Consider the following 72,089-nt stretch of genomic DNA (forward strand, 5'->3'; position numbering starts at 1 on the left):
TTTTCTTTTAGAACAGTTGGCTGTTTTGACCTCTTTAGATATTTACCATGTGTGATGGGTTTTCATCAGGATACTAGGTTAAGTGATACCGATAGTTGTGGACTGTGGCCGAGACTAGACGTGAGGAGGCGCGACCCTATGCCAGTGTTACTCTGAGAGCCTTTCGTGCTTCAGAGGTTATCTGGAAGCCTTCGTGCTTCAGGAGCGACTGTAAAGGGTAGGCTACTCAGTCTAGGGATTTGAGAATAGTCGCAGCAGGGTATGACCATAGATAGATACCTGGTATGGTATTGAGAGTTAGGTATCGTCGGATTTACTTGAAGATACGATTGGGTTCCTTGAGACAGGATGATCTAGGTTATCGAATTGTAAACTGTTTTGGTCTTAGCTAGTCTTGGTGTTCATTTCAGATGAACAAGACAATTAGCAGTATGTCCAGACTGGTGCGAGTTTGTGCTAGTAGATTACTCTTAGCTATTGTTTGACTCTGTCAGAGATAGGTGTGTTGAATCCGGTGCGATTCTTAAGATTCCAAGTGTTTGGGATTAGGAGACTTATGGTAACGAGATCAAAGTTGTGGATCAAGCCATGTAAGTTGTCCGTGTTCAAGAATTGGCGAGCGATTGCCTAAATTTGGTTTATACTGTTAGGCTAAGCACGAGATGCAGTGGATCGACGTGATTGATAAGTTTATTTCAGTCAGTGTTGACTTGGGATGTAGTGAATTGAGAGGTACTTGGGACAGTACTATGAGTCGATGTGCTTAGGAGTTTGGTCCTTGGTAATGCCTCAAAGCGGTAAATGATTCAGGTACATCCAGGAATCCTTTAGTAATTTAGAGATCTCTAGGAATGCAGGAGATGGAACTTTGGGTTTCTGCTGATCATGGGGGATGGTTGCAGTTTGACTCATGTGGTCATGGTTGGTCTGGAAGCTTGGTATTAGCAATGGATGATTCAGTTTTTGGAGATGGGATTAAGTGATTACCCCAGGTTGTTGGTGAACGACAGTTTTCGAGGACTATTAGTCAAATACTTTGCTTAGGTTTCCAGCGATCGTTTTAGAATATGTCGTTGGTTTGAGATCCGACGAATGTTGTGGATTTCGATGAGTATTAGCAGACTAACATCAGTTGTTTGTTTGTAAGATGAGACAACAATGCGACCTGGTTTTCGGGGTCTGGAGGGATTGTTGTCACTGACCTCCTAGTGTAATTCTGATGTGCTGTGCCATTGAGATGTTAGAATCGATCGGGGTCGGTCTAGAAGTTAGTTGGATTGTCGAAAGCAATGAGGATTTTGTGTGGAATCGAGGTGAACCCATCATTTTGTTCATCCCATTAGTGAGTCAAGTTGACAATAGTTGTTCTTATCCATGGTTGGATAACTGGTGTTGTGAGTTTAAATGCAATCTCGAAGGACAAGACAGATGCAATCTCGGTTTGGTAGCTAGGACTTCTTCCTCAGCAAGGTATATTGGCTTAGATGTGTACTCTGGGAGCGTATCTCTAGTAATTGACATTAAGATTAGAATTTTGAGACGATTGGTTAACATTTGTGAGATCTCGGTTCTAAACATCTAATTTTGGATTAAATAATAATTAAACATATAAGATCCAAGAATAAAAGCAATAAAAGAATTTTTTTTAAAAGAACATGCCCGGACCCCGTGCACGGGTCCGTGCATTTAACTGAAGCGCACACGGACCCCGCACCACCTTCGTGTCCGGGTCCGTGCTTAAACATTGCACTAAAAACCTGAGTTTCTGTCTGACCACACGGACCCTCACCCGGAGGTGGCACGGGGTCTGTGCACTCAAAAATAAGCACACTATAAAGCTTGCGAAGGGACACGGACCCTTGCACGGGCGTGGCACGGGGTCCGTGCTGTCACGCCCCAAAAACGGGCCTAGTTGACATCGGCGTTGTTAACAATTTAACATTGAAACAACAAGCTTCATAGTACAAATCTTCCCAAAACCAGTCTATTTCATAAAACAGAATTGTCTTTACAATACGAAACATGAGTGCGGAAGCGATAATATAAAGGAAACAAGCTTAAAGACAATTCTAGAGGTCATTTTTTCTTTAAACTTCATCACCAGCCCCAAAACATGTCTTGTTCAGCCTCATCTAGTTGATCTTCATTCTTATCTGGGGAGAAAAGTAAGGGGTGAGCGTTTTGGGAAACACTCAGCAAGTGGGGGATGTTCATAAACGAGAATATCGAAACATTGATATAACATGAGTTCAAAAGTGACATGTTGCAAAATATGTCACAACAGGAATTGAAACATTAGATCAACAGAATTCGAAACAGTTCGAGGAATCATATCAAGAAAATCATAAGGTCAACATATGGAAAGCACTGAAACTTTATTTCATTATTCATGGTTTGCTTTTCTGTCCCCTATATGTTACTCCTCTAAGGGGCGAGGCCATTGTTTCGGTTTTATACCCACAGAAGGGGGCCATATAACGGTTTTATACCCACCGTGTAGGGGCCATATAACGGTTTTATACCCACCGTGTAAGGGCCTTATAACATATCATATTTTCTTTTCACTTCAAAATCAAATCATAACAGTGCCGTTTCAAAAACCTCAAAGTATAACGAATCATTCAAAAGAAACATATATAGTTCAAAGGACACGGAACAAATGGAATACGATCAAATGAAACGAAACTCTTAAAACATGAATCTGATACTTATCAAAGACACGAAATAATTGGTGTACGATCGGATTTTCAGAAACAAGATCATCATCATTTGAAAAGCATAAATAGAAGCCCACTTATGAATAATTATAAGTGTACAAACATTATATCAAGAAATATACATACAAAGGTATACTTTCAAAAAATACGAGATAAAAGAAAAGGATAACAAATGAAGCATAAGACGAAAAATTGCTTCAGAAACATAAGCCCACTTACCTGAATCCTATGAGAATGTGAGTGAATGCTATGGAGAGAATTTCTACTTCAAGCTTGGTAGTGCTTCCGTGAAACTTTGGCTCTATTAGGAAAATACTTCAGACAACACTCTTTGTTCGACTACTTGCACAAAATAACTCTACTAAACAGCTACAAAATGTACGAGAATCGCAACTCTTTCTCTTGCTCGAATCTTGAAGGTGTGGAGTGTTTTGGTGTGTCATTTTCCCTCAAGGTTGAGGTGCTTATATAGTGGTCTTTGGGAATTTGAAGGGACACACATTTATAGCCAATTAAGTGGTCATAAACGTCCTTAATCATGGTTATAATGACTCTTTATGATGGGGGTTACATGGCTGAATAATTGGTGTCATTAACCTTGGCTTTATGGTCCATTAATAGCCTCATAATGACTAATCATAATAATGAATGTGGGGGTTACGAATGGTCTTTATTCCTATAAGCCTTCAAAGTCGAATTGATTTGGCTTTAGTAGTGCAATTATTTAGATTAAGTGGTCATGCATGCATGTGGAATTTCTAGGACTTCACATCCACCCCACCTTATTGAAAGTTTCGTCCTCGAAACTTGATTTGTCCTTAACAGTCCATTTTCTTGAACTATTGCTCCAATAATTTGTAGGGTCACCAGTTAGCAACCAAGAGTTGTAACAGCTGAAATAATGAGGAATCATGGCAGTTAATGAGCATTATTGGCCATGAATGAGGAGACCCTTCACCTATTTACTTTCTCCTATAAATAGTGGCAGAAACCTCAAGGAAATCACACAAAATTCGAGCACCACCACTTCACATTTCGGGCTCCAGCTCTGCCATTTTTAAGCAGCAGAATTCTGTCCGAGTATTGAGCAGAATTTCTGTCAAAGTTGGAGCATACTTCCTGTCCCAGTTTCGAGCAATCAACTACAGCAAGTAAGCCAAGAAGCTGTCCAAAGTCGATCCAAGAAGCAGTGCCGAATTCGATCAAGGAACTGCATTTTCTGCCCAAAACCGAGCAGTTTAAGATCAAGCAAATTCTGTCTTGAACTTGGTTCGAGATTTGCTCTAGTTTGAAGGCCTCCCGCAACTCATACTTCTGCACGATTTGTTTATAAATCGAATACTGTAAGAGGGCTTATATTTATATATGTTTTTAAAAAACGTTCATGATCTTGTTTGTGAAAATTCAATCATACATCGCCTGGTTCATATTTCTTTGAAATTCGTTCATGTTTATTCCATGAAACTCCTTGTTATGCACTGTTAGAATTCGACTTAAGAAGTGGATAAGGAATTCCGAAAACATGATAAGATATGATATGACCCTGATGCGGTGGGTTATAATAACCGTTTAAGGCCTCGTCCCCTTAGAGGAGTAACAATTAGGGACTGATCAGTAGCCATGATTAACGAGATGAATAACAGTGCTAAGTTTATGTTTCAGTCATGATATGTGTTGATGCTCAGTTTCAAGTTTTGCCTTGTCTTGTTTTATGTTGCGACACGTGTTGGAACATGCTCCCTTTGAACTCCTATATATTTATATTCGACATTTGCATGTACGATTGGCCCCCTCTTGCTGAGTGTTTCCCAAAACACTCATCCCCCTTACTTCCCTTCCCAGATACCGAAGAGCAGTTGGATGACGATGAGCAACACGCATTCTAGGGTTGGTGATCAAGTCTAAAATTATGGAAATTCTAGCAGTCTTATTGGTTTTATTATCTTTTATGTTTCATCAGTTTTTTTTTTAGTAACATTACGAGGAGTTGAAAGGCCAACATCAATGTAGAAATTGAAGAGTCATGATCAAGGTTTGTAACAGCCCAATTCATGGCTGATAATGACATTAAAATGGGATGTAATGGCCTTAAACCAGACCATTTATCTGATCTAAGTTGCCTATAAATACTCCCAAAGGTTGAGTGAAAAATCACAACCAAGAAGCATTTCAAAGTCCATTGTACTGATTTTTTTCATCACCCCATATGACTTCTAAATCCAATCTCCACCGTTCACAATATACCTTTTTATGTTATACATATTCTGTCCAAGTTTCAACTCAATCCAACGGTTAGATTTACCAAAAAGGCCTTAGCAATAATACGTGACAGATTCTAGCGAGAAGGGAGCGACTCAAGTTCGTCGACCAGAAACGGTATCAAATGACCTTTAAAGATGATCTTCACCGTTCATAGTATTTTTCACATCCTTATGAACGTGCTGACCATATTTGAGGTCGATCCGATGGTTCAATATTCCAAAATACTTCTGCAAGTTGACTGAATTTTGTTGCATACAAATCCGAAAATAAGGTAAGTGGGTTTTTGTTTCTTTATTTCTAAGGCCTTTTTGGTAAATCTAATCGTTGGATTGAGTTGAAACTTGGACATAATATGTATAACATAAAAAGGTATATTGTGAATGGTGAAGATTGGATTTAGAAGTCATATGGGGTGACGAAAAAAATCAGTACAATGGACTTTGAAATGCTTCTTGGTTGTGATTTTTCACTCAACCTTTGGGAGTATTTATAGGCAATTTAGATCAGCTGAATGGTCATGGTTTAAGGCCATTACATCCCATTTTAATGTCATTATCAGCCATGAATTGGGTTGTTACAAACCTTGATCATGACTCTTCAATTTCTACATTGATGTTGGCCTTTCAACTCATAACCGAATCATAACTTATACATGGCACTGTTATTCATATCGTTAATCATAGCTACTGATCAGTCCCTAATTGTTACTCCTCTAAGGGGACGAGACCTTAAATGGTTATTATAACTCACCGCATCAGGGCCTTATCATATCATGTTTTCGGAATTTCCTTACAATTTCTTAATTTGAATCCTAACAGTGCATTTCAAGATCTCATTGCATAACAGAGGAATCGTGCAAAACGAAACATGAAACGAAATCAAAGGACATGAAACGAGGAATGTACGACCGAGTTTTCAAAACAGGAACATCATTATTTTAAAAATATATTTATTCATATCTTATCATAATGATCATGGGCTTTTACTGGTTTTGGGCTCCCTCTGGGGCCTTTTCCTATAAACGGTCTCTCTCTGGGGCCTTTTCCCACGCATGGGCTCCCTCTGGGGCATTTTCCCGTAGACAGAATCCCTCTGGGGCCTTTTTCCTCACAGGATTTTTCCAATCCGCCATTATTCAAATCAGAATCATCACAAACGAACATATCACATGGGTATCAATTGGAACAAAAAGAACATAATGAATCTGAACAAAGGTTTAGCAAAGAAATGTATAACGAATCATAAGGTACTTCAAAATGAAGCATAACAAAGGATTCTGGAACGAAAAATATACAGAATCAAAGGACATAAAACAAAAAGTGTACGATCAAAACTTTAAACGGATACTTGGTGATTTCAAACAAGAATAAGCCCAAACAAAGATTTCGATGGTTTCTAAGAATAATGCTTAGAGAATTAAAATGAACAAAAAGAGTCCAATAGAAACAAGACTCAATGATTTCCATCGAATTGAAACAAATATGGCTTAAAGAAACAAAAACCCACTTACATTATTTTTGGATTTGTATGCAACAAAATTTAGTCAACTTGCAGAAGTATTTTCGGAATATTGAACCGTCGGATCAACCACAAATTTTGTCAGCACGTTCATAAGGATGTGAAAACGATTATGAACGGTGAAGATCGGCTTTGAAGATCATTTGATACAATTTCTGGTCAACGAAATGGAGTCGCTCCCTTCTCGCCTAGAATCTGCCACTTACTATTGCAAAGGCCTTTTACGTAAATCTAACCATTGGATTGAGTTGAAACTTGGACAGAATATGTATAACATAAAAAAAAATATTGTGAACGGTGGAGATTGGATTTCGAATTCATATGGGGTGACGAAAAAAATCAGTACAGTGGACTTTGAAATGCTTCTTGGTTGTGATTTTTCACTCAACCTTTGGGAGTATTTATAGGCAACTTAGATCAGCTGAATGGTCATGGTTTAAGGCCATTAAATCCCATTTTAATGCCATTATTAGCTGCACCAAAAAAGGAAAAGCATGACAGAACAAAAACCATGCTAACACAAACCAATTCTTTCATTCCACAATGCTACAAAATCAATACAACATGCATAAAGAGTACAAGGTAGATCTAGAGTTTTACATTATTCAAACCAGTAGAACATGCTTCGGTTATAGATTACAATTCGAATACAAAAAAAGTTTGAATTAAAATTCGACTTCTAAAAACACCGAGTCATCACTTCTACTCAACTCGACCCCTAGCATGCTGCCTCTGACTTTATCCTGCCCCACCTGTCGCCAAGTACACATACAAAACAAATCAAAAGCCGGATAACTCCGGTAATAATGATATTCCCAGTAAAAGTAACATAACAAGCAATACAAGTATTATATCAACAACATGCTTTCAAGACAACATAATCAAGTTAAGATGAATGAAATGCATGTCTTTAAAATCGAGATATCAACTATGATAAACAAGGGATTGCTGCTATGATTTTGGGATCCCGAGGATAAGATCACGTAACGACTCACCGACTCTCCCAATCGAGGTGGTGTCACGTATCCCAATCCCCTAGACCTTTGTGCGACTATAAGGAGTTTGCTGACACTAGGTGAACTTCTACACCCAGTCCACTCGATTATATCCCCCAAAACGTCTATCAAAAAGGGCGTACAGCCGCAGAAAATCAAAAATTTAGACTCGAGATGAATGCATAAGAAAACATAAAGCATTAAGTCATATAACAAAAGCTCAAACAAAAAAATACAAGTCCCACATTCTAGAACAAGTATTGATGCAACTATGTGATTTAAGAAAAACTCAAGAACCAACTGTCTCGAGTGTGCTATCCCGCTAACACGATGATTGCTTGTACCTTTTGATGTAATTAGCTTCAACTCTGGATACGCTACAAAAGAGGTTATATCAAAATCTATACAACCTAGACAACAACAACACTCAAGGTAAACTCTTTACCGCTATTCGTCTGACTCTTTGACGATCGACTTCTGCTAACTCTGGGCTCGACAAACTTCCAACGAATATGTGTCAGAGGCAAAATATGATCAGCAAAGACGAACAAACCCAACTGCCAAAGTTTTAGAATTCAAACGGTTCAAAATTCCAAAACTCAAACCGGCGGCATAACGACTATAAATTGATCAAACCAAAAATGCAAACAGCAGTACAACATTGAAAACAACTCAAATCAATGCTAAAACAACAATAACAATCCGAAACCAACAAATCACAAAACCCCCATTTACAAAAATTGCAAAATAGACCCTGATCAAAATCAAACCGGCTCTTGAACTCTGTAATCTCCGATTATCTCAAATAAACTCAATTAAGATAAATTCGGGGTGTTACAATATTTGTGGTAACATCGTGGATACGATGTTAGTGCTAGACTAGTTGGGATACAAAGTGGTTGTATCTTGTCTTCTCGAATGTTGGCGGAAGAGATGGTGAACATCTAAAGACAGTAGATGACTAGTTACGGTCTTAGCAGAAGTATCGTCGCTAAGATCTGCAGTTAGCATTTTTAATTCAGTTAGAGTTGGTATTCGGTAAGTAGTCAGGAGACTACAGTAATCTTGTGATATTCGGGTTAGATGTCAAAGTGAAAGCGTTAATAGCCAGTTAGTAGCTATTACGACTAATAAGGCGATTGAGATCGCATAAGTTGATCGAACAGTGAGTTCGGGATAGAATCTTGTGTGTAAAGTTAAGAGTTCTGATGATCATGCAGAGTCAGTAGGAAGACTCAGGATTTCGGATTTGTGCGCAGCCAGCGACGTTATTAAATCGTGGATTACATGGTATCAAGGTTCAATATCAGTCTTGAGGCGTGTTGGTTCGTGTTAGAGTAAGACTAATTCTGCAGTTAGAATGAGATTTTTCTATCCGCTTGTCGTGCATGGAATTTTTGAAGAATTTATTCGTCGATGGTATTGTACCAGTTGTAATGGACAATAACTTTCTGATGGTAATCGGTGGCGTTTCAAAGTTCCAGTAGGATTGCGAGCGATAAGTCATTTTGTCTGAAGGTAGAATCCAGAGTGAGCTTGGATTATTGACAATGTGTGTGAGGTTAGAACCGGGAAGGAGTTCTAAGCCAACTCTAGGAGTCATGATATGATTCAGTAAGAATTAGGCCATGCAAGTTTTAGCAAGTTCTGAATCGTCGAGAGTTATTCGATCAGATGTTTCGAATCAGATCTACCAGTGTAAATGAGGAAATGGATTTATGTTACGTTCTCGGATTACCCTAGATTTTGGGACGAAATCTTTTTAAGAGTGAGGGGAAGAATGTAGTAGCCCATATCCAAAATTAATAATTAAGTGATAATTAATCATGTGATCATGTTTATATTAAGTAAAACATGGTTAAGGTATTTCCAAATGGGTCTAAGGAGTTGAAAAATGGATCCAAAACACTTGAAAATGGCCGTGATAGTCCAAGTTCTCGGAAAGATCGGAAGGTCCGAACTATGGGATCGGACCATCCAAAAACGTAGAGTTCGGACGCCCTGATCCAGTTCGAAAGGGCAGGGTTCGGACAATCCGATCTCCATCGGATAAGATAAGATAGAAATGAAATCTAATTGGCTAGCTGGAGGAGTTCGGACGCTCGTGTCCGAGAGAATGACGTCACGAATGACGTAATATTGAGATCGAACGATCCAAAGTACAGTTCGGATGCTCCGAAGTGCTGTCAGGGACACGTTGAGGACATGCAGAGTTTGGACGCTACGAAAGGGGAGTTCGGACCATCCGAACTCTGGTATAGGGTCCGAGAGTCTCATTTGTGCACCTCTTCCAACTTATTTCCCTCTCCTTTAGTAGTATATTTTATGTGTTCTAGTCACCTAGGGTGGTCCGGTAGTTGGCGGGTCAGTCTACAAGGTGTGGCGAAGTTGTGCCCAAATTGTGGGGCAGTCGCCATCAGCGGGCTGACGACGAATGTAGGTATGGTCCGAGTTCCCTAAAAATATTATGGAGTATCTATTAGCTTAGTTAAGGCTTTTAGAGCATGTTTAGTGATGCATAGTTATTTTTCATTGTAGACTTATAGAGTTGGAAGGTAGACTTGGAACCTAGATGGATGCTTCTAGGACTGCCTTAGTAAGGTACGTAAAGTACTGACTGATATTGCCAGCGGGTATGCATGCTTATATGTTGCATTTATGTGTCATGATTGCATGTTTCTGTTATGCTGCACGAGCATACATCTTGATTTAGCCGGTATTGTTGACTTACCCAGTATAGGGGATTTACTCAGTCCCATTGCATGTGTGGATGAGAACCATAGTTTTGGGACCCGAATATTTCCACAATTTATGGTATGAGAGCCACCTCCTGATGCGATGGCCCAGCGTGCTACATAACTTGGCTCCTAGATTGAGCAGGATATGATTCTCAATATGATACCCTAACTTTCATTTGCATGCATCATGTTTGTATGTTTACCCGTACTAGCGTATTGAGCTTTAGCGCTCACTTCCAATATTTTTTTATTGTCCGAACACCCCATTCGACGGAGCAGATGCAGGTATAGGTAGTACACCCAGAGACTCGGTGAAGTCAGTAAACAAGGAAAAGACATCAGGGTTACCTGTTAGGCTTATCTTTGTTTATTCAATTGGGTTGTATTATGAAATTGTTTAGTAGGTTGTATTCTACCGGCCCGCATTTATTCAAGTTTTCGCAGTTAATTTTGATTTACTGTTATTGCATGTTTTATTAAGCTTTAATCTCTAATTAGTAGTGGATCCGAGTTGGGTGACTACACGATTCCTCTATACCAACACATACACATTTTTTTAGAGGACGTGTAATATTAATACGTACCTTGATACGCGCACTACATCCCAGGAAATTTCTGCTTTACCCCTCATCAATTTCCTCTACTATTCCGATTTGATATCCAATTTTTCCGAGGATGTTGTTGTTAAGGAGTTCTATGGGTACGTTATGGCTTTATACCCACATCGAGATCTCCGAAAATTTCATAGCATGTGATTCCTCTAGCCCTTGTGGTTCTTTGATAACTATCATATCATGGAAGAAGTTCCATGGCCCCTCACTCAACACCCTCTTTCTATCACTTAGCGACGTAAAATCGATGATAAAAGTAGCTCTATATTGACCTTCTTTTTCAATTGCATGATGCGTGGGATTTGCGTCCGAAAAACGTCACGATTTACTGCCTTCTGTAATATGACTCGTGCCATACAATTGGACACTCGTTCTTCCCCTTATTTGATCTCATCCACTTTTAGGTTTAATTTTGGGTCTTCACTATGTGATAACCTTATGTCCTTCACAAGTCTCGCGATCTCATCAGGGTCCAAGGTGGGATTTAGAAATCCCGATGCCTAGAACAACCGGAAAGATTGATCAGGCGAAGTACCTACAGTAGTAGAGTAAGATTTCTCGTCATACAAGAGATTCATAAGAAACCCTAGGAGAGAATTTTTCTCCCTATCTAGCACCAAGGATTTTAATATTCTTTCTTGGAATCTCATTTTCTCAAACACTAAAATGGTATTTTTAATTCTAAATCCTATCAAATCCTGTCTAATTCCACTAATCCAAACATAGTAAGTATATCTGGATTTGAAGAATTCATATGGATATTGATTTTTATATGGGTTACTTACGTTTACTCTTTTTTATATTTTCTATTATTACAAAAAATATCCAATTAGTTTAAGAAATTAGGGTTACCTCCTTCGAACTTTACTGTGGTGTATAAATAAAACAAAAATGAGAAATATTTGTTATATCTTAAAAAAATTGATAATGAATATGAAAAATATGATTAGCCTATTATTTGATTTTTTTATATGTAATAAAAAATTGAAAATAATCAAAAGTACAAGGGTGTATTTGATTTTCTATATGTAATATTTTTATTTTAATCAATTTTGATATATAAAATTGCAATTTTTTTTATTATTTTAATTTATTTATATATAATTTAATAAAAATTATTATCAAACTTATAACATTAATTAAATTGCATTAAAAAAATGATAGTAATTTTAAATTAAATTTATTAAATATTAAAATTATATATTTAATCTAAATAATAATTAAAGCTTCTAGATAGAGTTATGATTTATGAAAATACTAAGAGCACCTCCAACCCAACACTATTTTGGCGTATTACGCCAAAATAGTGTTGGGTTTCTTCTCCAACCTAGCGTTATTTCTAGCGCTAGGTTGGCGTATTGCAACATTGTTGCACCAAATTTGATTTGTTATTTCTAGCGCTAGGTTGGCGTTATTTCTAGCGCTAGGTTATTTTTAGCGTAGGCCTTTTCTTTCTTTTCTTTTTTTTTAAAAAATAATCTGATTTGTTTTTATTTTATTTTATATCTTTTTTTATTTCTATGTTTTTACCATTACAATTTATTTGTTTTAATTATTAATTATAAGATATTTTGATTTAAAATTTGAATAATCTTATCATATTTTTAATAAATGTATAATTAATTTTTTAAATAAAATGTTAATAGATAACCACCTTACTTAATTATTCTTTTTATAATAAAATATTAATTAATAAATATATAAATTATTGTATTTATAAATATTTTATGAAATAAATTAGATAAAAAAATTTATTTGGTAATAAATAAGTAAATTTAAGTCGTGAATTATATTATTAGTTGAATAAAATAATAAAAGTTTAATTTCATAATTACGAATGTTATATGTAATTGTTTTTAATATTATTTTTTATGTGTAATGAATTTTAATAATAATTTTAATTCTCTAAATTTGTAACTTTAATTTAATTAATTAACATCGAATATAAAAATACAATTTTGAGAAAAAAAATAAGATTACAAACACTAAATTTATTGAAAATCAAAGATAATGATACAAAATGAAATAAACAAACATAACAAAACATTAAATTTTCGAAAATCACAATACAATACAACATAAAATAAAATAAACTAACCAACACTTAAAATCAAAGATAACGATACAACATAAACTTAAACAAGATAATAAACAACAAATTATTAAAAATCACACCACAATAAACCAAAATACATTGGATGACAAGCATTAATGAAACTTTAAAAAGGCGGTAAGCTGGATCCGGATCCTCCAATGTCACCAAAATATTTGCCATAGTTGAGACTATCACGTGCACGTTTCCTTTCTTCCCTCTCATTCAAAATTCTTGATTGTTCGGCCCGAAAGTTTTCTCGCAAAGATCGATCTTGAATAGAGTTGAGATCTATTAATAAAATTTTGTTTTCTTCTTGAAACCCGGTCAGATCCAACATTTGTCGATTTTGTTCTATTTTTGTTTCATTTTGTTCCAATTTTCGTTCAGTTTGCAACATCCGTTTCAGTTGTAATTCATTGTTTTGTTCACGATAAGCATTTCCATGTTGGATAATCTCAAGAATTTTTTCTTGTCCTAATTTCATTGATTCAATTGTTTGTGACATATATTCATCTTTTTTCTTTTTCAATTTGGATATTTTCACTCCAAGTGGTCGCTGTGATGAACTACCACCACTATTTTCATCACTTAAGTTAATCTCAAATGGTGATAATCCAAGGGACGCTGATTTGGGAGAATCTGTTGCTTGTGTGTCTGATTGTGGAGATTCGAAAAATTCAATACCTCTTTGAATTGGTGTACTTGACGGGATATGTGAAGCTGTAAATTTCTCCATATCTTTCATAATAGTCCATACATGATCAAACTTAAAACCTTTCTTGAAATTAGCATCCTGTTTCATTAACTCTTTTGCACGGATAATCTGTACGTAAAATTAAAGTAAAGATAAATATAATAAAGTAATTATAGTAATATATAAGTGTAGAAATGCCATGACACAAAACTCACAATATCCATTTTTGAAGCACCGCTTGGATGGAGTAGTTCAACTTGTTGGATGCAGGCTCTTAATTTGCTAATTGCCGACAATATTAACCCCATACGAGATTGCACAGATCTTTTGTTACGAACTTCTGTAATGTCGGGTGCTCTGGAATTGTTGTAGCTTTGCTCGACACGATCACAGAATTGATTTCGCGATTGGTTTATGCCTATGATAAGATCTTGAGAAATGTCAAGATAAACATCACAAATGTGTATATCTTCTTGAAATGAATAAGAAACAGATCGTGCATTCGTAGCCATTGAAAGTAAAATATGTTGGGAGATAAGAATTGGAAATGGTGATTCGAAAATAAATTAGGTCGTATGAATTTATTGAAGCTAGATGATATGAAGTTGATGGTTGTGATTGAATGTAGTCTAATCAGACGGTGTATAAATCAAATCAGATTTCCAAAATATAAGATAAAGATCCTATGGTTTCTATCTACATGAAATCTAATCCGACGGTTAATATATATGATCAGATTTTTTGGATATAGGATAAAGATATAATTTACATATAATTATATTATAAATTTATTGTTACACGTATTGTTGTGTACATTATTATATAATATTAAATAATTATATTATAAGTTTTTAATAATATTATAATATAAAGCATACATTAAAAAATTATTTTTATATATATAAACAAATGAAAAGACATTATTGTGGCATTGGTACCCACGCAACATTGACAATTTCAATGTACTCGGACAATGTAAATAATTTATTGGATGTAAGATAAAGATCACACGGTTCCGATTAAATAAAATCTAATCTGACGATGTATAAATTGGATTGGATTATTGATGTAGATAATGTTAATAGCTTTAGTTTTGCTATACATGTAAATCATACGAAGAGTTGGATGTCATACGTACCAATTTCCAACTATCAATATACAATATGAATTTTCAAAATTTTCATTTTTTTCATTCAGCATCATCCAGCTCATCTGATGAATTTGATTCACATATTCAAGATCACTTTGAGTCCATTCATGAAACAGAAAATTTATTAGGGAGCCTAGCCACCAATAACACAATTTTAGCAGCTTCATATGCTGAGCAATATGAATTTGAAGTGAAACATGGAGGGTCGATTCCAGGGCATATCGTAATTCGACGTGATAGAGAAATGGCTGATCGTAACCTATTCAACGATTATTTCGCTGGGAATCCAAGATACAATGAAGTAATGTTTCGAAGAAGTTTTCGAATGTCACGGGGCCTTTTCTCTCGTATTGCTGATGCTGTGAAGAATCACGATCGCTATTTCACACAACGGGTAGATGGTCTTGGTCGAATTGGACTCTCTACTAATAAAAAAATTACAGGTGCAATGCGGATGTTGGCATACGGCACACCTGCGGATGCTGCTGATAAATATATTAAGATATGAGAATCAACTACAATTCAATGTCTTCAACGTTTTTCTCGAGATATTGTAGAGGTGTTTGCAGAGCGATATCTAAGGTCACCTACCCCCACTGATATTGATAGACTACTGCGTATTGGTGAAAAACGTGGATTTCCTGGAATGTTGGGAAGCTTGGATTGTATGCATTGGAGATGGAAAAATTGTCCAACAGCATGGGCAGGACAATATGCGGGCCGTAGTGGGTCTCCGACCATTATTTTAGAAGCAGTTGCTGATTATGATCTATGGATATGGCATGCATTTTTTGTTATGTCGGGGTCTAACAATGACATTAATGTTCTCGAGGCATCCAATCTATTTTTAAATCTTGCACAAGGCATCGCTCCTCCGGCAAACTACTTTATTGGGGGAAAAGAGTATCATCAAGGATATTACTTAGCGGATGGTATATATCCTAAATGGTCAACTCTTGTGCAAACCATTCATGATCCACGTGGTCCCAAAAAAAAATATTTTGCAATGAAACAGGAATCATGTAGAAAAGACGTCGAATGCGCATTTGAAGTACTTCAATCACGATTTGCAATTGTAGCATCTCCGGCACGTGCTTGGCAGAAAAAACAGTTGCATGATATAATGAATGCTTGTACTATAATGCACAACATGATCATCGAGGATGAGCGTGACTTGGATACACCAATACAAGATGCGATGGAAGCACCGACTCCGAATGTGGAAGTGGTTACAGATCAAAATATAAGATTTCAAGAATTTCTTGCTCGGTATAAAAAAGTAAGGGATAGAGAGGCTCACTTCGCACTACGAGATGCACTAATCGACCATTTATGGGATTTATATAGTAATTCGGTTAATTAAAACTTACTTATTTGTGTTTAGTTTCTATTTTGTGAGCATCATTTTAATATTTTTTTATTCCAGTTTGTTATCTTCAGATTATTTTTATGTGTGATTGTAATTACTAATGAAGTTTAATGATTTAAAATAAAATTAAAAATCATAAAATAAATACTAAGTTTAAATATTAAAATAAATAAACTTAAATATTTTAATAATTATTAAAATATATTTAGTTAAATTTTTTAATTCGTTAATATTTCTATTGAGTATTTATGTAGAAATTATTATTTAGATATTAATGATATTTAATTATTATGTTAAAAATATTTGGTGGAATAAATTAGTTGTTGTAAATAAAATAATAAAAAATATTTCGAGAACATTCTTTTTTAGTGTAGAGTTTTGAGTGAATGGGTTGGAGATGGTTTTTGTATTTGGTGTGGGAAGTACACTATCTTGGAGTTAGTGTTACACTAAGATAGCGTAATGGGTTGAAGATGACCTAAAAAATACAACCAATTTTTGCTCAAGTTTTTTTTTTTTTAAGAGTACAAGTACAATCTTAGATTCAGATAAAAACTATAATAAAACTGTCCGCACAATCGATAAAACTTTGAGCAAAAACTCGAGTTATCATGTGAGGAAGGATATCATGTAGGATAAGTAAAATTTTTAGAATATGTTTTTTTTAGGTCTCACTAATCTATATCAATTATACAGGTCGAATTCACTTATATTCGCAATAAAAAAATGTTTTTGACACAAAATTTAATAATTTTTTATGGCTCGGGTTAAGTTGAAAATTTGTCTCACAAAATTGATTTATGAGGCATCACATGAGATTTTTTTCCTAAAAATTTTAAGAGGTGGTTGTTATTTTTAAATTCATTTGGTTTTTTTTTTTTTTGTAAGGAGCCGCTCTTATGTGAGATAATCTCATGAGTCACGAATCTATATTTGTGTTAAGATCAATCCGACACATATCTACAATAATGAAAAGTAATAATTTTGACATAAAAAATAATATTTTTTAATTTGTTGGATCGTATAGAAAATACATCTCATGATTGATTTATGAAATCGTCTCATAAAATTTTTTATTTTGTAATTATGATCATAAACCTCAAAGAGAATGAACGGAATTACCTTTTTTATACATACATTACATAATGGCTGCCCATACGTCATATTTTTTTAATGAAAAAATGGAATCAAGTTCTGTTCGTTTAAAACTAAATTTCCTTAAGGGTTTGTTCCGAACTGAGTAATATAAATAGAACTAGATTAAAATTATTTATTTAAATGAATAACAAGTAAGAATAGAAATATAAATTTTGTCCAAAACGTCTTTTGGCATAAGAATTTGAAATGGATTTATTAGATAAGAATTTCCTATTTGGATTTTTAGTTTTAGGAGAATGCTTGGTTTTTTCTTATTAGATGATCTCTCTTACTCAGTTTTATGATTAACCCAATTAGAATTTGTTAGGGCTTTAAGTATCTAAGTTTTAGTGTTTGACAAACTACTTTGTATCAGAGCAGAAGAGCAGAAGCAGAAGAGCAGTAGTGCACAAGAACAGAAGAGCATAAGCGCACAAGAGCAGTAACACACAAGAGCAAAAGCAGAAGCAGAAGATCAGATGCTCTCCAAGAACCAGTCTAAGCTATTAACCTTTGGACGAGGTCTTTTGTACACTGATACACTCAGAAATGTGCAGTCTCAAAAGTGTACCTTCTTACAGTGAACTAAAAGAAAAAAAAACGGCTACAATCCAACGGATATCTATTTGAATCAAGATGATCGTTTTCTTGTTTCTATAAATAGAGACCACAACTAGTAGAAGAACTGGCTGGCTCACAAGAACTCACAGACACTTAAAATGCATCTAAAACAACTAAACACTTTCAGTTGTTCATATACAATCAGTAGAGGAGTTCCAAGCTTACATTGCAGATCATATCAAAGAGTCGAAGAACACTGAACACATGCATCAAGTATATCGGATCTTTAGGATCACATTGTGTTAAGTGTTGCGTTATATATATTCTCTTCATTCAGTTGAGTTTCTGAGAACCTCTGTAACCTGAATTCAGTCAAGGGATGAATCAGTAGAGAACTAGGAGTCTCAGTTGTAGACAATGGGGGAAGTCCTAGCTGAGGTGGACTGTTTAGTCAAAGTTTTCTAGTGATACCTTTTGAAAATAGAAGAAGGGGTGACCTAAGAGCAGTTGAGACTCCGAACATCCAGAAACAAATTGTTGTGTTGTTTACTTTCTGTTGAACTCTCTGTAGTGACCCGTATCTAGAATTAATGATTAAATGGTAATTAATCAAGCGATCATGTTTAAGAGAGGTAAAATGTAACGCCCCAAAATTAGCCTAATCGAGATTTTAGGAAATTAATATGGATAATCAGAGATTAAGAAATTTGAGGATTTAATTGTTATTCGATAAAGATTGAATTGCAATTTTTGAAGAATTCAGGGACCAAAGTGCAAAAATGGGATTTATTATATAACACTTGACCCTTACCTTTTGAATAAGTTTCCTCCTTCCTCCCTCCATCTTCTCTCTTGGCCGTTCCCTCCATAGATGAACAAAACACCCCATTCAAGCTTTTAGATTTCATTTCGTGCTCGATCCGTCCGATAGAATTTTAATCCCAATGCAGATTCACGTTTGTGGCTATGTGAGCTCCATTGTACCGTAAGTTTTACTTAGATCCAGTATACTTCGTTTTTGGGATGTTGTTAGAATTGGATGAAATTCGGATATATTGTTCTTGAGCTAAGATAGATCGTATATTTGAAGTCGGATCGGAAAAAGAACGTCGTCGGATTTGTTATGATTTTTGGAAGCTTTATTCGAAAATTTGGGTTTTTAGATTTGTTGAAATTGGTTTGTTTTAGATGAATTATTGATGTTGGGAGTTGTATTGGATCTATCGATAATCACAGACAACAATAATTGATGTTGGGAGTTGTATTGGATCTATTTATTTTTGTCTGTGATTATCGGTTGATCATATTATAACTATTATGCCGTCGGTTTGAGATTTTGGATTTTAGGAGTTGGAATTAAGTCTATGAATTAATTTGAATTGGATGGATTTATATTGGATTGTTTTATATCTCTGTACAGATTTGGTTGAAGATCGTGGAGTTCAGAACTGACAGAATCCGAATTGTTGAAGAGTTGATCGAGGTTTGGTATCGAGTTGATCCTATTCTTTGAATTAAGATTGAATGGATTTGGTTAGAATTCTTATTATTGTAGCTTGATCGTGATTGGAAGCTACGTCGAATTAAAGAAGAGTTAAAATATGATATCGATTGAAAAGGGAGGAATACTCGAGTTTCGATTGATTCTCGAGTTCCTAAATCACATACATGCATGATTACCTATTTAGGTTGATTGAATGCATTGATTAAATTTCTTAAACGTATTACGATTACCATATGCATTCATATTGAGCCGAAAGATTTTATTACCTTTGGAATTAGACGTTCTGGGAATTATATTTGAGTGGCATTGGTAGGCGAATTACTACAATGGCCGAACAACTCTCTATAGTTGCTCCGGAATCTAGAGGATTGAAATATACATCATCCACCTCGGGGGGAGAGTCGGTGTGATTTTTGTGATATTTTACCTCGGGATCCCAATTAGAGAAGAATTTCCCTTTGATTATCGGATTAGATAATCTTGAACCTGATGACATGCATTGCATTTTATTGCATTTGAATTGAGTTAAAAATCAAAACTTGTTTTCCCTTCATAAACATAAAAGTTTGTTGGATCAACTCTCATTCATAAGCCTCGCACTCATGCATCGCCTGCTGGATCGACCCCCGGCTCCTCTTCATGTCCACCAACATAGTCATCGATAAAGGTATCGATATCCTCGTTACATGCACCATTCAAGTATAGTGATTCTAAAGACTCTGTAAGAATAATGTATAAAGAGGATTTTTTTTTCTAAAACTTTAAGTGGAAAAACATTAACATAGACTTTCATGCAAAACTTAAAATCAATGCATCTTGATGAAGCCATAACATAAAACATTTAGGGGTAATGAAGTATGTGTATTGTGGTAACCTTCATAATGAGTCATTCATAGTTTCCTGTTGTACAACAAGCATATGAAATTACGCCCGTAAACTTTCATTCTTTGGATAGCCGCTTCGAAGCTCATCCCGAAGTGCATACCCCGTATAATTACCACAAGACGCATAAACCATCAAAATATTTTTCATACATCATGTCATTCCTCATACCATACTTCATGGTCATAAACATTATTCTTCCGTAATCATGAACTTTTATAAAACAATGTCATGCATGCATAAACCAATGTGAGAACCATTCATGCATAAAATACTTCCAACATTTCATGATTTTCATAGAAAAAATGGTTTTCATGAAGGTTTAAAACAAAAACATGCATTACATAGTATAATCGGTCTACGTGAGTTGTTCCGTCGGTCCCGAATATTTAAAAACTTGAAACTTTTGCATAAAACCTTTTAAATATACTTAGGACATCATAAAATAGCATAAACATGAATTTAAAACCCCTAAAACAAAATTTTAAAATTTTGGAACAGTGGCATTCCGGACCCTTGCACGGACCTATGTCTGGATGGGGCACAGACCCCGTGCCAACGTCCTTGCACAAGAAAATTCCGATTTTTAGAGGCATAGTCGACCCGGACCCACGTCCGGATGGTCTGGACACTTCGAAAAATTCTGAAAATTTTTACAATATCTACCAACCTTCATAAACCATGGAAGAACACTTCTATACTCCAATAAATCTTCAAAGAACACTTCAAAACTCATTCATCAAACCAATAATTCAAAGATTTGAATCAAAATTCGACCCCCAACACACTCAACCCAAAATTTTGGATTTCAAATATCTATGCCCTTACATCTAATAAACTTGTACCGAAAACATCAAAAACGCCTCACGTTTCACAATTAAACAACATACTCATGAATTTTCTAGAAACATGCATAAATCATCAAGAATCTCATAGGGTACTTTACCTTTAAAAATAAATATATTCTTGAATGAGTTTCCAAACAGTAAAAACTTTCCTGAATCGTTTGATTGGAATTAACCTGGGCGGAAGGATGATCTAGCCTTGAGAATGAAGAACCCTAACATTGAGATCGCAGTGTTTGAGCGAGAGAGATTTTGAGGGGAAGACTGAAAACGTTCTAATGAATAAAAGTTGAACACTTGAATTGTTTTGTGACTAATGGGCTCCCAACACGGCCCATTAGTTACATTTAAAAGTCTTTAAAATTTTAACTCCTATAATTAATAAATTACACTGCATCAACTTAAACTTTATTTCAATAAAATATTTTCTTAACTCATTCCAAGGCTAGACTCGTCCCTACGATCCAAAATTAAATACCAACCTGGAAACTTTGAAATCATAACACATCACATAAAATTCTCAGGCATTAACATAAATCACATACTTAAACATAACAATTAAATATTTTAAATAACATGCATTAAATCATATAATTTAAATTAATTTATTGTAATTAAGCTAATGGACGTTTTGGACCTTAAAACTCTACCCTCCTTAAGGAATTTCGTCCCCGAAATTTGACTTACCAAAAAAATCAGGATAGCGTGTCCGCATATCCCGCTCGGTTTCCCAGGTAGCTTACTCAACCAATTGGTTGTGCCATAGGACTTTCACCATTGGAATCTCTATGTTCCTCAACCTACGAACTTGTATGTCCAAGATTTGAACATGCATTTCCTCATAGGACAAGTCTGACGTCCATTCCACTGGATCATGGCGAATAATATGGGAAAGATTCGCCACATATTTTCTCAGCATGGAGATGTGAGACATCGGTTTTAAACATCTAATCCCGGATTAACAATAATTAAGCATACAAGATCCAATATTAAAAAGCAATAAAAGAATTTTTTTTTTGAAGAACAGGGTGTCGCTCGATCGATAAAACTCAACCGATCGAGCGAGCATGATTTCCAACTCTGCTGCCCGCCTCATCACCTACTCCGCTCGATCGGTAAAATGCAACCGATCGAGTGGGCAAGCTTTGACAAAAACAGAACATAAGCCACAACTACCTCGCACGATCGATTAATCTCTACCGATCGAGCGAAGGCAGCTTTGTACAAAAACTTCAGAAATAAACTTACCAACTCAACTCCAAAATTCATTCAATACATGACGATGAATATAAAACTTGCAATGACAACAATCAATCCACAATATTCGAATATTAGATACTACAAACATCAAACAAGTTCGAGTTCTAAACATGCTTCAAAACATAAACTAGATTGACATGCTGATTCAACTTCTAAACCGAGTCTCACTTCTAATCCTTGATTTCGATGCTAACCAAGTCTCCGTTGACTCGATCCTACCCCACATGTTGTCATGTACACATACAAAACAAAGCAATAACAGGATAACTCCGGTGAGAATGATATTCCCAGTAAAAGCAACATAACATGCAATAACAAGTAATATATCAGTAACATGATCTACAGACAACATACTCAATGTTAATGCGAATGAAATGCATGTCTTTAAAACATAGATATCAACTCTGATACTCAAGGAATTGTTGTTATACTTTGGGATCCCGAGGATGAGATCACGTAACAACTCACAAACTCTTCCGATCGAGGTGGTGCCACGTATCTCTATCCCCTAGACTTTGGTATGACTATAAGAAGTATTCTGACACTAGGTGAACTTCTAAAACTCATGCCACTCGCAATATAGCCCCAAAACGTCTAAACAAAAAGGGCAGTTCTGCCCGATGAAATCAAAGATTTAGGCTCAATATGAATACATATAGAAATACCAATTGCATTAAAACATAATTCACATAATAACAAGACTTCAATCACAAAATACAAGTTTCCCATTCTAGAACAAGTATTGATGCAAATATGTGATTTAAGGGAAACTCAAGAACCAACTGTTTTGAGTGTGCTATCCCGCTAAAACGATGTCTGCTTGTACCTTTCGATTCAATTAGATCCAACTCTGGATAAGCTACAAAAGAGGTTATATCAAAATCCATTCAACCAAAACAACAAAGGCTCAAGGTAAACTCTTTACCGCTCTTCGTCTAATCTCTTCGACGATTGACTTCTGCTAACTCTGGGCTCAACAACTTCAAACAAATCTGTACGGAGGCAAAAGAAGATCAACAAGAACGAACAAACCCAATAGCCAAAGTTCAACAATTCAAACGGTTCAAAATTCCAAAACTCAAACCGGCGACATAACAGCTATATTTGATCAAATCGAAAACACAGACATCAGTACAACATTGCAAATAACTCAAACCAATGCTAAAACATCCAAAACAATTTAAATCCAACACATCTCAAAATCCATTTTTTTGAATTATGCTTCCGAAAATCATAACAAATCCGAACGACGCTCTTTTTCAAAACCGACTAAGAATAAACGATAAGAACTAGTTCAAGAACATCATAGCCGAAACTCAGTCGATTCTAACAATATTCGAAAATAGAAATATAACTCATCGGAGAAATACTTACGATAGAACGAAGCTCTCGTTGTCGGGATCACGAATATGCCTTCGAAAATAAATTATAACGGACGGATCGATCGGGAAATGAAATCACAAAGCTTGAAAGGCGCTTTGGAGCTCAACAATGATGGAAGGCGAGATGGAGGAGGTTTTGGAGAAGTGAAGACAAGTCAACCAAGCCTAGATATTATATAAAATCTCACATTTGCATTTTAGTTCCGGAAATTTTCGAAAATTTCAAAATAGACCCTGATCAAAATCAAATCGGCTCTTGAATTATATAATATCCGATTATATCAAATAAACTCAATTAAGATAAATTTGGGGCATTATATGAGGTATGGAAGACGTTGTGCACACCCTCCAAGTTTTGAGGTAGAGCTACTCGGTAAGCTTGAGCCCCAACTTTCTCTAGGATTCGAAAAGTCCTATATATCTTGGAAATCAATTTACGTCTCTTTCGAAACATCATAACACCCTTTCAAGGTGACACCTTCAAGAATACATGGTCACCTATTTCAAACTCCAAATCCCTACGCCGTTGTTTGGCATAACTCTTTTGTCGACTTTGTACTGTCAACATTCTGTCCCTAATTTTGGCTATCAAATCCACAGTCTGAGTCACTATCTCTAGCCCCAAAACAGCTCTCTCTTCAACTTCATCCTAGTGCAAGGGAGTCCTACATCTCCTCCTATACAATGCCTCAAACAAAGCCATGTCAATAGTTGCTTGATAACTATTGTTGTAAGTGAACTCTACTAAAGGTAATTTCGACTCCCAATTTCCTCCAAAATCGATCGTACAGGCCCTCAAAATGTCTTCGATTATCTGGATCACTCGTTCTGACTAACCATCTGTCTGAGGGTGGAAAGCTGTGCTGAAAGCTAACTTAGTTCCCAAACCTCGGTGTAAACTTTCCCAAAAATTCGAGGTGAAGTTAGGATCTCTCTCAGACACTATTCTCCCTGGAACTCCAAGCAATCTGACAATTTCCCGAATGTACAGCTCTGCATATTGATTCATCAAAAAATTATTCCTGACTGGAAAAAAATGAACTGACTTCGTTAACCTGTCAACTATCACCCAAATCGAGTTCATCCTTCGTGGTGTAACTGGCAATCCTACCACGAAATCCATAGTGATGTCTTCCCACTTCCATGTGGGTATAGGAAACGGTTCAGAAGTCCTGCTGGCCTCTGGTGCTCAATCTTCACCTGCTAACATGTCAAACATTCAATCACAAATCTTACAATGTCTTTCTTCACACCTGGCCACCAATATAAGGATTGCAGGTCCTTATACATCTTCGTACTCCCTGAATGAAGGGATTACGGAATAGTATGGGCTTTAGTCATCACTTCTACTTTCAGCGAGTCTACTGCTGGCACCCACATTTTACCTTTGTGATGAACAATTCCATCTTTGACGGTATACAGTGTACCACCCTTAGTCTCATCTCTATTCTTCCACGCCATCAGCTGTTCATCAGAAACTTGGCTTGCTAGAATTCCATCAAGCAAACTTGACACTACCGTTAAGGCTGATAGAGTGCCTACCTCCATTGGTTCAGATACCTCCAATTTCATCCGCTCAATTTGTAATTAAATCTTGTTGAATTTTCAACTGGTTCAATGTCGCAGATTTGCGGCTCAAAGCATCTGCTACTACATTCGCCTTACCTGGATGGTATTTAATGTCACAGTTGTAGTCCTTCACCAATATCAACCACCATATCTGCCTCATATTCAACTCCTTCTGAGTGAAGAAGTACTTTAGGCTCTTGTGGTCGGTGAAAATCTGGCACTTCTCACCATACAAATAGTGTCTCCATAGCTTCAAATCAAATACAACTGTAGCCAATTCAATATTATGAGTTGGATAATTCTTATCATGAATCTTTAGTTTTCGTGATAAGCTATCACTTTATCATCCTGCATCAAAACAGCCCTTAATCCACTCTTAGAAGCATCGGTGTTAACCACAAAAACAATTCGTGCCTTCTGGAATTGCTAGCACTGATGTTGTCATCAATCTCTCCTTCAACTCTTCGAAGCTTTTCTCACATTGCTTTGACCACACGAACTTCACACCCTTCTGGGTCAAATATGTAAATGGTAGAGCAATCTTGGAGAAATCCTGAATAAACCGCCTGTAGTAGCCTGCTAAACCCAAGAAACTCCGTATCTCTGTAGCATTCTTTGGAGTAACCCAATTCCAAACTGCTTCCACCTTAGACAGATCCACCTCAACTCCCTTAGCTGAAACTATATGATCCAAAAATGCAATTTGCTCAAGCCAAAATCCACACTTACTGAACTTAGCATATGTGATTTCTCCCTTCAGCTGATGTATATTTATAGGTTGCAAAAATACAGCTGAAAGTTCTCTCATTCATGGCCATTTATCCCCTTTCATGAGCCATTATTCTCCTTGATTTTTCTGTTACAACTCTTCCCATTTAGCTTTGAATTTTAAAATTATTGTGCATTTGATTGTTGATTCCATCGATTTTTGATGTTTTTTTTATTGTTGTTGAAGGCTGAAGGTTGGGTCTTCAGATGAGTTATATATTTTATTCATTCAGTTGAGGTACTGTTAACCTCTATAATCTGAATTCAGTCGAGGGCTGAATAAGTAGAGAACTAAGAGTCTCAGTTGTAGGCAGTGGGGTAAGTCCTAGGTGTTGTGAAAAATGCTCGCAAGAGTACAAGTGTCAAGTTTTAATATAGTAAAAAATCAAGTATCGTTCCCACATAGAGTAAAATAAAAATATTCAGTTCTTGTAAATAAAATAGTCTTAATTTTATTTAGAAAATCAAAATCTTAGAATTTTGCAGAAAAATAAATTAATTAAATGAGTTTTTGATTGCACGCACACAACTTTAAAAAATAATCAATCAGAAAAAAAATGGTCTAGAGGTTTAGATTTCACCTGGTTTCAACAACAATCAATCCTAATTAATTTAGTTTAATGAATTCCAGTCAATTAATAACCAAGAACACTTAAGTTTATTATTTCCCTCTCCCGAGTAACAAATAATTTTTATCAACTACAATTCAATTCCAATATCCCAATTAAGAATCTACTTGCAGTGATCTATCACAAAACAATGTTCTTTTTAAAAGCTCTGTTAAAATTATATACTCTCCCGAGCAATATAAATAATTAACAATGTATTTTCTATTGGTCCTATTCAAAATCTCCTCTCCCGAGTGCCATATTTCAAATAAATATTACAAATCAATTATTGATCAAGTAATTGAAAAGACAATCAATTCTAGAAAAAATAATTAATCTAGAAGAAACTCAATTCAATCAAATCAAAAATTCATGAAAGTGTTTACACCAGGTTCATCCAACCTCTAGACTCTAAAAAATTAGTTCATAATAAAATTCTGAATAAAAAAAATCATATTAAGAAATCCAGACATATTCAGAATTAAATAAAAGATAGAAAACAAATCTGTCGTCGACGCCGTGTCCGAATTATCGATCTCCGTCTTCATTCTTCAAGTTAAGCTCCGCACGTTCCTAAGAAAATTCACACAATCACGTTCAATCTTCAATCTCTGATATACGTATGATGTGTGTGTGTGTGGCGGCTTCCCCCTTCTGATGTATGCGTTTCCATCCATTTATATGTAGAAATTAAAAGCCCAAGAAAATATAAAAATTTCCTTCCCGATAATTTTAAAACGCTGAAATCTCATCAGGCGTGGGCGTTCCAGAAATCTCACGCGGGCGCGCATAAGTCTCTGATCTCGAATTCTCAAATCTTACAGAAAGCTGCACGTTTGCTCTTCTCTTCCTCTCTTTAGCGCTTAAAGAAGCGCTAACAATATCTTCCAAGCCCAATAACTCAAGCCCAATAACTTTTCTCGTTTCTTTTCTGTTCTTTTCTTCACAGCTTCCTTTCCTCTTTAATTCTTCTTTTATTAATTTCTCTTCTAAATTCTTATTTTCTTCTCTTTTTCACATAAATTCAATAATCTCCTACAAACACAAAAACAACAAAATCCATACATAAATCTGCTCGAAACAAATAATTAACAATTAGAATCATATATAAATTAAGTGTATAAAATATATTTATCAAATACCCCCAAACTTAGACTTTTGCTAGTCCCGAACAAAACTATTAACACAATATATTCCAAAAACTCAAATCACCAAAAAACAACAAGAAATATTATGGAGCAATGTCTTCAGAAATAATTTCAAAAATTCAAATTCAATCTCATCCAACCTGCTAACACTTGAATATTTTAATCATAACCAAATAACCGCATAAACTTACAATCTCCGCAACTCACGTTTCAAAACACCCTTATCCAAGTTCAATTCACACATTCATAGATCACGAGGACTTTTCAAGGTAGCAAAGGATCAAAATTAAGGATATTAATAAAAAACACTCACAATCAGGTAAATGCAAAGAATAATAGTGTGTGCGTGTTTCGATCAAAATTCATAATCATTAAAAGTATCAATCAACAATCCATAGGCTAAATTCTCGCAACTCTTCTCCACTAGTATATTGGGCAATTGAGACTCGGTCAATAGGACTTAATTAGCTTATAATGCAAGGCCTGGCTCATGGCTTCAAACAAAAGATTAAGAATTCAAAATAAGGAGTAATTTATGCTTAAACTTTAATTTCGACTCTTTTTCATTAACAATTTGACACTTCTTTTTCACTTCATTGATTTTTCAGATTTTTCAAATTTTTCACAACTTCTTTCACAACTTTTTTTTTTTTTCAAACACCATTTTCAACTCTTTTCTACCATTTTTTCCTTTGTTTCTTTTCACAACTACCTTCTTCATTTTAAAATCTTTTCCACCACACCATTCCATATTCACAAATATAAAATAGGAGCACATAACATTTTAGCATTCAAATTACTTAAAGGTAGGAAATAGTGTTTAGACTATTCATAGGTAGTCAATGTAGGACCTTGAAACAATGACGAATGGGGGTTTATCACACATTTACACACATGCCATTCGATTTTTAATAAGGCTCAAACAAGGTACTAGGGATAATATGCATTAATGGGTAGCTTGAAAGGCTCAAACAATTTCAGAAAAATTGCCTAAATCATTCCTAATCACAGTTATGCCCGTATTTCGCCTCGAAGAGTGTCCGAACTAGTTCTAGACAAGTCTCAATCCACAATTAAATCATACAAATCTCAATCAATGCAGAAAAGAATAATCATTAGCAGTAAACGATGATTTTCCAACAAATTCAGATTTTTTATACCTCATTGTACTAATATACATGTAAGCTCAAATAAGCAACTAAGGATAAAATTTATTCAATAAAATTCAGGCCCAAAGATCCAAACAATTCCTCAATCATCTCTATTTTGTATGTTTCAAAAATCAGATTCAAGTATTAATCACAGAGTATATAAGAAAATGTTCACCTAATTGGTTCCATTTTTTTCAAAAAAATTTGTCAGATAGGTAGACAGTCATGGATTTCAGTTATAACACAAAAAAAAAAAATTCATCAGCCATGCATTCCATTATTTCTTGACTTCTTTTAAACTCTACTCTCATAACACAAATAAACTCAAACAGAATTTTAACTATAAAACACACAATAAAACTCAACTACTCAACTAAATCAAACAACTAAACAACTAAATCAAACACTGATTCACCCCACCAAACTTAGTTTAATCATTGTCCCTAATAATTAAAAACAATAAAAATAACAAGGAACGCGTACCTTCGATACCGAGCATCAGGACTCGGCGTAACCATCATCATATGCATGAAAAATAATTCGCAACCGCAAGACCATTGGAGAGGTGGTGGAGATACACGACTTAACATCCAATTTAACCTGAAAAGAATACATGCACATGGTGAAGAAGCAAAAATAAAACCAAAGCAAACAAGATAAAACGCTTAATGTATGGGAAAAAAGAGGGTGTGCTCGATGTGACAAGCCCAAGAGGAGACTCGATGGCCCATGAAAGTGAAGTTGTTGGAGCATGAGTGATGCGCCCTTCCTTAGTGCGATTGCGCATGGGATGTAGCAGCTGAAGATGCAGTATCTCAAGGAGTGTTTTGCACTTTTGCTGTAGGCTACTCGTCCTTGAGGAGTTGGGTAGCGCATGGTTCAGAGAGGTTAAGGAAGGGCTTGGCAAGGGTGCGTGTTTGCTCAAGTCTTGCGCATAAGAGTTGCGCTAATGAGCAAGAAGGAGGCTGCACATTCACTTCGAGAGGCGCAGATGGAGTTTTTGTTTGCTCTAGGTGAAGGGGTTATCTTGCGCGATTGCGCAAGGTGAAACGCAGATGGGGATTTTGTTCGCACAAGGTTGCAGCAGCTGGTAGGAGTGCGATTGCGCATCAAGCTGCGCTGTTAGTGTTGCTGTGTGCGCTGAGTTTTGCGCAGATAGTTCGCAAGATTGCGCTTGGATTGCGTAGAAGGGATGCGTGTTTGCTCTTGTTCTTGCGCGGTTGATGTGCGCGATTGCGCATGTTGTTTGCACTTTTAAGCATCAAAGGATCGAAGAGGATGCACGGGCACTAGATAGGTGACGAGTAGGGGTGCACGACGTTCGGATTTTACATCACAGTTCAGAGCGAGCGCGCTTGGAGCTTGAGCGGGCGCGCATTACCTTCTGGCAGAAATTCTGAATCCTGCACAAATTCAAAACAATATTATACTATTAAGCCTCCAAAATTCTCAATAACATTCAAAAATAATAAATTAACTAATTAACAAAAATTAAAGCATAAATTAGATAAAAATAAAAAAATGAAAAAAAAAATAAAATAACACAAAAATTTTGGGTTTCCTCCCAAATAGCGCTTGGTTTAGAGTCGTCAACCTGACTTTCACCGATATTAATCCTTCCCTTTCTCTTTCACTCGCCAAATAAATTTCACGAACCGCCTCTTAAATTTTGCTTTCATTTTCGTGGCCATCTTCGTTGATGAACTTGGCGCTTTCTTCTTTGATTCGACCTCAATATCGGCTCTTTGATGGCACTCCAACTTCTCCAACTTCACAACTGGCTCAATTAAGCACAATTCTTCTATAGGTGGATTAGGTGCTTTCGTGAATAAGTTGAAAATCACTCGTTTGTACTCCATACCCATTGACAATTCACCCTTCTTCACTTCAATTTTGGCATCCGCCGTAGCCAAAAATGGTCTCCCAAAAATCAGTGGAGCATCATGATCCGCTTCAATGTCCAAGATCACAAAATTCGCTGGGAAGATGAATTTATCCACCTTGAATAGAACATCTTCAACAATTCCAAGTGGGTATGTAATGCTCCTATCCACCAACTGCAATGAAATCATGGTCGATTTCATCTCTCCCAACTCCGAGGCCCTGTAAATAGATAATGACATTAAATTAATACTGGCACCTAAATCACATAGTGCAGTAGTAAAATGTAATGCCCCGTTTTTATCTTAAATGAGTTTATTTGAGTTAATCAAAGATTTCAGAGTTCAAGAGCCGACTTGATTTTGATCAGGGTCCTTTTTGCAAAATTTTGAATTTTCAGGGACTAAAACGCAAATATTGAGTTTTATATATTATCTACACTTAGATTTAAGTTGAAAAGTCTCCTTCATCTTCTCCAAGAAGGCCTCCTCCATTGAAGCCGATTCATTGAGCCTACAAGCTTTCTGAATTCAGTCCGAGCTCGATCCGGCCGTTGGAATTTATTTCTGAAGGCAGATTATCGATCACTGCAGCGAGAGCTCCGTTTTATTGTAAGTCCTTATACGATCGGATACATTCTAGTTTTTGGATGTTGTTAGAATTGCTTGAGATTCGAGTATGTTGTTCTTGACGGAGTTTTGATCGTTTATTTTCTGTCGGTTTTGAATTAGATCGACGTTCGGATTTGTTATGATTTTTGGAAGCCATTTTCGAAAATGTGGTTTTTGAGATTTGTTGGATTTGCCTTGTTATGGTAGTATTAGCATTGATACGAGTTGTTATCGTTATTGAACTGCTGTCTGCATTTCCGGTTTGTTCAGTTATAGCCGTTATGCCGTCGGTTTAAGTTTTTGGAATTTCAAACCGTTTCGGGTTGTTGAACTTTGGTTGGTGAGTTTGATCATTGTTGTTGATCATCTTTTGTCTCCGTACAGATTCGTTTGGAGTTGTGAAGCCAGTGTTAACAGCAATTGATCGTCAAGAGTTTGGACGAGTAACGGTAAAGAGATTTACCTTGAACCATAGTTGTTGTTTAGATTGTATAGTCTTTGATACAATCTTTTGTTGTAGCTTATCCAGAGTTGGAACTACTTTATTGAAAGGTAAAAGTAGTCATCGTTAGCGGGATAGCATACTCGGGACAGTTGGTTCTCGAGTTTTCCCTTCAAATCACATATTGCATCAATACTTGTTCTAGCTTGTGGGACTTGTATTTTGTTGATCGAATGAACTCTTATTACGTGGCTTATGTTTATGTTTTGTTATGCATTCATCTTGAGCCAACTTTGATTTCAGCGGGCAGAACCGCCCTTTTTGTTTAGACGTTTGGGAACTATGATTGAGTGCCCTAGGTCGTAGTCGTTTCGCCTGGTGCTAGCATACTCATTATAGTTGCTCAAAGTCTAGGGGAGTGGGATACGTGGCACCACTTTGATTGGGAGAGTCGGTGAGTTGTTACGTGATCTCATCCTCGGGATCCCATAAGCAAAACAGCAATCCCTCGTTTATCAGATTTGATATCCCGATTTAAAGACATGTATTTCATTACGTTGATATTCATTACGTGTTGTTTGGAAAGCATGTTTACTGATTTCATTACTTGTTATGTTGCTTTTACTGGGAGTATCTTTCTCGCCGGTTTATCCGGATGTTGCTTTGTTTTGTATGTGTACTTGGCAACAGGTGGGGCAGGATCAAGTCAGCGAAGACCTGGTTAGCAAAAAGAGGGAGAGCTAGTAGTGGGACTCGGTCTAGGAGTCGTGTCAGCATGTCTACCTAGTTTATGTTAGAACGTGTTTAGATCTCGAACTTCGTGGTTTATGTTGTATCGATTATGCGAACTTTTTGGTTGCATGTTCTAGCCTTACGAGTAGTTGATCAACTCTAGTCCTTCATGTATTATTCGGATAATTTGTGATTGTAATGCATGTTGGTATTTTGATTGTATTGGACTTGAGTTTCCAGCATGTTTTCTGCTATTTTGATTCAGAGCTGTCACCGCTCGATCGGCGAGATTTAACCGATCGAGCGAAGGTTCTTTTGCTGATTTTTTGTTTTGAAATTTTGGTGGCCGCTCGATCGGTAAGATCTTACTGATCGAGTGGAGCTGGGAGTCTTCTCTGGCAGTAACTTTTGCTAAGTTGCTCGCTCGATCGGTTAGATCTTACCGATCGAGCGAGGCACTATTTCAAAAAAAAAAATTTATTGCTTTTAATCTTGGATCTTGAATGCCTTATTGTTGTTTAATCCCGAGATTAGTTGTTTAGAACCGATGTCTCACATTAAGTGGTATCAGAGCGTTAAGATTCTTGGTTGAACTAGAGTGAGCGGGGTAGATCGAGTCTGCGTGTATTGGCTCCTCGCATGTGTTTGAATTATTTAACTGGTACTTAAATCCATGCGAGCATGCTTTATTGTTTGAGAATTATTTGAATTACGTGGTTATGTGATTTAAATAATAAATCATGATATACTTGAGTTATATCTGTTTCTGTTATCGACTGGTATCCGGTATTCCAAGCGGTTGTAAGGGCACCGATTGTAGCAATTGAGATATATCGTGTCCTAACCTTTGATTATCAGATGGGTCCTCGTCGAGTGATAAACAGAAACCCACCGCCAGTTATTCCTGCGACTGAGCAAGCTAGTACTGAAGTTGATCAGTTGGATGCTACAGCGACTCCTATGGAAACCTTGTTGAAGAGGTTTCAGTATTTTAATCCGCCTTTGTTGATGGGTACTGAGAATCCAGTTGACTGTGAGAGTTGGTTGGATGACATTGATCAGCTGTTCGATTCCCTGGATTATACAGATGACCGCCGAACCAGGTTAGTCATTCATCAGCTGCGTGGTGTTGCCAAGAACTGGTGGATCACCACCAAGAGATCCATGGAGAACAGAGGTACAGTTGTTGATTGGTCTCTTTTCAAAACTAAGTTTTATAAGCGGTTTTTCCCTGTTTCGTACCGAAAGGACAAGGGAGCCGAGTTTGCCAATCTGAGGCAAGGGAATCTGAACATTGAGGAGTACGTAGCCAAGTTTGATAGGTTGTTGCGTTTTGCCCCGCACATTTCCGACAGTGAAGAAACCAAAGCTGATCAGTTTATCAACGGCTCTAATCCCGACATCTTCACGTTGGTGAACACCGCTAGGCCAGATAACTTTGCGGATGCCATGAATCATGCAAAGGAAGCGAAAGCAGGCTTGTGGAGGCAGAGAGGTAGTAAGATGGTGTCTCAGCAGCAGAGACAGTTTCAGAACCAACCATCTCAGCATCAGAATCAGCCACCTCAGTTTCAGAACCAACAGCAGAGGTACGAAGGTGGAAACAGTGGGGGAAACATAAAGGATCAGTATAAAGCAAGTGGGAAACAGTTCAAGAGCCAGGGGAACAGTTTATCTAGTTCCAGTGGTTCCCGACAGTTTGGTTCAGGACAAAGTTTTGGATCTTCATCCATGTACTGCAGCAAGTGTGGAGGAAGACACTCACCGGATCAGTGTGTGGGAGTCTTCGGGAACTGCAACACCTGTCAGCAACCGGGACACTTCTCTAAGGTGTGCCCTCAGCGTAACAGAGATCGAGCTCAAAGTGGAAGTTCATCTCGACCTACAGCTCAGCCTGAGAGGCAGTCTTCTGCAGTGCACTCTTTCTAGCCCCAGCAGCAGAACAGACAGGGAGGTAACTCTAGTGCAAACCAGCCTCCGAGACAACAGGCACGTGTCTTTGCACTGACAGAGGATCAGGCTCATGCAGCACCAGACGACGTTATAGTAGGTAACTGTTCGATTTTTGGTTATTCTGCTCATGCCTTGATAGATACAGCTGCTTCCCATTCCTTTATCTCTGAGAAATTTGTGTTATTACATGCTTTTCCTACTGAGTTGTTGCCTACTGTAGTAGCTGTTACTTCACCTTTAGGTGGAGGAATTGTTTCTGTCAGATTAGTCAGGAACTGTGAACTCTGTTTTGAGGGAAATTTGTTAGAGTTCGATTGTATTGTACTTGGGCTGTCAGATTTTGATTGTATTGTTGGTATAGATGCTTTAACCAAGTACAGGGCAACAGTCGATTGTTTTCAGAAAGTTGTCAGGTTCAGACCTGAAATGGCAGACGAGTGGAAACTTTTTTGGTAAGGGTTCTCGATCTAGAATTCCTTTGATTTCAGTGTTATCTATGACTCGTTTGTTACAGAGAGGTGCAGAAGGATTTTTGGTCTATGCAGTTGATGTACTGAAATCTAGCCCTGAATTGGTTGATATACCAGTGATTAGAGATTTTGCGGATGTGTTTCCGGAAGATGTTCCTGGATTGCCGCCTATTCGAGAGATCGAATTCAGTATTGACTTAGTGCCAGGTACTCAACCTATCTCCAAAGCTCCTTATCGTATGACACCTATTGAATTGAGAGAGTTGAAGGAACATGTAGTAACCCAGAACTCATTTTAAGATAATAATATGTTAAACATAATTAAGGGTTGGTAATTAACCAATTCCGGGATTTAATCGGACTTCAGAAGCAAGAAATGAAATTTCATTGTCTGAGCCAGTTCGGACGGCCCGAACTTGACCACCGGGGGCTCCGAAGGTGAGCTTGTTGACTTCAGAGTTAAGGCTGGTTCGGACGATCCGAACTCAAGTTCGGACGGCCCGAACTTGTTTGTGCCAAGTAGGCAGGATTACTCAACAATGAATTTTGACAAGTGTCGGACTTAGAGCACTTCGGACGATTCGAACTCGACGTGTCTCGCATGCAGACAGTGAGTTGGAACGGACGATCCGAACTCAGGTTCGGAGGGCCCGAACTCGTCCGAAACTTTTCCTATAAATAGGGCTCATTCGATTTTATTTTGAAATACGAATTCCCAAGGTTCCTTCTTTAGTTATATAATGTGAGATATACACTTGAGGGCCCTATCGGTTATAATAGAACTTCTGGAATAACCAAGGAGTGGTTATAGTCATCCGGGACAAGCGACTCCAAAGGGCTATCTACGGACGAAGGTATGGTCCGGGAATCTATTTAAGTTTTGGGAGTACTTATTAGCTTAGTTGAGGCTTATAGAATTTATGTAGTGATACGATGAACTTTTGAATATAGGCTTGGAACCTAGGATCCTACTATACTTGAACTAGCCTAGAGGTACGTACACATTGACTGAGATTGCCAGCGAGTATACATGCTTATATGTTGCATTTATTTGGCAGTATTATATGGCATGATATATGATTTACCGCTTTCTATATTCATATGTCATGTGCATATACACGTTGAGCCTATACCTTGATATACCTGATTATAGAGCCGCTCAGCTCTATACTCGATAGTCTGTCACTGAGAGTACCGCGATGGCGGGGACATTTATGTCTGACTACTCTGGTGTACTTGACGAGTGTGGTTGCACCGAGAGCTTGATCCGTGCGGTGGCAGCACTCATGTGGCACCGGTACTGAGCATGAATTTTCAGATGACCCTTTACCAGTCATCATGTTGCATGCATCATATTTATACGTGTACTCATATTTATGTACTGAGCGTTAGTGCTCACGTCCTAGTTGTTATCTTGGACACCCTATTCCATGGGGCAGGTCGCAGGATGGACGGAGCTGGTGGTTCAAGGCAGGATTAGGGAGCAGGCCTTGAGGAGTTAATTATACAGCAGGATTCGATATAGCTGTATAATGTTTACTTTTAAGTATTTCGATATGGTTGTATAACTACTGATGAATAAGCTTGACACTTTTATACTAAGCTGATATGTAATTTACGGTTATGTTTCCGCACGTTTTACTCTGTTAAGTTATTTTGCTGTATTAAGTTTAATGCATGCTATTAGTTACCAGTTAGTAGGTGATACCATGCAGGGTCACAACATTTTTGTTATCAGAGCATGCTTAGATTTTGGGATTAGTACTTGGGATTTAGAATTAGTAATTCTTGCACATTTGGGATTTTAATGTGCAATTCTTTTTAGGATATGGCTGACGAAAGTCACGGTAGTGTTGGCCAGGGAGGTGGTCATCATCATCGTCATCACCGCCATCATGATGATCAACATCATCATCATGAGGGTAGACGTCGCTACTCTATCAATAAATTCATGCAAGTAGGACCGAAACCTTTGGTGGGAGGCGAGAATCCTGAACAAGCGAGAAGTTGAATGTCTAAACTCGAGAGTACTTTTCGTGCTTTCGATTGTACTGAGGATCAGAAATTGGAAGTTCTAGAATTTGTTCTAGAGGATCGAGCACGTTTTTGGTGGGATGCCAAAGCTGCTCAGGCACGTACTGAGAGAGGACAGGTGACTTGGGGAGATTTCTGTCAGCAGTTCCAGAAACTGTATTTTCCTCCAGCTGTTCGCCAAGCATGATCGATGGAGTTGCTTACTTTGAGGCAAGGATCAATGACTATTGATCAATATTAGCAACGATTTCTTGATCTGCTACCTTTCAGTCCTCATATTAATGAGAGTGATGCATCGAAGTATGATCTCTTTCTACAAGGCCTGAACCAAGATATCTACTCACAGGTTGTTGTCTGTGATGACCCAGTATCTTATGAGACTTTGGTGAACCGTTGCCGTCTTGTGGAGACCAGCAACAGGCATGCACAGTTGTTGATGCCAGCACAGCTTAGTGGATCATTTGAGCCTAGAGCTCAATCTGTTGTGCAATCTGGACCTACGTCTTCTTCTACTCCTACTACTTCATCTGGATCTCGTGGTTCACGAGGTATGTTCCGTTTTTGGGAAGAAGAAGAAGAAGAAGGAGGAGTTTTGTAGTCACTGTGGAGGGAAGCATCCTACAGCTTCATGTCGGAGAGCTACTGGTGCTTGTTATATTTGCGGTCAGCAGGGACATCTGCGGAGAGATTGTCCTCAGCGCATGGGTTCTGCTAGTGGATCGGGATCACAGGTTGGATCTCATGCTTCTACTTTTCCACGACAACAGCCAGCACCACAGAGTTCTTTTGGTTACCGTCCCCAGACTCAAGGGCAGGTATTTGCTTTGTCTCAAGAACAGGCTACTGAGGGAAGTGATCGCATGTTGGAAGGTACCTTTCTGTTATGTGGTATTCCTGCACTTGTTTTAATTGATACTGGAGCATCGCATTCCTTTATTTCTAGTCGCTTTGTTAAGAGATATAGATTACCTTATGAATCATTAGATATGGATTTAGTTGTATCTACTCCGCTGGAGCAGGAGATAGTAACTAAGCGTCTAGTGATGGGTTGCCTTCTAGAGTTTGAGGGTAATGTATTGTCAGCTAATCTGATGGTATTAGCGATGCCAGATTTTGATTGTATTTTGGGAATAGATATACTGACTTTGTATCATGCTACTGTGGATTGTTATCAGTGTCTGGTACAGTTTCATCCTGCTAAGGGTGATAGCTGGTATTTTTATGGTGAGGGTGCGCGACCTCCGATGCCACATGTTTCGGCTCTGAAGGCATGTCATGTCTTGGAGTCAGGTGGGGAGGGCTACCTTATATATGCAGTTGATATGTCCATGAGTAGTACAGGTATTGATCAGTTACCGGTAGTCAGTGAGTTTCCTGATGTATTCCCTGATGAGATTCCTGGTTTTCCTCCGGTGCGAGAGGTTGAATTTGGTATTGATTTAGTACCAGGAACTACGCCTATATCTCGAGCGCCTTATCGTCTAGCACCATCAGAGATGAGGGAATTGAAACAGCAGTTACAGGATCTGCTTGATAAGGGATATATTCATCCGAGTGTTTCTCCGTGGGGAGCACCTATTTTTTTCGTCAAGAAGAAAGATGGATCGATGCGATTGTGTATTGATTACAGACAGTTGAATCGTGTCACCATCAAGAATAAGTATCCTTTGCCGCGGATTGATGATCTATTTGATCAACTACAGGGTACTTCTGTTTACTCCAAGATAGATCTGAGATCTGGATACCACCAGATGCGGGTATGAGACTCAGATATTTCTATGACTGCTTTTAGGACCAGATACGGGAATTATGAATTTTTTGTTATGTCATTTGGTTTGACGAATGCACCGATAGTCTTTATGAATCTGATGAATCGGGTATTTCGAGAATATCTGGATAGATTTGTCATCGTCTTCATTGATGATATTCTTTTCTATTCTCATGACAAGGATGAGCATGCACAGCATTTGAGGATTATTTTACAGACGTTACGAGATAAGCAGCTGTATGCGAAATTGAGCAAGTGTGAATTTTGGCTTGATCGAGTAGTGTTTCTTGGTCATGTGATTTCTAATGAAGGGATATCTGTTGATCCTAGTAAGATAGAGGCAGTGCTGAACTGGTCTCGTCCGACGACGGTTGCTGAGATTCGTAGTTTCTTGGGTTTAGCTGGATATTACCGTCGGTTCATCGAGAATTTTGTACAGTTGGCCAGACCTTTGACACAGCTTACACGGAAAGATGTTGCCTTCATATGGTCCTCGGATTGTGAGGAGTCATTTCACGAGCTGCGTGGACGTCTTACTACTGCACCTGTGTTAGCTCTACCTTCTGGATCAGGAGGTTATGTTGTCTATACTGATGCCTCTGGTCAGGGGTTAGGATGTGTTCTTACACAGCATGGACATGTTATTGCCTATGCTTCTCGACAGTTGAAGACGCATGAGAGTAATTATCCCGTACATGATCTCGAGTTAGCCGCCATTGTATTTGCACTCAAGATCTGGAGGCATTATCTTTATGGCGAGAAATTTGAGATATTCACGGATCACAAGAGTTTGAAGTATTTATTCACTCAGGCGGAGTTGAATATGCGACAGAGACGCTGGATGGATCTTCTGAAGGATTATGATTGTGAAATCAAATATCCTTCAGGTTCTGTTAATCTTACTGCTGATGCCTTGAGTCGGCAGGTGAGACTTTCTGCACTTCAGACTAGTGAAGTATCTCATATGATTCAAGAGTGTTGTTCATTGAGTTTTACGCTCAAACACAAGAAAGGGAGAAATGAGATTCGATTGTATATTATTTTGTCTGAGCCAGCATTATATTCTCGGATCAGATATGCTCAGATATCTGATGTTAAGATTCAGTGTTTGGCACATTTAGCCAATGGAGTTAACACATCTGGATTTCATTTTCAGGCAGATGGTTTATTGTGCTTATCTAATCGAGTGGTTGTACCTAATGTTGCAGAGCTCATGAACAATATTCTATCTCAAGCTCACAGAAGTCGATTATCAGTTCATCCTGGAAGCATGAAAATATATAAGGACTTGCGAACTAGATTCTGGTGGAAAGGGATGAAGAGGAGTGTGTATCATTTGTTTCGAGATGTTTGGTTTGTCAACAGGTCAAAGCTGAACATCGACGGCCAGGTGGATTATAGCAGAATCTTGAGATTCTCGAATGAAAGTGGGAGCACGTAACTATGGATTTTGTTACCCACTTACCTATGACTTCACGTCAGTGTGATGCTATCTGGGTCGTTGTTGACCGTTTGACAAAATCAGCACACTTTATTCCTTATAACCGGGAGTATTCTTATGATCGCATGGCACATTTATACATCTAGGAGATAGTGCGATTGCATGGGATTCCAGTGAGCATAGTCAGTGATAGAGACCCGCGATTTACCTCACGTTTTTGGGGTAGTTTTCAGGAGGTACCACTCTGAGTTTGAGCACTGCATATCATCCGGAGACTGACGGAAAGTCAGAGCGGACGATTCGTACATTGGAGGATATGCTACATTCTTCTGTCATGGACTTTGGTTTATCTTGGCAGGATCAGTTTCCTTTGATCGAATTTGCCTACAATAACAGTTATCATCGTAGTATTGATATGGCACCTTTCGAGGCATTGTACGTGTTGGAGAACGGTTATCAGATCAATCAGAATTGATACCCGGTGCAGCGGAAGTTTAAAAATTTTATATGGAACGATTCCATAATGGGTATCAAAACTTTACGATTAAATTGTGCGTGTAAAAATTAAATAACAATTAAATTTTTACCTCCAATCTCGAAACGAGATTATGGACACCAACAGATTACTCTGCTCTTGTTGTATATCCAGGAACTGATGGACGAACAATTCTTCAATCAGGTCCACGAACAGAAGTTTAATCCCTCTGATAGATTGCACTAGAAAATCTATCAGAAGTTTCTACGAAGAGAATTAACGAATTTGATCCGTTAAACCAGACTGCAAATTCAAAATTCACAGGCTGGATTTTTCCGAGCAGAGAGGGAGGGGGGGCGGCCACTTAGAGAGAAAAACAGCTAGGGTTTTCGAAAATTGTGACCTCTGTTGTGTAATTTCTGTACTGCAATAACTTATTTATAATATGGGCTGCTAACAGCTTAAGGCCCATTAGTCATAAGTTCAAGCCTGACAAGCAAAGCCCGCATGTTCAGAAATTAATATAAAATTCATCGTGACTCAGATTGATAAACCAATTTCATCAATGTGCACAGAAACCATTTCTGCATCTTTTAAAGTCAAGATAAATTTTTTGAATCCGAATTCAGTGATTTCCAAAAATGCCCATCCCTATGTCATTTTAGGAAATCTTACTCCTCTACTCTTAAATAAGAAGTCCCACTTCTTTGTTCATTAAATTTAACTCTTTAAATTTAACTATCTCAACGGGGATTAAAAATCCATTACTTGTGTGACCCTCAATGGTTCAGGGATACAGCTAGCCGTGGGCTCACAACTCCTTGTGACTCGGAACAACAATTTCCGACTTGCCCATCGAATCATGGTAAGAGCGCCTAGCAACATCGCCCCATGATTCCCTAGGTATCACTGATAGTGCCTGCAAGAACCAATAGATTTTGGTTAGCGTACAGTACGGTCTCTTCATCCAAATATCCCGATCGAATCAACAACCATTGGTAAATCGAGAGTCGTTCGAGATTCGATAACTATGCAATGCATCTTGAAGATCAAATAGTGACATCGCATGTGCTACTAAGAAACCATTTCTTAAAACACATCATGTACTCTGGCCAGAGATTCGTCACACTAATATCTCCTCAGATTGCATAGGATATCCACACTAGCAAGTACGTGGTGAATCTTTGACAACAAAGCATCGACTCCTATATGTGTCGTAACTGTACCCAATCCCGACACCTGATGACCCCAATAGAGTCAGTAAACGAATCAAAGTACAGTACTAGCATATAGAGTCTCAATGATGTTTCAAGTAGTAAGGACTAATGGTGTACAACCAAAACCGCGGACTTTATCCACTCGGTAAGTGATAACCACTTGGAAAGTCCGGATAGGGTAGTTCGATCATTCATCGTATGAATATCCATTTGCATGCTTTGAACATCTCTATGTTCCATACCAATGAAACGTGGTACTCGGCATCGCAAATGCTAGTCTCAATCTCGAGCGATCCTTATCCTTATTAACGGACAGCTCAATCGACTAGGAACTATTTAGAATATACAGTGACTATAAGATGTGTTTCATGATAGCCATCCCCATGTGCTACCACATCTTACATACACTATAGTATATTCAAGGTCTTCATCTAAACATCTTATAGTATGTCACAACATAATAATATGATAAAAGATAAAGTAAACGCCATTATAAAAGTGTAAATTATATTAAACAAAAGATTGTTTATACAAAGAGTCATCAAAGCCCTTAGCCACAAGTTGGCTCACCGGGCACCCACTCTTTCAGTACGGTCGACGGTGTCGTACTCCGTTATTCTGGGATGAAGTCGAGGAACGACAAGTCGAGGGTCCTGAATTGGTGCAGCAGATTGTAGACAAGGTAGATTTGATCAAGCATAGGATCAAAGTTGCTCAAGATAGACAAGCCAGTTATGCTAATATTCGTCGCAGGCCACTTCAGTTTGAGCCTGGTGAATATGTGTTTCTACGAGTATCACCTTTCAGGAAGGTGATGAGATTCGGCGTGAAAGGCAAATTGTCTCCTCGTTTTATTGGACCTTTCCAGATACTGGAGAAGATCAGAGATGTTGCATATCGTTTGGCTTTACCACCAAATCTTTCCAGTATACATAATGTTTTTCATGTTTCGTTACTTCGACAGTATATAGCTGATGAATCTCATGTGATTCAGTCTATTGATATTCAGCTAGAGCCAGATTTGTCTTTTGTTGAACGACCAATCCGTATCTTAGACAGAAAGGAGAAAGTTCTTCGGAACAAGACTATACCACTTGTGATGGTACAGTGGCAGCGCCGAGGCATTGAAGAAGCAACTTGGGAAACTGAGAGTCGTATGCAAGCAGAATATCCTGAGTTGTTTGCTTTGTATTTTTGATTACCATGTAGTTGTAATTACAGTTGTTGTAATAAAACGTGACTTGATATTTCATATTGTTATCTTGATTTGTCTTTAGATGTTATATCGCGGACGAAATATCTAAAGTTGGGGAGAATGTAGTAACCCAGAACTCAATTTAAGATAATAATATGTTAAACATGATTAAGGGTTGGTAATTAACCAATTTCGGGATTTAATCGGACTTCAGAAGCAAGAAATGAAATTTCATTATCTGTGCCAGTTCGGACGATCCGAAGAGGAATTCGGACGGCCCGAACTTGACCACCGGTGGCTCCGAAGGTGAGCTTGTTGACTTCGGAGTTAAGGCTGGTTCGGACGATCCGAACTCAAGTTCGGACGGCCCGAACTTGTTTGTGCCAAGTAGGCAGGATTACTCAGCAATGAATTTTGACAAGTGTTGGACTTAGAGCACTTCGGACGACCCAAAGTAGAGATCGGACGATCCGAACTCGACGTGTCTCGCATGCAGATAGTGAGTTGGAACGGACGATCCGAACTCAGGTTCAGAGGGCCCGAACTCGTCCGAAACTTTTCCTATAAATAGGGCTCATTCGATTTCATTTTGAAATATGAATTCCCGAGGTTCCTTCTTCAGTTATATAGTGTGAGATATACACTTGAGGGCCCTATCGGTTATAATAGAGGTTCTGGAATAATCAAGGAGTGGTTATAGTCATCCGGGACTAGCGACTCCAAAGGGCTATCTACAGACGAAGGTATGGTCCGGGAATCTATTTAAGTTTTGGGAGTACTTATTAGCTTAGTTAAGGCTTATAGAATTTATGTAGTGATACGGTGAACTTTTGAATATAGGCTTGGAACCTAGGATCCTACTATACTTGAACTAGCCTAGAGGTACGTACACATTGACTGAGATTGCCAGCGAGTATACATGCTTATATGTTGCATTTATTTGGCATTATTATATGGCATGATATATGATTTACCGCTTTCTATATTCATATGTCATGTGCATATACACGTTGAGCCTATACCTTGATATACCTGATTATAGAGCCGCTCAGCTCTATACTCGATAGTCTGTCACTGAGAGTACCGCGACGGCGGGGACATTTATGTCTGACTACTCTGGTGTACTTGACGAGTGTGGTTGCACCCAGAGGTTGATCCGTGCAGTGGCAGCACTCAAGTGGCGTCGGTACTGAGCATGACTTTTCAGATGACCCTTTACCAGTCATCATGTTGCATGCATCATATTTATACGTGTACTCATGTTTATGTACTGAGCGTTAGCGCTCACGTCCTAGTTGTTATCTTGGACACCCTATTCCATGGGGCAGGTCGCAGGATGGACGGAGCTGGTGGTTCAAGGCAGGATTAGGGATCAGGCCTTGAGGAGTTAATTATACAGCAGGATTCGATATAGCTGTATAATGTTTACTTTTAAGTATTTCGATATGGTTGTATCACTACTGATGAATAAGCTTGACACTTTTATACTAAGCTGATATGTAATTTACGGTTATGTTTCCGCACGTTTTACTCTGTTAAGTTATTTTGCTGTATTAAGTTTAATGCATTCTATTAGTTGCCAGTTAGTAGGTGATACCATGCAGGGTCACAACAGAACAACTTGAGGATTTGATTGCCAAGGGATACATCAGACCTAGTGTATCACCTTGGGGTGCTCCTGTTCTGTTTGTTCGGAAGAAGGATGGTTCTATGCGGCTCTGTATCGACTACCGCCAATTGAATCAGGCTACAGTCAAGAACAGGTATCCTTTACCCCAAATAGATGAGCTGCAGGGTTCTTCTGTCTATTCGAAGATCGATCTGAGGTCAGGTTATCATCAGCTAAGATTGCGAGAGGATGATGTTCCTAAGACCGTATTCAGAACGAGATGTGGTCATTTTGAGTTTATAGTCATGCCGTTCGGATTGACTAATGCTCCAGCGGTTTTTATGGGTTTGATGAATCGTGTTTTCCAGCGCTATTTAGATGAGTTTGTCATTATCTTCATCGACGATATTCTTATCTACTCTAAGAACCGTACTGACCATGCAGAGCATCTGAGGACCGTTTTGCAGATTTTGCGAATGGAGCAGTTGTTTGCCAAGCTATTTAAATGTGAATTCTGGTTAGATCGGGTTGTCTTCCTCAGTCATATCATTTCAGGTGATGGGATTTCTGTCGATCCCAGCAAGATTGAAGCGGTTATGAATTGGCCTAGACCGACATCAGTACCTGAGATCCGAAGCTTCATGGGTTTAGCTGGTTATTACCGCCGATTAATCGATGGTTTCTCGTCTATTGCCAAGCCGATTACCCAGTTGACACAGAAGAATGCGCCTTTTGTCTGGACTGCAGATTGTGAGGCTAGCTTTGTTGATCTGAAGAGGAGACTGATCAGTGCTCCAATTCTTTCTATTCCAAAAGGTACTGGAGGTTTCACACTCTATTGTGATGCTTCTAACTGAGGCTTGGGTTGTGTTCTTATGCATCATAATCATGTGATACGTATGCATCGAGGCAACTGAAGCCGCACAAGACTCGTTATTCGGTTCATGATCTTGAACTAGCTGCTATCATATTTGCTTTGAAGATCTGCGTCACGATCTGTATGGTAAGTCTTTCGAGATCTTTTCTGATCATAAGAGTCTTAAGTACTTGTTTTCGCAAGCAGAATTGAATATGAGACAGAGAAGATGGTTAGATCTGTTGAAGGATTTCGACTGTGAAATCAAGTATTATCCGGGAAAGTCTAATGCAGTTGCAGATGCCTTGAGCCGAAAGCTTTGTTCTTTATCTCTTTCTACTATTGGTTTTTCTCAGTTGATCAATGATTGTTGCACTTCTGGTTTAGAGTTTGAAACAGATAAAGAAGCACAGAAGTCTGATCCGAGCATTCAAGTTTCAGTGGAGAAAGTCAGATCTGGGCATCAGTCTGAATTCCAGGTTAGAGATGGCTTTTTGTTTGTGAATAACCGTATTGTTGTGCCTGATATTTCGGAGTTGAGACAACGTATTCTCCGAGAGTCTCATTGCAGCCGGTTCAGTGTTCATCCTGGAGGTCGTAAGATGTATAACGATCTGAAGAATCAGTTCTGGTGGAAGAAAATGAAGAGCGATGTTGCGAGGTTTGTATCTCGATGTTTGAACTGTCTGCAAGTGAAAGCAGAGCGGAAGAGACCAGGAGGTCTGTTGCACAGTCTATCTGTTCCTGAATGGAAATGGGATCACATTTCTATGGATTTCGTCACGAAGCTACCACGATCCGTTCGAGGATGCGATGCTATTTGGGTAGTGATCGACCGATTGACAAAGTCTGCTTGTTTTATTCCGTACAGGATGACGTATCTTCACGATCAGATGGCTGAGTTGTATGTTAGCAATGTTGTGAGATTACATGGGGTGCTGAAGTCGATCGTTTCAGACCGAGACCCTAGATTCACGTCGCACTTTTGGCACAGTCTGCAAGAGGCACTTGGTACTCGATTGCACCTGAGTACAGCTTATCACCCTCAGACCGATGGACAGTCGGAGCGGACTATCCAGACGTTAGAGGATATGCTGCGAGCGATAGTGCTAGACTTTGGCACTAGTTGGTAGGATTCTTTGCCTCTTGTTGAATTTTCTTACAACAACAGCTTCCAAACGAGTATCGGTATGGCGCCTTTTGAGGCATTGTACGGTAAGAAAAGCCGATCTCCGTTGTTTTGGGATGATTTGTCTGAGTAACCTGATTTGGGACCGGATATGCTTCGAGATATGACAGAACAAGTTAAGATCATTCAGTCTAGAATGAAGTCAGCTCAGGATAGACAGGCGAAGTATGCAAATTTCAGACGTAGACCTCTGAGTTTTGAGCAGGGAGACCGTGTATTCCTTAAGATTTCTCTTTTCAGAGGTACAGTCAGATTTGGAAAGAGAGGGAAGTTATCTCCGAGATTCATTGGTCCGTACGAGATTCTCGAGAAGATAGGCGATCTTGCCTACAGACTTGCACTTCCTCCGTCTTTATCTGGTATTCACAACGTTTTTCACGTCTCTATGCTACAAAAGTATCATCCAGATCCTTCTCATATTCTTCAGCCTGATGAAGCCGAGTTAGACGAGACTCTGAGTTATTTTGAACGACCGATTCAGATCCTTGATCGGAAAGAGAAACATCTCAGAACCAAGTTGATTCCGTTGGTGAAAATGCAGTGGAGCCGTCACGGGGTTGAGGAAGCGACTTGGAAGACAGAATCTGACATGAGACAGCAATTTCCGGAGTTATTCGGATGACGTGAGTTCTTCTTACTGTCTTTAGTTCTTTATTCTATCTTATGAGTTGCGATTCTTATTGATTTCGAGGACGAAATCTCTTCTTAGTGGGGGAGAATTGTAACGCCCGTTTTTATCTTAAATGAGTTTATTTGAGTTAATCGGAGATTTCAGAGTTCAAGAGCCAACTTGATTTTGATCAGGGTTCTTTTTGCAAAATTTGGATTTTTCAGGGACTAAAACGCAAATATTGAGTTTTATATATTATCTACACTTAGATTTAAGTTGACAAGTCTCCTCCATCTTCTCCAAGCACGCCTCCTCCATTGAAGCCGATTCATTGAGCCTCCAAGCTTTCTGAATTCAGTCCGAGCTCGATCCGGCCATTGGAATTTATTTCTGAAGGCAGATTATTGATCACTGCAGCGAGAGCTCCGTTTTATTGTAAGTACTTCTACGATCGGATACATTCTAGTTTTTGGATGTTGTTAGAATCGCTTGAGATTCGAGTATGTTGTTCTTGACGGAGTTCTAATCGTTTATTTTCTGTCGGTTTTGAATTAGAGCGACGTTCGGATTTGTTATGATTTTTGGAAGCCATTTTCGAAAATGTGGTTTTTGAGATTTGTTGGATTTGCCTTGTTATGGTAGTATTAGCATTGATACGAGTTGTTATCGTTATTGAACAGTTGTCTGCGTTTCTGGTTTGTTCAGTTATAGCCGTTATGGCGTCGGTTTAAGTTATTGAAATTTCGAACCGTTTCGGGTTGTTGAACTTTGGTTGGTGATTTTGATCCTTGTTGTTGATCATCTTTTGTCTCCGTACAGATTCGTTTGGATTTGTGAAGCCAGTGTTAACAGCAATTGATCGTCAAGAGTTTGGACGAGTAACGGTAAAGAGATTTACCTTGAACCGTAGTTGTTGTTTAGATTGTATAGTATTTTATACAATCTTTTGTTGTAGCTTATCCAGAGTTGGAACTACTGCATTGAAAGGTAAAAGCAGTCATCGTTAGCGGGATAGCATACTCGGGACAGTTGGTTCTCGATTTTTCCCTTCAAATCACATATTGCATCAATACTTGTTCTAGCTTGTGGGACTTATATTTTGTTGATCGAATGAACTCTTATTACGTGGCTTATGTTTATGTTTTGTTATGCATTCATCTTGAGCCAACTTTGATTTCAGCGGGCAGAACCGCCCTTTTTGTTTAGACGTTTGGGAACTATGATTGAGTGGCCTAGGTCGTAGTCGTTTCGCCTGGTGCTAGCATACTCATTATAGTTGCTCAAAGTCTAGGGGAGTGGGATACGTGGCACCACCTCGATTGGGAGAGTCGGTGAGTTGTTACGTGATCTCATCCTCGGGATCCCATAAGCACAGCAGCAATCCCTCGTTTATCAGATTTGATATCCCGATTTAAAGACATGCATTTCATTACGTTGATATTGATTACGTGTTGTCTGGAAAGCATGTTTACTGATTTCATTACTTGTTATGTTGCTTTTACTGGGAGTATCTTTCTCACCGGTTTATCTGGTTGTTGCTTTGTTTTGTATGTGTACTTGGCAACAGGTGGGGCAGGATCAAGTTAGCGAAGACCTGGTTAGCAACAAGAGGGAGAGCTAGTAGTGGGACTCGGTCTAGGAGTCGTGTCAGCATGTCTACCTAGTTTATGTTAGAACGTGTTTAGATCTCGAACTTCGTGGTTTATGTTGTATCGATTATGCGAACTTTTTGGTTGCATGTTCTAGACTTACACGTAGTTGATCAACTCTAGTCCTTCATGTATTATTCGGATAATTTGTTATTGTAATGCATGTTGGTATTTTGATTGTATTGGACTTGAGTTTCCAGCATGTTTTCTGCTGTTTTGATTCAGAGTTGTCACCGCTCGATCGACGAGATTTAACCGATCGAGCGAAGGTCCTTTTGCTGAGTTTTTGTTTTGAAATTTTGGTGGCCGCTCGATATGTAAGATCTTATCGATCGAGCGGAGCTGGGAGTTTTTTCTGGCAGTAACTTTTGCTAAGTTGCTCGCTCGATCGGTTAGATCTTATCGATCGAGCGAGGCACTATTTCAAAAAAAAAAAAATTTATTGCTTTTAATCTTGGATCTTGAATGCCTTATTATTGTTTAATCTCGAGATTAGTTGTTTAGAACCGAGGTCTCACATAAAATGAGAACCACCAATAGAACAAGGAATAGTAAAACTCCCTGGATCTTTCAGCTTTTGTGGCATTTCCTTTTGAAGCACCGCACTGCACTCTTCCGTTAGATTGACCACCTCGTTTTCTAACAACCTCCTTTTCTTGGACATCACCTCCTTGATGAACTTTGCTTAATTCGGCATTTGCTCCAAAGCATCAGCAAAGGGGATGTTGATATGAATTTTCTTGAAAATGTCCAAAAATTTGGAGAACTGCTCATCTAAAGCTTTCTTCTTGAATCTATGCGGGTATGGGAGTTGAGGCTTATACATCGGTTTCTCTTCAAGTTCAGGCTTCTTCTCTTCTACCGCTTCCTCAACTGTAGCTGTTTCAGATATCTTGCTCTCAGGTTGGCGCACTTCATTATTCACTTGTGTCCCACTCCTCAACATGATAGCATTACACTACTCCTTGGGATTTACCTCAGTATTTCTAGGGAACTGGCCGTGGTTGTTGTCTTTCAGTGCGTTCGCCAGCTGCCCAATGCTAGTCTCCATGGATTGAAGTACAGCACCCATGTTGGCCATGTGCGTCTCCAAGCTATCTAGACGAGTCTCAGTCCTCGCCATCCTTTTACCAGATTCCTGCACAAAATTGCTAACAACATCCTCCAAAGACAGCTTACCCTCACCCTTATTTGTAATGAACCCCGGAGGATTCAACACATTTTTATTGTTAGCATATGAAAAATTTTCATGATTATGCATACTAGGGTGATAACTATTGGGTGCAGGATTACCTCTGTAAGCTCCATAACCTCTCTGATTTATGTACTGCACTTGTTCAGGATAGTTAGATTCGTCCATAGCACCCGGCACACCTGCTGGTTCTGCAACAGTCACTTTATTCAACGCAGCTACCTGTGTAGTCAGTGCAAATAATTGGGCAGTGATAGATAGGAGAGGATCTATTGCATACACTCCAACTGGATTTTTGACTCCCATACGCTCATATGGCCATTGAAAACTATTGATAGTCATCTGTTCCAGCATATCATAGGCCTGAGCGGGATCCTTTGCAAATATAGTACCTCCAGCCGCGGAATCCACAGACATTCTCGTGGGTGCATTCAGTCCGTTGTAAAACAATTCGATTTGTTCCCAATCTACAAAATTGTGGTTAGGACAACGTCTTAATAATTCTTTATACCTTTCCCACGCCTCGTAGAGCTGTTCAGAATCCATCTGCCTGAATGTGCTGATCTCAATCTTCAGTTGGGTGGAGTTGGCAGGTGGAAAATTTTTTGCGAGAAATTTGACCGCCATATCCTCCCATGTAGTAATGCTCCCAAGAGGCAGTGACTGCAACCAACTCCTTGCTTGATCCCTGAGAGAAAAAGGAAACAAGTGTAAACGTATAATATCCTCAGACACACCATTAATTTTTACCGTATCAGATATTTCCAAGAAAGTGTGTAGGTGTAGGTGAGGATCAGCAATGATGCTCCCATTAAATTGGTTCTGTTGAACCATGTTGATCAAGGCCGGCTTCAATTCAAAATTGTTGGCGTTAATGGTCCATAGAGCGATTCCAAAATAGTGAGCCTGGATCTTCGGCAGAAAGTGATCTCTAATTGGCACCAGGGAAGCTTGATTTACATTCTCTTCAGCCATTCTATTGACTTCTTCTCTTCTAATTCTTCTCAAAGCACGTTCAGTGCGCTCGATCTCTGGATCAAACATTAAAGAATTCGCATTTTGAGATCGTCGCATAGACTGCAATTAAAATAAGAAGAAATCAATTAGTAACTTAAAAATAAAATAAAAAAACTCTAAATTAAAATCTAGACTAATTGGTAATAAGATTAAACAATAATCAAAATTTAATCCCCGAAAACGGTGCCAAAAACTTGTTGTGAAAAATGTTCGCAAGCGTACGAGTGTCAAGTTTTAATATAGTGAAAAATAAAGTATCGTTCCCACAGAGAGTAAAATGAAAATATTCAGTTCTTGTAATTAAAATAGTCTTAATTTTATTTAGAAAATCAAAATCTCAGAATTTTGCAGAAAAATAAATTAATTAAATGAGTTTTTGATAGCACGCACACAACTTTCAGAAATAATCAATCAGAGAAAAATGTTCTAGAGGTTTAGATTTCACCTAGTTTCAACAACAATCAATCCTAATTAATTTAGTTTCATGAATTCCAGTCAATTAATAGCCAAGAACACTTAAGTTTATTATTTTCCTCTCCTGAGTAACAAATAATTTTTATCAACTACAATTCAATTCCAATATCCCTATTAAAAATCTACTTGCAGTGATCTATCACAAAATAATGTTCTTTTTAAAAGCTCTGTTAAAATTATATACTCTCCCGAGCTATATAAATAATTAACAGTGTATTTTCTATTGTTCATATTCAAAATCTCATCTCCCGAGTGCCAGATTTCATATAAATATTACAAATCAATTATTGATCAAGTAATTGAAAAGACAATCAATTCTAGAAAAAAACAATTAATCTAGAAGAAACTTAATTCAATCAAATCAAAAATTCATGAAAGTGTATACACCAGGTTCATCCAACCTCTAGACTCTAAAAAATTAGTTCATAATAAAATTTTGAATTAAACAAATCATATTCAAAAATCCAGACATATTCAGAATTAAATAAAAGATAGAAAACAAATCTGTTGTCGACGCTGTGTCCGGACTATCGATCTCCGTCTTCGTTCTTCAAGTTAAGCTCCGAACGTTCCTTAGAAAATTCACACAATCACGTTCAATCTTCAATCTCTGATATACGTATGATGTGTGTGTGTGTGTGGCGGCTTTCCCCTTCTGATGTATGCATTTCCATCCCTTTATATGTAGAAATTAAAAGCCCAAAATATAAGCCCAAAAAAATATAAAAATTTCCTTCTCGATAATTTTAAAACGCTGAAATCTCATCAGGCGTGGGCGCTCCAGAAATCTCACGCGGGCGCGCATAAGTTTGTGATCTCGAATTCTCAAATCTTACAGAAAGCTGAGCGTTTACTCTTCTCTTTCTCTCTTTAGCGCTTAAAGAAGCGCTAACAATATTTTCCAAGCCCAATAACTTTTCTCGTTTTTTTCTGTTCTTTTCTTCACTGCTTCCTTTCCTCTTCAATTCTTCTTTTATTAATTTCTCTTCTAAATTCTTATTTTCTTCTCTTTTCCACATAAATTAAATAATTTTCTACAACCACAAAAACAACAAAACCCACACATAAATATGCTCGAAACAAATAATTAACAATTAAAATCATATATAAATTAAGTGTATAAAATACACTTATCACTAGGTGAGGTGGGCTGTTTAGTCAAAGTCTTCTAGTCAGAGACGGATCAGGAATTAGAAATAGGGTGTACTTGAACTTAATTTAATAAATTATATATTATTATAAGAAAACATAATATAGTTTATTTATAATATATTTTGAAACTCATTTGAAAATTTCATGAATTTAGAGTAATACAACAATAAATAAGACTCAAAATTTTTATTTTTTTCAATCACAACAATTTATTTTAATGCAAAAACAAATAATTTCATTATTCAAGTAATATATTTTTCTCTCAAATCATAAAAAATATCACTTTTTATTATATTCATATCACACAACTATTATAATTTTAAAAATTAATCAGAAACAAAAAAGATATTTCATTTGTATCTGTATTTAAAACTTGAGAAGCCGGAGTCATAAGATGAATTTTACAGAAAATTTTAAATAATAAGCATACAAGATTTAAAATTTACTACAATATTAATTATTTTTGAAATTATATATATATAAATATATATTATAAATATATATATATTTATATTTATATATATATATATATATAACTCAAAAAAATATGGGTTGTGCTAGGCTACATGGATTCGTCCATGCTTCTAGTGATACCTACTGGAAATAGAAGAAGGGGTGACGTGACGTAGGAGCAGTTGAGTCTTCGAACATCCAGAAACAAATTGTTGTGTTGTTTACTTTTTTTTGAACTCTCACACTCTTTCAGTAGAGCCATTTGATACAAGTTCAATCTCTTAGTTGACCTTGTTCCGCACTTTCTTACGATTGTTGATTAACTGTTTTTTAAAAAATCAGATAAAAGAGAGTTCAGTGGCTCACACAGCTGAACTCACTACTGACTCAGTAAGCGACTGATTCAGCAACCAGTACTAGGACAGTAGCAGCTCACTACGCGTTCAATTTCTTCTCCGCATCGATTGAAATAGTGGGTGCCCTGTTAGCCAACTTGTGGCTAAGGGCCTTTATGACTCTATTTGTAAACAATCTTTGTTTAATATAATTTACACTTTATATTGGCATTTGCATTATCTTTTATCATATTGTTATATTGTGACGTGCTATACGATGTTTAGATAAAGACCTTGAATATACTAAAGTGCATGCAAGATGTGATAGTGGATATGGATGACTATCATAAAACACATCTTGTAATCACTGTATATTCTAAACCAGTTTCTAGTCAATTGAGCCGTCCGCAATAAGGATAAGGATCGCTCAAGATTGAGACTAGCATTTGCGATGCCAAGTACCACGTTTCATTGGTATGGAACATAGATATGTTCGAAGTATGCAAATGGATATTCATTTCCCTATTCGGACTTTCCAAGTGGTTTTCACTAATTGAGTGGAAAAGTCCGTGGTTTTGGTTGTACATCATTAGTCCTTACTACTTGAAACATCATGGAGACTCTATAAGCTAGTACTGTACTTTGACTCTTTTACCGACTCTATGAGGGTCATCAGGTGTCGAGATTGGGTACAGTTACAACACATATAGGAGTCAATGCTTTGTTGTCAAGGATTCACCGCACGCTTGCGAGTGTGGATATCCTATGCAATCTGAGGAGATATTAGTGTGAAAAATCTTTGGACAGAGTACATGATGTGCTTTAGGTTACTTGGTTTCCTAGTTGCACATGCGATGTCACTATTTGATCTTCAAGAAGTATTGCATAGTTATCGAATCTCGAACGATTCTTGATATACCAATGGTTGTTGATTCGATCGGGATATATGGATGAAGGGACCGTACTGTACGCTAACCAAAACCCACTGGTTCTTGCAGGCACTATCAGTGATACCTAGGGAATCATGGGGCGATGTTTCTAGGCGCTCTTACCATGATTCAATGGGCAAGTCGAAAATTGTTGTTCCGAATCACAAAGGAGTTGTGGGCCCATGGCTAGCTGTATCCCTGAACCATTGAGGGTTACACAAGTAATAGATTTCTAATCCTTGTTGAGATAATTAAATTTAATGAGTTAAATTTTGTGAATGAAAAGTAGGACTTCTTATTAATGAGTAGAGGGAGTGAGATTTCCTAAAATGACATAGGGATGCCATTTTTGAAAACCACTGAATTCGGATTCAGAAAATTTATCTTGACTTTAAAATGTACAGAAAAGGTTTTTGTACATATTGTTAAAATTGGTTTGTCAATTTAAGTCACGATGAATTTTATATTAATTTCTGAACATGCGGGCTTTGCTTGTCAGGCTTGAACTTATGACTAATGGGCCCTAAGCTGTTTGCAGCCCATGTTATAAATAAGTTATTGCAGTACAGAAATAAAATAATACAGCTCAAAAATTTTGAAACCTAGAAAGCTCTCTCCCTAGGGTTTCGGCCGCCCCCCCCCCCCCCCCCTTCCTCCGCTGTGTTCGAATTTTCAGTCTGCAAATTTTTGAATTTGCAGTCTGTTTTAACAGATCAGATCTGTTTATTCTCTTCGTAGAAACTTCTGATAGACTTTCTAGTGCAGTCTGTCAGAGGGATTAAGAATTCTGTTCGTGTACCTGATTCAGGAGTTGATCGATCGAGTCATCAGTTCCTGTGATATACAAGAAGAGCATATTTATCTGTTATAGTCCATAACCTCAAATTGAGACTTAAGAGGTAAAATTTAATTGTTATTTTATTTTACTTATTTGTTTTAATCGTAAGGATTTGATACCCACGATCTGGAATCGTTTCAGATCAGAAAATAAAAATTTTAAACTTACGCTGCCTTGGGTATCATATCTACGGATCCGAGAACGTGTTCCAAAAGTGGTATCAGAGCCAGGTTGCTCTCGGATCTTACGATTAAAATTTTATCAAAATTGTACCAAGCCTCGATTTTCAGGAAAAACGAAAAAGAAAAAAAATATTTTTTTTGGGCTGCCGGCTGCATGAAAGGGCAGCGGGCAGCCGCCGCCCGGCGCGCAGCAAGGGCTGCGTGGGCTAGGGCAAACGTTGCCCTAGCCCATCGCCCAGCTGGGCCGCGCACGGTGCCTTAGCAGCCTGGCGGCTGGGCCAGGGAAAATGTTGCCCTAGCCCAGCGCGCAACTGGGCCACAGGCGGCGGCCCAGTAGCCCAGCAGCTGGGCTGGGGCAACTGTTGCCCTAGCCCAGCAGCCCAGCGCTCGGTTGGGCCGAGAGCTAGGCTGGGCGATGGCCCAGCCTAGCAGGGCAGGGCGGGCTGCCTGGGATCGTCCCGGGCAGCCCCAAAATTTAAGTTATTTTATTTTTTTTATAATTTTAGAAATTATAACTTTTCGGACCGATTGAAAATTGTTTCGGTTAGTCCACGAGGCAATGGGTCAAAAATTGTTTGAGCTCAAAATTTTAAGAATATTAATTTTTGGATAAATTTTGAATTTTGGAAATTTATAAATTTAATCCAATAAATTAAAATTTTTAAAAATTAATTATTTTGGTACAACTGATAATAAAATATGATTTTATATATGAAATTAGATTTTATATATAAAATATGATTTTATGGATAAATTAGATAAAATATGATTTTATATATAAAATGGGATTTTATGTATAAAATATGATTTTATCTATTTACTATTATTGACACTTTGAATTGCATGTGATCCAATCTTTTAATTGGATAGAAAAATGATCGATTGCCATGACCAATTTTTTAGGTTTATGTTAGATTATTTACATTTGGTTTTTATTGTTGGGTCTTATTAATGAGCTTGTATTATGACCCAATTTGATTTGTCATTTGTAATAAAAGTGGGCCTGGTTTATGGCCCGTTCCCACCCTTAAAATGTATCCCCTACTTGTCATCGAAATTTATTGTAAATTTTTTTAGACTTAGTGGGAGATAAAGATTTGAAGACAATGGTTGGCCCAACAGACGATAAAGACCGAAGAAGTGTAAATTGGAAGTTCAATGTAATAGGATTTCATTGCATACTTGCATATCACCTAGGATTGGACTTAGACTCGTGATTGGCAACCACGGGTCGATTTGATCTAGGCATCGATCATACTTTATTTAATATTTGATATTATTGTTGTATGCATGTTTAGACTAAATTGCATGAATCCTGCAAGCATACAAATTTTTAAATGATGAGACAAATTTTAAAATTAAAATCCCTCATTTTAAATATGATTTAAAATTAATATCAAGTTTAATAAAAGGGAAATTAAATATAGTTTATATTTTCCTACCTTCCATCAACTGTCAATGCATGATAGATGCTACCCACGAACGTGGTCCATCTCATATTATTGGGAAGGCTCGTTCGCCGGAAAGCTGTGCATTGAGTAGACAATTGTTGTAAGTTGGGTGGAACTCCCATGGAATCACCTCATATTATTGGGGTTCACATGGCGACCGTCCATCATAACTTAATATTGATGGGTCAACTTGACATATCACTTTAAACGACGTCATATTATTGGGCCCTTTATTGGATATGAGGTAAAAACATGGAGGTTGCTCTAGCAGCAATTGAACACTACCTTTTTTTAAAAAAATTATAATTGGCTGATTTTATTCGGAACTATAATTTGTAAATTGGGCTCCATGTTTCTACTAAATAAAATGGTTTTCTCGTTTTTACTAGAGGGTGGTGAAATCGTAAAAATAGTGGGAGAGTAATTCATAAAATTATACTTGCCTTATTTTATGTCTTAGTAAATTAATTAAACAAACACTGATTATAGTCTGTTTCTTTTTAGTATACTGTTATAATGAATTCGCGTAATCCACTATTTTCTATTCTCGAACAACACAAACTGACTGGTGCAAACTATACGGAATGGTTCCGCAAGTTGAAGATTGTCCTATGCTCGGAAAAGATTTCCTACGTGTTAGAAAAGTCTCATCCAAAGGAAGCCCCGGCTGATGTGAGTCCGGAAGAATTGGCCAAACTTGATAAATGGTGGGACCATGATATCAAGGCCAAATTCTACATGCAGGCTTTGATGTCTGATGAACTTCAGAGGCGATTTGAGGATGCAGTGAATGCTGCTGACATTCACAAGATCCTCAAAAAACTTTTTGGAGCTCAGTCGAGATCTGAGCGGTACGCCACTGTCAAAGAGCTAATGACCTGCCGCATGCGAGATGAGACTTGGGTCCGTGAGCATGGGGTACACATGATTTGGCTCTTTGAAAAATTGGTGACCCTAGAGTTGACATTGGAGCACGAACTGTGTGTGGACTTACTGCTTCTTTCTCTTCCTTCATCGTTTGACAGTTTTGTGGTGAACTTTAATATGAACAAGATAGAGGCCACCCTTGAAGAGATGGTCAATATGCTTGTCACTTATGAGGCCACATTCAAGAAGGATAAACCGGTTCTCTTGGTGGGCTCCTCTTCTTCTACGAAGAAGGGGCCAAGTGCAAAGGGTAAGAAACGTTCTGTTCCACCCAAAAAAACTGGGCCCAAGAAGTAGCACAAGACCAAAGCTTCTAACATGGACAAGTCTGAAGATGTTTGCCATCACTGCAAGAAAACCGGTCACTGGAAGCGTAACTGCAAAGAATATCTCGAGCAGTTGCGAACTGCAAAGGGTATGTTTTATATTGAAATAAATGTTTCGCTTAATACTACTTCTTGGGTATTGGATACCGGATGTGGATCTCACATTTTCAATGATTTGCAGGTGATGTCAAGAAGTCGTAGGCTGAGGATGGGTGAGACCCAGTTGAGGCTCGAAAATGGTTCCAGAGTTGAGGCCAAAGCTGTGGGAGATGTTTATTTAATTTTGCAGAACAATTTTAAGTTATTTCTGAGAGATGTTTTATTTGTGCCAGATTTGGTTAAAAACATTTTTCTGTTTCTATGCTTGATAGAGATGGTTTTTCTTGCAATTTTGTGAATGAGATTTGCAATATTTACAAAAATGAATGTTTGATTGGATATGGACAACTTGAAAATGATCTATATAACTTGAAATTAAAAGACGTTCCAGTTAATTATGTTGATAAACCGGTAACAACAATAAAAAGGAAAAACGATAGTCAAAACCCGGCAAACCTTTGGCATGCTAGGCTAGGCCATATTTCCTCACGGAGGATGAACAAGCTAGTGGGAGAGGTCATGTTTGATATTTCAGATATTAACTCTCTACCTACTTGTGAGTCTTGCTTGAAAGGAAAAATGACTAAAACACCTTTTAAGGGAAATCCTGAGCATAGTCAAAATCTATTGGATTTGATCCATACAGATGTTTGTGGACCATTTAGTATTGGTACTAAATATGGCCACACCTACTTTATTACCTTTACTGATGATTATTCAAGGTATGTGTATTTATATTTAATGAAATATAAGTCTGAATCATTTGAAAAGTTCAAAGAATTCAAGACTGAAGTAGAAAACCAGCTAGGTAAAAGTATTAAAGCACTTCGATCTGATCGAGGCGGTGAATACTTGAGCACCAAATTTTTAGACTATCTGAAAGAAAATGGAATTCTTTCTCAGTGGACTCTCCTGCCATACCTCAGCTTAATGGTGTAGCAGAGCGTCGTAATCGAACTCTATTGGACATGGTTCGATCTATGATGAGCTTCACTGAGCTCCCACCTTCGTTTTGGGGCTATGCACTTGAAACGGCGGTATTGTTGTTGAACAATGTCCACACTAAAGCAGTAAATAAAACTCCATACGAATTATGGACTGGCAAAACTCCTAAGTATTCATACTTAAGGATTTGGGGATGTCATGCTTACGTGAAGCAGACAGTGGGAGATAAGTTAGATAGTCGATCCACCTTGTATTATTTTGTAGGGTATCCGAAGAATTCGATCGGATATTACTTCTATCATCCTACTGAAACAAAAGTGTTTGTTTCTAGGAATGCCACCTTCCTGGAGAAGGAGTTCTTACTTGAAATAAAAGGCAAGATGATGGAAATCGAAGAAGTCCGACAAGAACCCGAGATACAAAATAACGATCCCACACCTAAGGAACTAATAAATGACAGCCACTTCTTAGGAAATCCGAAAGGGCTTCTAGACCTCCTGTTCGACTTAATCTCCTACTTGAAGGGGATCAAAGTGAACCCATCATTGGATGTGATCCAAGAAACTTTAAGGGAGCAATTTCTGATGTCGATTCGAATTTATGGCTTGAAGCCATGCAGTCTGAAATAAACTCCATGCATGCAAACCAAGTTTGGTCTTTAGTAGATCCATCCGATGGAATTTTTCCTATAGGGTGTAAATGGATCTACAAGAGAAAACTTGGGTCTGATGGTAAGGTGCTAACCTACAAGGCACGATTGGTCGCAAAAGGTTATACACAAAGACAAGGTATTGACTATGATGAAACCTTTTCACCAGTCGCAATGTTCAAGTCCATAAGAATCTTAATTGCCATAGCAGCATGGTATGACTATGAGATATGGCAGATGGATGTGAAGACTGCATTCTTTAATGAAAACATTAAGGAAGAGATCTATATGATCCAGCCCGAGGGATTCACATCCATGGGAAACGAGCATAAGGTATGCAAGCTTCAAAGGTCAATTTATAGTCTCAAACAGGCGTCAAGAAGTTGGAACCAGAAATTTGATGAAACAATAAAAGACTATGGTTTCATCAAGAACCCGGAGAAACCGTGCGTGTACAAGAAAGTAGTTAATGATGCTGTGACATTCTTAGTGATTTATGTTGACGACATCCTACTCATTGGGAATGATGTAGGGATGTTGCAGTCAACAAAGATATGGTTGTCAGGTAGATTTTCAATGAAGGACTTGGGTGAGGCGTCCTATATTCTAGGAATACAGATCTATAGAGATAGGTCTAAGAGAATGATAGGACTCACTCAAGCGACCTACATCGACACCATATTGAAGAGATTCTCTATGGATGAGTCCAAGAGAGGACATCTACCTATGTGTCATGGAGTTTCTCTATCCAAGTCAATGTCTCCCAAGACTGACGAAGAGATAGATAAAATGACACACATACCATATGCATCAGCTATAGGTAGTATCATGTATGGGATGATATCTACCAGACCGAATGTAGCCTTTGATCTGAGTGTCACGAGCAGATATCAGGCCAACCCCGGTCAAATGCATTGGAAAGCTGTGAAGGATATTCTTAAGTACTTGAGAAGGAGTAAGAATATATTCATGGTTTATGGGGAAAGAGAATTGAAATTGGAAGGCTATACCGACTCTAGCTTCCAAAGCGACGTGGATGACTCGAAATCAACCTCTGAATTTGTATTCATGCTCAATGGTGGTGCTGTCTCTTGGAAGAGTTCCAAGCAGGACACCACAGCGGATTCCACCACTGAGGCAGAGTACATTGCAGCATCAGCTGCTGCTAAAAAGGCCGTTTGGATGAGGAATTTCATCCAAGAGTTGGGGGTCATTCCTGAAGCTGTTGGTCCAGTCCCGGTGTACTGTGACAACACTGGTGCCATTGCTCAGGCAAAGGAACCAAGGTCTCATCAAAGATCCAAACACATACTTAGGAAATACCAGATCATTCGAGAGATCGTGGAAAGAGGAGACATTACTGTCGAGAGAGTGGCCTCTGCAGACAATATCGCTGATCCACTTACTAAGCCCTTGCCAGGACCATTATTTGACAAACATCGCGAAGCAATGGGACTACGTAGTATGACTAGTTGGCTTTAGGGCAAGTGGGAGATTGAAATAGTGGGTGCCCTGTTAGCCAACTTGTGGCTAAGGGCCTTTATGACTCTATTTGTAAACAATCTTTGTTTAATATAATTTACACTTTATATTGGCATTTGCTTTATCTTTTATCATATTGTTATATTGTGGCGTGCTATACGATGTTTAGATAAAGACCTTGAATATACTAAAGTGCATGCAAGATGTGATAGTGGATATGGATGAATATCATGAAACACGTCTTGTAATCATTGTATATTCTAAACCAGTTCCTAGTCAATTGAGCCGTCCGCAATAAGGATAAGGATCGCTCAAGATTGAGACTAGCATTTGCGATGCCAAGTACCACGTTTCATTGGTATGGAACATAGAGATTTTTGAAGCATGCAAATGGATATTTATTGGATGACTGATCGAACTACCCTATTCAAACTTTCCAAGTGGTTTTCACTAATTGAGTGGAAAAGTCCATGGTTTTGGTTGTACATCATTAGTCCTTACTACTTGAAACATCATGGAGACTCTATATGCTAGTACAGTACTTTGACTCGTTTACCGACTATATGAGGGTCATCAGATGTTGAGATTGGGTACAGTTATAACACATATAGGAGTCAATGCTTTGTTGTCAAGGATTCACCGCACTCTTGCGAGTGTGGATATCCTATGCGATCTGAGGAGATATTAGTGTAACAAATCTCTGGCCATAGTACATGATGTGCTTTAGGTTACTTGGTTTCTTAGTTGCACATGCGATGTCACTATTTGATCTTCAAGAAGTATTGCATAGTTATCGAATCTCGAACGACTCTCGATATACCAATGATTGTTGATTCGATCGGGATATATGGATGAAGGGACCGTACTGTACGCTAACCAAAACCCACTGGTTCTTGCAGGCACTATCAGTGATACCTAGGAAATCATGGGGCGATGTTGCTAGGCGCTCTTACCATGATTCGATGGGCAAGTCGGAAATTGTTGTTCCGAATCACAAAGGAGTTGTGGGCCCACGACTAGTTGTATCCCTGAACCATTGAGGGTTACACAAGTAATAGATTTCTAATTCCCGTTGAGATAATTAAATTTAATGAGTTAAATTTAGTGAATGAGAAGTAGGACTTCGTATTAATGAGTAGAGAAAGTGAGATTTCCTAAAATGACATAGGGATGCCATTTTTGGAAACCACTGAATTCGGATTCAGAAAATTTATCTTGACTTTAAAATGTACAGAAAAGGTTTCTGTACATATTGGTAAAATTGGTTTGTCAATTTAAGTCACGATGAATTTTATATTAATTTCTGAACATGCGGGCTTTGCTTGTCAGGCTTGAACTTATGACTAATGGGCCCTAAGCTGTTAGCAGCCCATGTTATAAATAAGTTATTGCAGTACAAAAATAAAATAATACAGCTCAAAAATTTTGAAACCTAGAGAGCTCTCTCCCTAGGGTTTCGGCCGCCCCCCCCCCCCCCCCTCTCCTCTGTGTTCGAATTTTCAGTCTGCAAATTTTCGAATTTGCAGTCTATTTTAACAGATCAGATCTGTTTATTCTCTTCGTAGAAACTTCTGATAGACTTTCTAGTGCAGTCTGTCAGAGGGATTAAGAATTCTGTTCGTGGACCTGATTCAGGAGTTGATCGATCGAGTCATCAGTTCCTGGGATATACAAGAAGAGCAGATTTATCTGTTGGAGTCCATAACCTCAAGTTGAGACTTGAGAGGTAAAATTTAATTGTTATTTTATTTTACTTATTTGTTTTAATCTTAAGAATTTGATACCCACGATCTGGAATCGTTCCAGATCAGAAAATAAAAATTTTAAACTTCCGCTGCCTTGGGTATGTTATGGATTATACCGAAGCGATCATGACGATAATAATTGCGAAATAAAACAATCAACAAGAATACCAAGATTTACGTGGTTCACCCAATATAGGCTACGTCCACGGAGCTGCTGCAATATTTATAACCAGAGAAATATTACAAGTGTATACAAAATACTATATCTCTCACCAACCCAAACCCCGAGTATTACCGAGAAATAATTCTCTAACTCACAAGAGATATCCAAAAAAAACACTCCTTTTTTTTCTATCTCTTTAAATTCTTCTCTTTTTGTTAATACAAAAGAAGAAAAGAATGGGATGCTTCAACCGAGAAATGAAGGCCTCTATTTATAGGACTTCTTTTACGCGTGACATTTAATTCTTCAGCTCACAACCTTCAACCACCGCCTGTCACCTGTCACCTATCCTCTTTAATATGCCACCTAACATTTCTCCCACTTGAAGACTTGATTTCAATCATGGCTTCACACAGTCAATGCAACAACTCATGCCTCCTCTTTCATACTTGCAGTTCAACTGAAGTTGAACATAACTTCAGTTTGTCAGTGGTCACCACCTTCGTGAACATATCAGCTGGATTTTTGCTTCCTGCAATCTTCTCAAGCATCAAGATTCCATCCTCTAAAACTGATCTGATGAAATGGTACCGCACATGTATATGCTTTGTCCTAGCATGATAAACAGGATTCTTTGCCAAATGAATAGCACTCTAACTGTCACAGTGTAATGTGCTATCCTCAAGCTTCTGACCCAACTCCTCAAGGAATGATCTCAACCAGATCATCTCTTTGCTAGCTTCTGTCACAGCAATGTACTCAGCTTCAGTAGTCGAAATTGCAACAATCTTTTGCAACTTGGATACCCAAATTACTGCCGTACCACCCAATGTGAACACATATCCAGTAGTACTCTTCCTGCCGTCTAGGTCACCACCCATGTCGGCATCTACAAAACCTTGTAAGCCTGAATCTGACTTTCTGAAGCACAGAGATGAACTGATAGTACCTTTCAAATATCTGAGAATCCACTTCACTGCTTCCCAGTGTTGTTTTCCAGGATTGCTCATAAACCTGCTCACAACTCCCACTGCATGTGCTATGTTTGATCTGGTGCACACCATTGCATACATGAGGCTTCCGACAGCAGATGCATAAGGAACCTTATTCATATAAGCATGCTCCTGCTCCGTCGATGGTGATTGGGCTTTGGTTAGTTTGAAATGACTAGCCAAAGGAGTACTAACCGGTTTAGCTTCATCAATGTTGAATCTGCTAAGCACCTTTTTCACGTACTCTGCCTGAGATAGCTTCAAGACTCCGTTCACCCTATCTCTCAAGATCCTCATACCAAGAATTTGTTTTGCAGCTCCCAAATCCTTCATATCAAATTCTTTTGATAATTCTCTCTTGAGCTTATCAATCTCTTCCAGACAAGATCCTGCTATTAACATGTCATCCACATATAGCAGTAGAATGATATAGGAACCATCAATCTTCTTCACATAACAACAGTGATCCGCCTGGCACCTCAGGAAACCATTGTTATTCATGAATCCATCAAACTTCTTGTACCACTGTCTTGGAGCTTGTTTGAGACCGTACAAGCTCTTCTGAAGTTTGCACACCATTTTCTCTTTCCCTCGTACTTCAAATCCCTGTGGCTGCTTCATATAAATTTCTTCATCCAAGTCACCATGAAGAAACGTCGTCTTTACATCCAACTGCTCCAAATGTAAGTCTTTCTTCGCCACTAGTCCAAGTACAGTTCTAATAGTGGTCAGCTTCACCACTGGAGAGAAAATCTCGGTGTAATCAACGCCTTCTCTTTGTTGAAATCCTTTTACAACAAGTCTTGCCTTGTATCGTTTGCGGCCATCAATTTTTTCTTTGATCCGGTACACCCACTTGTTATGTAATGCCTTCTTGCCTTCCGGAAGTTCTGTCAGCTCCCAAGTCTGATTGGATGACAGTGAATCCATCTCATCTTTCATGGCTAACTCCCACTTGATTGAATCATCATTTTGCATCGCTTCTTCAAAGGTCTCCGGTTCACCTTTATCAGTCAGCAAACTATAGTGAAGTGCAGGGGAGTATTTCTGAGGTGGTCTGATTGTTCTAGAAGATCTCCTGAGTTCAATTTCCGGAGTTTGTGGGTCATCATCTTGTGTAGTTTCTTCTTCCTGGTTACTATCCTCCGACTCATTCACAGGAATATCAATCAATGACACTTCATTTGACTTATGGACTTCAGGACATTTATCTCCAGTTGGAATGTCTGAGTTGTCTTTGTACAAAACTTGCTCATTGAAAATGATGTCTCTGCTCCGAATGATCTTCCGATTTTGGTCATCCCAGAACCGATAACCAAACTCATTATCTCTATAACCAATAAAGAAACATTTCTTTGATTTCGGATCAAGTTTCGTTCTGTTGGCTGAATCGATGTGAACATATGAGAGACAACCAAACACTTTCAAGAACGAAAGTTTTACTCCTTTGCCGCTCCAGACCTCCTCTGGTATTCTACAATCAAGTGGTACCGAAGGTCCTCTGTTGATCAGATATGCTGCAGTGTTAACTGCATCAGCCCAAAATGATTTCGGCAGTCCAGCGTGCAATCTCATGCTCCTGGCTCGCTCATTCAGGGTCCTGTTCATTCTTTCAGCTACACTATTTTGTTGAGGTGTACCAGGAATGGTTTTCTCCATCTTGATCCCGTTCTGTGCACAATACTTCTTGAACTCAAAATCTTCATATTCTCCACCATTATTAGACCATAAACACTTCACTTCCAAGTTGGTCTCATTTTCCACCATGACTTTCCATCTCTTGAAGGTTTCGTAAACATCAGATTTATTTTTCAAAAAATAAACTCAAACTTTCCTGCTCGAATCGTCGATGAATGTGACATAGTATCGTGAGCCTCCGAGAGATGTCACAGGAGATGGCCCCTACACGTCAGTATGAACCAGCTCCAACTTTGCTGCTTTTGGTTCTCTACCGCCTTTTGAAAAGCTCACCCTTTTTTGCTTTCCAAGAACACAACTTTCACACAGTGTGTTCGACAGCTTTTAATCCGGTAGCTTTCCTTTTGATATTAGCATCTTCATTCCCTTCTCACTCATATGTCCAAGTCTACAATGCCATAGACTTGAGTTAGCTTCAGTATCCACAGCTGCTAACATGTCTCTGCAACTGGAATTCATGTAGAGGGTTCCAGTTTTCGTTCCTCGAGCAACAATCATGGCTCCTTTACTCACTTTCCAAGAGCCATCACCAAAGGTCACTTTATGGCCTTCGTCATCGAGCTGTCCCATTGAGATCAGATTTCGGGTCAACTTTGGTACATGTCTCACTTTGTTGAGCTTCCAGATGGATCCGTTTGACATTTTCAAACTGATATCACCCATACCAGCTATTTCCAACGGTTTTCCATCAGCCAGGAAAACTTTTCCGTAATTACCAGCAATGTAATTACTGAATACCTCACGATCACCGGTGGTATGAAATGAAGCTCCCGAATCCATAACCCAAGAATCAACCGGGCTTTCCATGGATAGTACTAAGGTATCATGTACATCCTCAGTAACAGCATTTGCATTATTCTTGGGTGATCTGCAGTCCTTTTTCATGTGACCAGTTTCACCACAGCTCCAGCACTTCAATTTCTTTTCAAAGGTATTTTTTCTTTTCTAGTTCTTGATTTGGATCTGTCACGCCATCGGTTAGAACCTTTTTCGCTACTCCTGCCCCTACTTCTGTTTTCAAGATTTAGGGCAGATCTCGATGATGTTGCTTCTCCCGAATCCCTCCTACGAACTTCTTCACCAAGAATTCGATCTCTGACATCATTGAATTGTAACTTTCCCTTTCCAACAGAATTGCTAACCGCTGCCCGCATCGGCTCCCAAGCATTTGGCAAAGACGCCAATAGAATAAGTGCTCGAATTTCATCATCAAATTTAATTTCAACCGATGTTAGTTGGGAAACAATCGTGTTGAATTCATTGATGTGTGCTGCCACCGAAGCACCTTCCTCCATCTTTAAGTTGAATAACTTTTTCATGAGGAACACTTTATTATTTGTTGATGGCTTCTCGTACATGTCCGAAAAAATGGACATCATCTCCTCCGTGGTTTTTGCCTCCGCCACGTTGTGTGCCACGTTCTTTGTTAGGATCAATCGTATTACCCCTAACACTTGTCGGTCAAGAAGCTCCCACTCATCATCCTCCATCTTTTTTGGCTTCACCCCGGATAGAGGTTGATGTAGCTTCTTGCTATACAGATAATCTTTAATCTGTAACCGCCAGAGCGTGAAATCTGTACCGTCAAACTTATTGATTCCCGGTCTCAATCCGTCACTTCCGGCCATCGCTTCACCTGCCTTAATAAAATTTCAAAAAATCTTTTCTGATGTGGAAGATCAGACAAAGCTGCAACCACAGAGCATACTCAAAATTTTAAGAAATTTTTCACCAAGGCTCCCGGACACTGTAACAGCTCTGATACCTGTTGTTATGGATTATACCGAAGCGATCATGACGATAATAATTGCGGAATAAAATAATCAACAAAAACACCAAGATTTACGTGGTTCACCCAATATAGGCTACGTCCACGGAGCTGCTGCAATATTTATAACCGGAGAAATATTACAAGTGTATACAAAACACTATATCTCTCACCAACCCAAACCTCGAGTATTACCGAGAAATAATTCTCTAACTCACAAGAGATCTCCAAAAAAAAACACTCCTTTTTTTTTCTATCTCTTTAATTTCTTCTCTCTTTGTTAATACAAAAGAAAAGAAGAATGGGATACTTCAACCGAGAAATGAAGGCCTCTATTTATAGGACTTCTTTTACGCGTGACATTTAATTCTTCAGCTCACAACCTTCAACCACCGCCTGTCACCTGTCACCTATCCTCTTTAATATGCCACCTAACAGGGTATCATATCTACGGATCCGAGAACGCGTTCCAACAACGATCCTGACAGAATTCGTTAAAACTAAAACTAAAATTAAATCAGAACAAAACTAAAAAGAAGAAGAAGGATATTTGACATGGTTTGGGAATATGTCCTACCTATATCGAGTCATTTCTAAATATCAAATAAATCAACTTATGCGCCTAAGTTTTTGAGTTATACGTTTGAAGGCTCCATATTATTTAATTTGATGTAGTGATCACGAACATATTCATTCGATATTTCTGTGCAAAAGTTCTTTTTAAGAAAATATTCAAATTCCGACTATTAATAAGACCAAATATCCTAATATAATTTAAAAATGGAGTTTGTAGCATTGTCTATATTATTGTCTATACCATCAGTGTGAGGGTTCCTCGGTGAAACGAGATCCACAATAGACTTTAAAATTTTCGATCATGAGGATGATCGATGTGAAGTTTATTCATACAATTAAATTGAATGCACAGAAATGATATATTTCACGGTCTAGAATGTGGATGGTTCGTTGTCATGCTTATATTAATTAATGTGACTGTAACTGTAGATTTTGAAACCACGAAGTCCTATCAACCTATTTGGTCAATCAACTTTTAGTGAAGTTTTCCTAATTCCATAATTGTCATTTACACATTTTAACTTTCATATCTACAATTTGTTCTTAAATTTGACACTAAAGAAAGGGAAAAAATAATTATCAAGAATTTTAAGAACAAATTACACACAATACATAATATTAACTAGTACACGGATCACATGTGTTGCATGTGCATAAAATATATATTATTTAAAATTAAATATTATTTTATAAACTTGAATTTAATTATAATTTTTGTTTAAATGTTAGGATAATGTGATAGTGGTTAAGATAATGGGGATAGTGAAGCAAAATGTGGGATGCTTTGAATAAGAAATTTACTTTTTTGGACCTCCATTATTAAGCATATTAGAAGAATGATAAAGGATAAATTGGAAATAATTAAAATGATCAAATATGATTTTTATATGGGGTTTATGTATTATAATATAGTAAAGATATGATTATATTACACACAGAAAGTGTGTGCATATAGTAGCTTGTTATGAATAAATCAATTAATTGAATAGTAACTTCTGGTGGAAATTTTTTATTAATTCCAAAGATTGATCATTTCATAAACGTTTAACACTCTAATACATATTTAATTTTGTAGAGCATGATTAAATTTTCATATTTTATAATTGTAAAAAAAAAAATCATTAAATCTCACGTCGTATATTTAATTTTATAGAATATCGTAACTAAAGCGAAACTTTCAAACTAAATATGTGCAAATAAATATATAATAATATAACATATATTATGTTATACACGGTCTATATTATAACTAAAACATTTTCTTCCAGAATAAAAATACTATGAATTAAGAGATTGTCTCGTCTATTGAATGTAACCTGGATAAAATAAATCTTCATTACATATTTTGTAAGTTGGACTCTTCTTGAAATATGGTATAGCTTCAAGCATGGTGCATGCCAATAAATTGAAATGAGCTATATTCGAAGTTGAAATAGCTTAAATGTTTTTGTTTGAGTTTGATAATGTTAGGGTTGCTCGGAGATTGGAACGAGAATGCAATAGAAATTTATAAATTTTGATCATAAATATGATCGGTGTAATTAATTAAACTCTATTAATATATTAAACTGAATGCACGAAAATGATACAACTAACATTCTAGCTCTTGGATGGTTACGAAAGTTGGATCTTTAATTTGTTTGACAATGGCAAGACATTATGGCTAAGGCGGCTGTGACTCGGTGAATTACCTTGAATGCATTGTTGGTATGATTTGTAATTAGGACTCATTATATTGATATACTAAATTAGTCGATGGTTTAGTTTAGAAAATTGATGGTTTCAATTTCAATGAATGGAAGAATCGAATTATTTGTAATTAGGACTACTAGCTATAGCTAAAACCCCAAATTCTCGACACTTACTCCACGTGAAGCGAGTAAAATTTGTCATACCCAGGTCACGTGATCTTCCCATCTATCAATAAGTGTTGAATGAATCCTTGTGTCACGTGATCGTACGTTCCTTGGATTTGGTCGGAATCAATGCGCATTTATTTGGGTTTTTTAATGCTTCCTTTTCTTTTTACTTCACACAACTTACAAAAGCCATGCGCGACGATTAATGAAATCTTAACACATGGGTAATATCCAAATCATGTATCCAATGATTCGTATTTTTACACATAGGCGTAATTAATTATATATTGTTGACGTGGCAAATCATGGGACATTAGATCTATCATTGGGGTAATACCCAGGTGCTAGGTTGAACTCAATCGCGCTTGACACCCCATGTGCATAATTGTACTATGCAATTAAAGTATACTTCAATATGATGATATGTATTTGGTACGTAAATGTCTCTAACATATTCAAGAGTCTAAGGATAGAGGATCGGTCAAGATCTAAGAGTGGATCCGTGCCCTTACCGCCTCACGCGTCAAATTTTCTGTGTATTTTCAGTCACAGAAATATACATCCAAAAGAATATTATATATGTAAATTGAAGAGGAATATAATCTGGAGGCTTACATTGCTCTGAAAGTTTTCTACATTGAGAAGTATATAATGCTATCGAATTATCTATATGTATTGTGTTTGGTATATACGAAAAACTGAATATAAGTTTTTATGTATTTGTCGCTATACAAGCTTGTTATTTAATTGCACTGTTAATATTATATTTTGACGATATTTTTGTTGTTGCAATTTTAAGTATTTTTCATCGAGAACATGGACACGACGTACACTACATATATCACAGGGGTTTTTTTTACTTTTAATTTTTAAAAAAATAAAAATTTCAAAAATACTGTAAACTGAAAATAATTTCAAAACTAAGCGTCCGCTGCCACTGACAGCGGACGCTGCCAGTTGGCATGGGGACTTGCACCTGCAGGTCGCCATGCCTTTTTTCTTCTTTTTTTTTACTTTTTATTTATTTAATTGTTTTTTTATACTTTTAAAATTTGTAAATATTTTTATAAAAAGTTTAATTATTTAATTTGTTTTTATAGTGTTTTTAATTAGTAAAAATTTTTTATAAAAAATGATTATGTAATTTGTAAAAAAAATTTAAAAATTTATTTAATCATTTTAATTTTTACATGTTAAATTTCTAATGTGTCTTATTAAATGGTAATCAAGTCAAAAATTAAAATTAAAATTTTATTTTTTTGAAAAAAATACCGTATTAATAAAATTATTATCAATTATATTTATAAAATTCGAGTTGGATCTAAATCATCTCGAACATGTGAACTTGAACTCAACTAACCCGATCAATCCGATTTGATTTTTTTACAAAATAAATAAATAACAATTTACAACACTTAATAGTAATAGTAATATAAATCAAAAATTTTAATCAAAATATGTTTACTTACAAATTAAAAAATTATAAAAAAACAAATTAAATAATTAAAAATTTTTAAAAATATTTACAAATTAAAAAAGTATAAAAACAATTAAATAATTAAAAAAAAGTAAAAAAAGGAAAAAGAAAAAAGGCAATCGCACCTGCAGGTCCCCATGCCTTTTTTTTTTATTTTGTAAATTATTTAATTGTTTTTTTATAATTTTTAAATTTTTAAATATTTTTATAAAAAGTTTATTTATTTAATTTGTTTATTTATAATTTTTTTAATTTGTAAAATTT

General features: G+C 37.5%; 2 protein-coding genes across 2 annotated transcripts; both read right to left on the bottom strand.

The window, feature by feature from the left end:
* Positions 1-13,060: 13,060 nt before the first annotated feature.
* Positions 13,061-14,142, bottom strand: LOC140872479 (uncharacterized). Its single transcript, XM_073275325.1, has 2 exons — positions 13,846-14,142; positions 13,061-13,759 (listed from the first exon to the last, which is right to left on the bottom strand). The coding sequence occupies exons 1-2, from the start codon at positions 14,140-14,142 to the stop codon at positions 13,061-13,063; spliced, it is 996 nt and encodes a 331-aa protein (XP_073131426.1).
* Positions 14,143-25,296: 11,154 nt separating this feature from the next.
* On the bottom strand, positions 25,297-26,097 carry LOC140872480 (uncharacterized mitochondrial protein AtMg00860-like). Its single transcript, XM_073275326.1, has 2 exons — positions 25,704-26,097; positions 25,297-25,385 (listed from the first exon to the last, which is right to left on the bottom strand). Exons 1-2 carry the CDS (start codon positions 26,095-26,097, stop codon positions 25,297-25,299), a joined length of 483 nt encoding a protein of 160 aa, XP_073131427.1.
* Positions 26,098-72,089: the final 45,992 nt, after the last annotated feature.

The sequence above is a fragment of the Henckelia pumila genome, unplaced genomic scaffold (assembly GCF_033568475.1).
Source record: "Henckelia pumila isolate YLH828 unplaced genomic scaffold, ASM3356847v2 CTG_466, whole genome shotgun sequence".
Lineage (NCBI taxonomy): Eukaryota > Viridiplantae > Streptophyta > Magnoliopsida > Lamiales > Gesneriaceae > Henckelia > Henckelia pumila.

Coding starts and splice junctions, on each gene's coding strand:
- LOC140872480 (XM_073275326.1), bottom strand. CDS start 26,097: ATGAGAGAACTTTCAGCTGTATTTTTGCAACCTATAAATATACATCAG. Junction 25,386..25,703: donor AGTGCTAGCAATTCCAGAAG/GCACGAATTGTT, acceptor AATACCATCCAG/GTAAGGCGAATGTAGTAGCA.
- LOC140872479 (XM_073275325.1), bottom strand. CDS start 14,142: ATGGCTACGAATGCACGATCTGTTTCTTATTCATTTCAAGAAGATATA. Junction 13,760..13,845: donor GTGCTTCAAAAATGGATATT/GTGAGTTTTGTG, acceptor TTTTACGTACAG/ATTATCCGTGCAAAAGAGTT.